Source organism: Castor canadensis, unplaced genomic scaffold (genome assembly GCF_047511655.1).
Source record: "Castor canadensis unplaced genomic scaffold, mCasCan1.hap1v2 HAP1_SCAFFOLD_119, whole genome shotgun sequence".
NCBI classification, from domain to species: Eukaryota; Metazoa; Chordata; class Mammalia; order Rodentia; family Castoridae; genus Castor; species Castor canadensis.
The window spans coordinates 138,786-198,872 of record NW_027395346.1 but is presented as its reverse complement, the minus strand read 5'-3'; the positions used below and the strand labels follow the sequence as shown (position 1 = coordinate 198,872).

Below are 60,087 nucleotides of genomic sequence, written 5' to 3'. Positions count from 1 at the left end.
CTATTGTTCTGAACAACAGCTTTTTATCCTGCAACTCATCTGTTCATGCTGGGAGAATTATTGGCAGGTGAACAGGAACAATTGTAATGGGGAATACTGGTGACAGTGAGAAGAGAAAGGGCAAACACAGTCAATCAAACCCTATTTTCTCTCTCATACCATCCCCTCCTCTGCTGTGTATGGCAACTGCTGCAGTAACCCTTTTCTTCACTCCATCACCACTGCCTTACTTCACTCCATCATCACTGCCTCTTGATTAGACATCAAAATGGCCCATCATCAATCAATCCATTTCCCACCACACCAACACAGTTTTCTTTCTAAAATGCAGATGTGATTGTGCCACCCTCCAGCTTCAATCCCCAGAGAGATTGTAAAGTTTCAGCTCATCAGAACCCTCCATGAACAGCTTTTCCCTCTTTCCAATTCTCCAGGTGTATTCTGTACTCCAGTGTGACTCTGCCCTGCAGCTCTTTGAATAGGCCATGATCAATTTCACTGCCACACCTTGTCAATTGCCTTCCTCTTGTTCTTCTGATGATTTTTCACACATTCTCCAAGACTCAGCCTTATACCAGTCTTTTCTTTCCCATCTGTTCCCATCCCACACCCAGAGGGAGCGTTCAGGATTGTCACCCATCCATTATGCATGCTCCTTTCATAGCATTTTCCACAGGAAGTATAATTATTTATCTTTCTGTCTTTCTCACTGGACTGTGAACTTCTTGAAGTTAGGAACTTCTTTACACCTGCATCTCTAGCACCCAGTACCTAATATCTCCTTAATAAACATTGAAAGAATGAACATATTAATACTGATTTAAAAGTTTCCCATATTAGAAAAGTTTCAAAAATGACTGAATAGCAATATATTTATAGAAGTATAGCTTACTTGTAATTTTCTGTCTTATGTACACAGCATGGAAAAATTTTAAATTGTGGTAACCGAAGTCATAGTCATTTAAAAGAGGTGTCACTAGCAAAATGGATCCTGTGCTTAGAAAAATTGAAGAGTGCAGTGATTAACAGAAAAATTCCACCCAGACATTTCTTTACCCTCATTTTCATGTCAAATGATTTTCTGTTGGAATTTGCAGTAAAGTTGTAACTCTATTAGCTATGATATTACTGTCTGATTCCATCTGGATTAAGACAAAGTAAAAAATCTGTAGCAGTGAAAACCTGAAGAAGTAAAAGGAGCAAAGAAAATGGAATGTTTCTGTATGAGAAACACTAAAGGAAGAAATCCAGTGCCTGGAGGCTGTTGCCTGGTAAAAGCATTTGTCAAACTGTGGGTATAAGCCAAAAACATCTCATTTATAGTAGGTAAGGGTAGAAGAGGTCAGTATGGAACATAACTATTTTAACTACTTTTTCTATGTAAAGACAAATAAATATCACAGGGCTCCATAAAAAGTGTATGAAATGCATTCATCAGATACTTAGCCTTTGGGAAGCCACTATTTACGCTAGGCTTAGTGATTACATTGGCAGAGGGAAGGGGGAAAATGACACCCTAATTGGTCTGCCTTTCTTGATCAGTGAGATATTTTTTTTAATGGGAGCTGGTAGCCTTTTTCCCTACTCCTATTTTTTTCCTTTTTAGAGGCTTCCTTAAGTAGCATATATCTTTTAAGAGTATGGGAAAAATCTTGCTTTCTTGTGAAGACTGGGCTTATTGCTCTGTTTAAAAGTACCTGTAGATAAAAGGTTGAGGCAGCATGATGTCTCTCCCTTTTTACCAACTCTTTTAGTACTTTACCTGTGTCCTCATCATCCCCAAACTGGATCATTGCAACTGCTTCAGACATCTCCCAGCCCCTTCGTTCACCTTTTGTTCCAGCCTTTGCTGAGCCACTCAGTTCTGCACAGGTTTACCTTGTGGCACATGGTGCACCCAGCATATGTCACTTAAGGCCCTGGAGCTTCTCAGACACCTCCATGTGAGTGCCAGAGGCACCTGCTGGTCTTTTTGTTTGCAGCCCATAAGTGTGGTTCATGGGGGCAGGGTAATAAAATGTTCCTCCCCTCAGATCTATCCACCTGAGGAGTGGAAGTGAGAAGTATTTTGACGCTCTGCACTTATTTAGTCCATTCATGACAATCCAGCTTTGTTTTTTAAGTTATAAAGAATCTCTCTAAATTATAATAGTATCAGTGTCTTTAGTTTGACTGTTATGAATTCTCCCCTTCCCTTTCTCCTGCACTTCTCCCTAAGGGCCATTGAAGTTCTCAGATACTTAAATACCATCCTGGCATCTTTCTCCTTCCTAGGTGGGGGCATTTTCTTTTGTGTTTCCTAAAGCAATAATTGAGAATGTAGTAATAGTAAGAGAGTGTAGGAAAAATTACAAAGAGAAAAATATGCCTCAATATACCACAAAAAATCTCTTTCAGGTCTGTCCCCTCTTCCCAGTCTTCATACTATCATTGACTAGCACCATTCTTACCATACTAGTCATCCACAAACGAACCAACATGGCTTCTAACTTATTGCCTCTGATAACCAGTCTGAACTTAACTTCTCTTTAATCCAACTGTACTTAAAGTGAGCACCAACATCTCTTGAAGTGAAGGAGGTTCGTAAGGTACAAAAATGGAGGTAATATTGGGAGGGAAAATGGATACTAAGGAATAGCTATTGAAGCTTGCCACCCTGATATCCTCTCCTAAATATTCCTCATGTGACACCTGGTAACAAAACCAATGCTTAGTTCAAAAATGTAAAGTTGCTATTGGGCACAAGATAAGCTACACTCCCCAATTTCCCCGCAGTTAGGTTGGGGCAACTGACTGTGTTCTAGATGGTGGAATGTGAGCAGAAGTGATTTACACCACTGGGAGGCTCAGTCTCTGGAACCTCCCATGTGCCACCCTCCATTCACTCCCTTCCTTCTGCAGTATCCTTGGAAGTCACCTGTAGAAGACCATACCAACAGAGGGAATGAGGTAGGCCTGGAATGATTGGGTAAAGACGAATCTCACATTCTCTCCCCACTCTCACACATCGAATTGGGATGTGAGTGAATGATAAGTTTTTATTGTGTTAAGCCTCTGTGAGTTGGAGACTGTTAATACCAGTCAGTGTTATTTACCCTAACACATCCCTCTATTGTACATGGTAGTCCTCTTGCCTAAAATGCATGCTCTCTTTTGTCTGTTTTTTTGTAATTGAAATCTTACCAGTGTCTAAAGATCCAACTAAAGTCCTGCCTGATCTATGAACTTTTTAATGAGCACTAGAGCTCATGACGTCCTTCTTTCTTCATCTCCCAAGGTACTTGGTGTTCTTTTTGTATCTTCAATATGCACTGCTTTACTTTGTAATTTGACTTTCAATACATATTTCTTTATTTGCTTAAATAGATTATAATTCCCAACTGGAAAAAAACTATTATTATTTTTATTGTTATTATTAAGTCCTCAAAGCAATTATCACCAACCCTTATAGGTGACACACCAGGAATGAAAAGTCAAAAGTCATTGAAGGCTCATAAATGTCCTAAAAATATCATAGTACTATTGTATCTATTGCTGAAAAGTCATAGTAATAATTCAATGGTAGGATGTCTGTATTTGAACCATGTTGGAACAGAAGAAAATATTTATTTCTAGAATAGAATTGGTCTCATGTGTACTAAATGAAAAATATTTTTACTGTGTCATTTACAGTGTAAAGAAGATTAGGCACCTTTACTACTACTCAAGATATCTTGATTATGTTAAGTATAAATGATGAGAAAATTAAGTCAGACTTAGGGAATTTATAACTTTAGATTACATAGTTATAATTCATGAAACGTAGAATCAATACTATAGATTTTTGTCTTGATAAGCTATCTCCTAGGCTCTGTCTTCAAAATATCTATCTTCCTCCAGACTTGCACTCTTTCACCAATAAAGCAAACTCATATTTCCTCTACGTCATCTTGTTGCAGAAGAAAAAGTTACTTACAATTGCATTTTTTAGTTTTGAGTATGGAACATAGCTCTACTTTGAAACATTCCTCTCTCTTGGCTTCCTTGTCATTGTTCTTTTGTGATTACCCTCCCACCTTCCTGGCCACTTTGTCCATTTTGGCAGACTCCTCTTAGTCTATCCCCCTGTTACATATTTTTAAAAGGTGGCACAGCTCTCACCTTTCAATATCAATACTCCATTTCATAACTGGGTAATCCAATCCACTCTTTTGTCTTTTTTATCAACTATATGCATAGGATTACCAAAATGAAATGACATCAAATAAACTGAAAAGCTATATTTTATTTAAAGATATGAAGAAATGTGAATTAAATTCAGAGAGGAACACACTCTTATGAGTAAGGAGAAACCTGAGGCTGCTTTCTATCCCTAGGATAATTTGTATGTGGCAGAGGAGCAGATATAATACTGTCAAAATTTTGCTGCACAAGATGAAATGAGTCTTTTTTTTGGCACTACTGGAGTTTGAAATCAGGGCTTCATGCTTGCTAGATAGGTGCTCTGTCACCTGAGCCATTCCACCAACCCCTTTTTTGTGTGCTGTGTATTTTTAAGATAGTGTCTTCTGAGCTATTTGCCTGGGCTGGCCTCAAACTGTGATCCTCCTGATCTATGCCTCCCTAGTAGCTAGGATTTTTCAGGCATGAGCCACCACACCTGGCTTGTCATAGATACTTTATTATAAGTTTGTTGTTATTTAGAAAATAGATTACAGTTATCTTCACTGAGATTGAACTGACAATCTGTACATAAAGTTGTGAAAGACTGACATCTTAACTTCATGGTGTTTTCCAATTCTTGAATAAGAAATATTTTAAATTTGTATAAATCTTCTTGGATTTCCTTCCTCAGTTCTTAGAGTTTTTTAATATTAGATACTGGGATATTTCACTCATTTTTTCACCTGTATTTAATTTTTTGCTAATCTTGGACATAGCATTTTTAAATTCTACTTATTTGGTAATATATGTATATAGGAATTGACTCATGTCATCAGTGAATAATTGTGGTTTTATTTTTTCCTTTAAAATATGTATAACTTCTATTTCCTTTCCTGTATTATTGCATTAGCTACAGTTTCTAGAAAAATGTTCAGTGAGAGTGGTCAAAGAGGACATCGTTTCTATTCTATCTTAAAGGAATATGTCCAATTTCTCACCCTTAATAACAGTTTGCTGAGCGTTTTTATCATTAATAGATCTTGTATATTGTCAAGTAAATTCTCTGCTGAATTGTATGATCAACTGACATGATCATACAGTTTTGTCTCTTTAGCTTATTGATGTGGAGAATTATTTTGCAGGATTTTAGAATATGAGCCAGTCTTACACACTTGAAATACATTTCAGTCATAATGTTTGATTCTTTTCATATATCATTAGATTTGATTCCTATTTTGTTGTGGAAACTTGCATATATGTTCATGAGTAATATTTGCATATAGTTTTCCTTTTTTGTAATGTCTATATCTAGTTTTGTATTGGGTAAGCTGACCTCAGACAATGCTTAATTATTGAGTTTTATTATTTGCCTAATGTCCATTGAATCAGTAGTAATGTGCTTTCTTCCATTTCTCGTACTATGTCCCTTTTCTTTTCTTCCTTGATAAGTTTGGCTAGGTGTCTATCAACCTACTGATCTTTCAAAACAACAGTTTTTGTTTTGTTGATTTTTTAGTGTATTTTGCTTTCAATTTACTGATTTCTGCTCTACTTTTTAACATTTCTTTACTTCTGCTTGCTTCCAGATTAAATTGATCAACTTTATCTACTGTCTTAGTGGGAATTAGATTATTGATTCCAGATATTTTTCTTTTATAACATTTTTACAGCCTCCTGAAGGAAATTTTATTTTATTATTTATTTTTAAAATTTAAAAATTAACTAACATGTTCTAATATGCTATAAATTTCCCAGTCACTACTTTCACTGCATCCCACAAGTTTGATAAGCTGTATTTTAATTTTCATTTACTTAAAATATCTTGAAATTTCTCTCAAGGCTCCTTCTTTGCCTATGTGTTACTTAGATGGGTGTCACTTAATTTTCAAATATTTGTGGAATTTTCTAGCTATCTTATTGCTTGCTTGTTTAATTGCTTAGTAATTTGGTCACAAATTACCACATATATGACTTCTATTCTTTTAAATTTGTTCAGATTTGCTCTGTCTTGATGAATGTTCCATGTGAGCTTGAGAAGAATGTGTATTTTGATGGCACATTATTTTATTCTATAAATTATTTTCACTTATGGTGTTGAACATGCTGTTTGGTCTATTCTTCCATGCACTTTTGTATTGCAAACCACATTGTTTCATCTCTTCCAGAACTCTTCACTACTTCCTGGTCCCCTTCCCATAGTGGCCTCTGCCAGTTTAGGATTACCATATACACTCCTCTACAGTGAGCACATCAACCACATTCTAGTATTAGGTTTCCTTTCCTTTCTCTATTCTTGCTGGGCATGTTCTTCTCTTAGTGCATGACCTATGTCCAATAATATTACTGTATTTGTTTTAGGTCTATAATCTGCATAGGAAGGAGAACATGCAATTTTTGGCCTTCTGAGCCTGGCTAACTTCTCTTAAGATGATGTTTTCCAGTTCCATCCATTTGTACTTCTGAATAACAAAATTGCATTCTTCTTCAAGGCTGAGTAAAATCCCATTGTGTACAAATACCACATTTTCTTAATCCATTCATCAGTAGTGGGGTACCTTGGCTATTTCCATAGCTTGGCTATTATAAATAGTGCTGCAGTAAACATGAGTGTGCAGGTGCCTTTGTAATAACCTGATTTGCATTCCTTTAGGTATATCCTGAAGAGTGGGATTGCTGGATCATATGGCAGATCTAGGTTTAGTTTTATAAGAAATCTCCATATTGTTTTCCAAAATGGTTGTACTAGCTTACATTCCCACTAGCAGTGTATGAGGGTTCCTGTTTCCTGCACCCTCACCAATATTTGTTGGTGGTGTTCTTGATGCTAGCTATTCTAACAAGAGTGAGGTGGAATTTTAGTGTGGTTTTGATTTGCATTTCCTTTATGGCCAGGGATGGTGAACATTTTTTCATGTGTTCTGGCCACTTGGACTTCTTCCTTTGAAAAAGTTCTTGCTTCCAGAGTATTCCCTGCTCTTTCCTGTACTAACTGCAAGGTTTTGGTCTGATATTATGGTCCTTAATCCACTTTGAGTTGATACTAGTACAGGCTGACAGGCATGGATCTAGTTTCAGTTTTCTGCAGGCAGATAACCACTTTTTCCAGCAACATTTGTTGAAGAGACTATCTTTCTATAATCATATGTTTTGGGCACTTTTGTAAAAAAATATAAGGTGGATGTAGCTGTATGGATTCATATCTGGGTCTTCCATTCTGTTCCACTGGTCTTCATATCTATTTTTGTGCCAGTACCATGCTGTTTTTATTGCTATGGCTCTGTAGTATAGTTTGAAGTCAGGTATTGTGATACATCCAGCTTTACTCTTTTTGCTCAGTATTGCCTTGACTATTTGCAGCCTTTTGTGTTTCCTAACGAACTTTAGGGTAGTTTTTTTCAATCTCTGTGATGAATGTCATTGGGATTTTGATAGGAATTGTGTTGAATATGGGATTGTTTTTGGTAGTATAGCCATTTTTTCTTTCTGCCAATCCATGAGCATGGGAGATCTTTCTACTTTCTGTAGTCTTCCTTGGTCTCTTTTTTCAGTGGTTTGTAGTTCTTCTTGTAGAGGTCATTCACATCCTTGTTAAGGTTTTTCCTAGGTATTGGATTTTTATTAAGGGTATTGTAAATGGAATTGTTTTCCTATATGCTTTCTCACTTTGTTCATTGTTGGTATATAGAAAGCTTCTAGTCAAGATAGTAACCACCATCACATTAGAAGCAGATAAAATTCAAAGACTGACCCTTAAGTCTACCTTTAATTGCACCTAACAGCCATGAAAATCCTGTGTGGCACAGCCAGCAAGGCAATTCTGACCCTGGGGAAAAAAAGGTCTCTGACTTTTTCTCTTTTTTTTTTCTTTCTTTCTCCCAACAAGCCAAAGACAGAGCATCAATCAGAATCAAACTCTGTGATATCCTGGACTCCTAGCCTGTGGAACTCCTCCCTATGCTACACCACACTGAAAAAAGCGGCACCATTTCTCCCCACCAACCGGCTCCAAAGCTGCTTGCATAAAACTGTAGAATGAACAGATGAGCATCACGTACCATGTGCAACTTCCCTACCCATCACCCACAAAAATCATCCAGTGCAGTCCCTTGCAGACTGAATGCCCCCCCAGCAAAAGAGAAAAATATAAACAGCAAACTGTAACCTAATACTGACAACAGAGGTGGGGATGGAGCAAGGAGCCAAACTCTCAGTGCCAAACTCTCAGTGAGGAAATGTGGGTAAAGCAATGAAGGCTGAGAACAGGCATTGGGCAACAGGCCAACCTCCCAAACAGGGCAAGTTGTGGATCCCAGAGCTGATCTTTGGAACAAAGGGCAGCATTCAAAACTAAATTGCCCCACCTTGCTGTGGAAAGAGCTGACGAACAGGGCTGCAGGTGAAGGACAACACAACTGCTGCCTGGTTAAAACAACAGCTCTGAACATCCTGCATAAACTGTCAGAGTTACCTCACCTCACGAATCCAACTGACATTGTGGACAGAAGGACCAAATACTACTCACAAGCCAGTAACCTGGTGAGAGCACATCAGAGCTTCCACTTGTATGCCAATACCAGGACTGGACACCTAAGAAATAACTCCCGAACTTATACCAAAAGACTGAACATTCTGTGGTTCCTGAAACTGGAGATTTTTATTGTGTTTCTTTCTTTTTTCTAATTATTATTATTATTATTCTTGTACTATTAACTTCACCATCATTATTCTCATATCCCTAATTTTACCCTCTTCGCTTTCCCTCCTTCTCCTGTGCTGCAATCCATTGTTCTCCCTACCAACTACTCTTTCTGCCCATCCTCATCCACTCTTTCCCCCATATTCACCCACCCTTCTATGCTACCCCAACCTGTCACCGCACTACCCCTCCTTCCTACACACTCACCACCCACTGACTAGCCTATTGTACCAACTATACACACCCCAATCCCCTGCAATCCCTGACACATGCACCCACCACTACAACAACAGAAGTACACCCAAACACATATAAGGCCTACAAAACCCTGCAGCCCCCAAACATCTTCCCCTACCCACCCCTTTTCTTGCCCAGCCCCACTTTTAGCACCACTTTATCAATTCTCCAAAATAAATAACTAGCCAAACAACCATTACCCCCCAATTCCCATTGTTTATAGATATTATCACCAAGGGGTTTTCTATATAATATGTAAAAAACTGGTCTGGCATTCAACCTGTGAATTTGTTATTGCTAAATTACACCCCCAGGCCAGGGAAAGAAAGAGCACATTAACCTAGCTAACAACCAAGTCAGTTGCAACACAAATATTAAATCAAGGGAAAGAACATGGGCAATTAAAACCACAATGAGCCTATCAAGGACATAGTTGCATAGGACCAAGTGGAGGGATGGGATGCAGAAGAAGGGATAGAAACCACTCTCCTCAAAAAAATAATTCAATACAAGATTCAGTGGAAAATGTAGAAAATGGATATCATCCCTGACCCCAACAAAACAATGATAAATGTCAATAAGGAACCCAGGACACCTACCAAAAAATCCTCAAAGAAGAAATCTTAGAAGATATCACTGAGAAATTCATGGAGAAAAATATTAAACATAGTTAACCAGAATGTACAAGATGCACTCAAGAATTTTCAAGACACCAAAAATAAAGTACATGAGAAGACATAGAAACAAATAAATGAACTCAGAGAGGACTTTAAATGAAACAAAGGATACTACAGAAAGAGAGATTTATGAATTAAAGATGACAACACAAAATATAAAGTAGGATTTGGAAAAAGATATGGAAAACCTCAGAAAAAAAGAATCAGACAGAAATCCTGGAAATAAAATGTCCCTTAAGTCAAACAAAAAATACAGTGGAAGGCCACACCAGCAGACTAGAACAAGTGGAAGACAAATCTCAGATCTCAAAGATAAATTGAAGTTAAAAAAAAAAAAACAAAAGAAATCTTAGTCAAACAACTCAAGAGCTGTGAAAGGAATATGCAAGAACTCACCGACTCCATCAAAAGACCAAACCTGAGAATCATGGGCATTGAAGAAGGAGAAGTACAAGTCAAAGGGCTACATAATATATTCATAAAATAACAGAAAATTTCCCAAATCTCAACAAAGTTTTGCCCTTTCAGGTACAGGAACAGACTTGACCAAAACAGAACCTCCCTACAGCATATTATCATTAAAACAACAAGCACAGAGAACAGAGAAAGAACATTGAGAGCTATAAGAGAGAAAAACCAAATAACTTATAAAGGTAAGCCCATTAAAATAACAGCAGATTTTTCAGTGGAAACATTAGAAGCAAGAAGGGCATGGAGTGAGGTATTTTGGGCACTGACTGAAAACAACTTCAGCCTTTGGTACTCTTCCCAGAAAAATTATCATTCATAATTGACAGAGCCATAAAAGTCTTCCATGATAAACAGAAACTAAAACAATATATGGCCACCAAGCCACCACTATAGAAGAGTCTACAAAATATTTTCTACAAAAAATTCAGCACATAGAAGATGAAAGCAAACGAAACCACAAGAGGATGGGAAGCATCAAACCATAGGAGAAGAAAAGACAAGTAATCAGAGAGTAGCATTGATTTGGCTGCACACGATCAAATCCTTAACCAAAAAAACAACAAGATGGTAGGGATCACCACATATAAATCAATATTAACACTAAATGTCAATGGACTCAAATCTCCCATTGAAAGACACCATTTGGTGAACTGGATTAAAAAGGAAGATCCAACAATCTGTTGTTTACAAGAGACGCATCTTATTGACAGAAATGAACACTGGCTTATAGTGAAAGGCTGGAAGAAGATTTACAAGCAAATGGTCCCCCAAAACAGGCAGGAGTAGCAATACTTATGTCACACAAAATAGATTTCAAACTTATTTGATCAAATGAGATAAAGAAAGGACACTTCATAGTAATAAAATGGGCAAAACAACAAAAGGAAACAACAATTATAAACCTATATGCACCCAATTTCATCACTAAAGGACTTAAAAGCACACAGATTCCAACACAGGAGTAGTGGGAGACTTTAATATCCTTCTATCACCTATAGGTAGGGCATCCAAACAAAAAAATCCATAAAAAAAATCCTAGAAATTAATGACACCGTACATCAAGTGGACTTAACTGATGTCCACAGAATATTTTATCCAGCAACAGCACAATATACATTCTTCCCAGCAGCCCATGGAATTTTCTCCAGAATTGATCATATCTTAGGGCACAAGGAAGTCTCAGAAAATATAAGAAAATAGAAATAAACCCTGACTCCTATCTGAACACAATGCACTAAAACTCATCAAAAACAACAGCAGAAAATATGCAAATAATTAGAGGCTTAATAACACATTCTCAAGCATTAGTGAGTCAAAGAAGAAATAAGAGAGGAAATCAAAAGGTCCCTGGAAGCTAATGAAAATGAAAATACCACCTACCAGAACCTATGGAACATAACAAAGGCAGACCTAAGAGGAAAGTTTATAGCCATGAGTGCATATATTAAAAGGACAGAAAGATCTCAAATAAATGACCTAATGCTACATCTCAAACTCCTAGAAAAACAATAACAAGCAAAATCCAAAGCAAGTAGAAAGAGAGAAAAAACTTTTAAAGGGCCCAAATTAATGAAATAGAGACAAAAAATACAAAGAATGAACAAAACAAAAAGGTAGTTCTTTGAAAAAATAAACAAGATTAACAACCCCCTGGCAAATTTAACTAAAACAAGGAGGGAAAAGACCCAAATTAGTAAAATTAGGAACAAAAAGGGGAGATAACAACAAACACCATGGAAATCCAGGGAATCATCAGAGACTACTTTGAGAACATACATTGCAATAAATTTGAAAATCTTGAAGAAATGGACAAATTTCTAGATACTTATGACCATCCAAAACTGAACCAAGAGGATATTAACCTCCTAAACAGATCTATAACTCAAAATGAAATTGAACCAGAAACTCCAGGACCTGATGGGATCTCAGCGAAATTCCACCAGACCTTCAAAGAAGAACTAACACCAATACTCCTTCAACTTTTCCACAAAATAGAAACCTAACTCATTTTATGAAGCCAGCATTACACTCATCCCAAAACTGGACAAGGACACATCTGAAAAAGGAGGACTACAGGCCAATCTCCTTAATGAACATTGACACAAAAGTCCTCAATAAAATAATGGTAACCAAGTCCAACAACATATCAGAAAGATCATTCACCATGACCAAGTCAGCTTCATCCCAGGGATGCAGTGATGGTTCAACATATGCAAATCAATCAATGTAATATAACACATTAACAGAAGCAAAGACAAATCCAGTTGATTATCTCAATAGATTCAGAAAAAATCCTTTGTGAATATTCAACACAACTTCATGATAAAAGCTCTAAGAAAACTAGGAATAAAAGGAATGTGCCTCAACGTTATAAAGGCTGTACATGACAAACCTATTGCCAACATCATACTTAATGAGGAAAAACTGAAACCATTCCCCCTAAGTCAGGAATGAGACAAGGATGCTCACTCCTATTCAGCGTAGACCTGGAATTCCTACCCAGTGCAAGAAGGAATGCAAGAAGAAGGAATATAAGGAATCCAAACAGGTAAAGAAATAGTAAAAGTATCCCTATTTGCAGACAGCATGATCCTTTACCTCAAAGACCCAAAAAACTCACCCCAAAACTCCTAGATACCATAAACAGCTTCAGCAATGTAGCAAGGTACAAAATCAACTTATAAAAATCAGTAGCCTTTTTATACACCAACAATTAACGAATTGAGAAAGAATATAGGAAAATAATTCCATTTATAATAGCCTCAAAAAAATCAAATACATAGGACAACACAAGATTAACTGTCTTTAGAGTATAAAGGGTTTAAAATAAATAATTCATTGTTATGATGCCATCCAATATGCATCTGTAATTACAGGATGGCTCTTGGTTATAGAGATAAGGGAAAAGTAGAATCTGAAACTTCAGGATTACTACAGTCTCTCCCATGGTTAGAAGATGGCCATAGTGAATTTCACCTCTTTCTCCCTACTCCTCTTACCCCTCTTAACTTTTCCTCTAAGGGCATTTTACTTTCATTTTAGTTTCTGCTTTGAACCTGAATCATATCTAGGTCATTTGTAGTTCATAGAACTTGAACTTGGACAATTTCTCTATTGGGAAACTTTGGTAGTTTGGCTGCAGCTACATCTTTCTGTGGGTTCTGGCACTATTGAATAAAAATCTAGGTTGACTAGGGTTTTTCTAGACTTTGAAAATAATATTGAAATCTTTTTTTATAAAGTGCAGAAAAAATTCTGAAGAGTTAAACATGGAGGGGTTAAAAAGAGTAGTAGATGGGGTGAATTTAATCAAGGTACTTTACATGTATGTATGGAAATATCACAATGAATCCCCTTTGTATAATTAATTTCTGCTGTTGAAAAAATAGAGTTAAATAAGGGCAGGCATTATCCAGGTAGCAGGTGGAAATAGTCAACATAGGTGTGCTTTTTTTTGGGGGGGGGTTTCGTTTGGTTCCTTTATAAATCAATTTTGCCTGGACCTCAATTTCCTTTTATATAATAAAACTTAGTGATGGTACTTTATGTGTTTTTGTTTTTTGTTTTTTGTTTTTTTACTAGATCTGGAATTTGATTTTATACCTGTTCCTTTAAAGAGTTGAACTCTGTTATGGAAATGTTAAGAGATTTAAGTACCTGAATTGCAGAAGGAAGTCAAAACTGGAGGTTTAGACCTTGAGAGGCAGTGTACGGTGTATAGTAATGTTTAAGAGAAAGAAGTTTTAAAAAGAATAAAAATTAAAAAAAATTTTTAAAAAGCGAGAAAGAAGTTTGGCACCACAGTGCTGTTGTGCAAATCCTAGCTCTCTAGCTAAGTAAAGTATTTAACCTCCTGAGCCTTAAGATTTTAATTATTGAAATTGTGAATGGAGAATAATGGGTTTGGGAGGATTAATGAGTCCCTGTTATAATTAGTGGATCACTGTTTGCATTACTAATTGTCTTATGTGCATTTCACATCTGTTCCAAGCAACGTGAAATCTTCCCCAGAGCTAATGCAGTTTCCCAATTTTCTCTTTCTGGTGAAGTTTGTTCACAAGAAGTGCACAAAGAAGTATCTTGGATAAACCTCTAATTCCAGAAAGCTGTCTGCCTTGGTGCACCTGCTGAATAATATTAAGAGCATTTCTTTTTAAAAATCGTGAGCGTCAAGCCACTTTCATTAATACAACAACAATAATAAATGATACTATTTGAGAGATTCAGTGTGTCAGAATTTTACACAATCAAGTTCCCTTTATTTTATTAAAAGCATTTCCTTCTATTCTGTGCACTCATTTTATGTCGCCCACCTGAGTCTCATTTTTGTTAGCGTCCTTTTCCTAAGTGGCCTTATCTGTCCCCTGCTATCCGGAAGGCCATTAACATCCACTTTTGGTAGGAAGCAAGGTGATTCTGAAATTAGCCAGTTACTATAACCCAGTGGTCCAGGCTCCGCCCCCACTGCAAGGAGAGGGAGGAGGGCGGGGCTCGGCAGGTTTCTGGGCGGGGCTCGAGTGACGCAACCCAAGCGCCAGCGCCCTCGCGTGACCTGCTCGGCGGTCGCGGCGCAGAGCCGCAGCGTGTGCGTGGACACCTCCTTTCCTCCGCTTCCTCGGCTACCGCGGGTTCTTGCCAGGAGCTGAACTGCGGCGGCAGGTGGAGGGAATGCGCGCATGCAGAGCTGCGGGGCCCGGGTTGGGCGGCGGCACTCGCGGTCTCCCGAGACCAGCAGAGAGGTCTGGGCCGCCTGGCACTGGGCCGAGTTCGGAGCTGGGTCCCGCCTCGCAGGCCGGGCCCAGGTGGGCGGTACCTTTTCCCGGTGGGTTTGGGGGTGCAGCCGCGTGGGCCCAGGCGGGCGTCGCACAGGCTTCTCTTCCTAGGCTGCCCTCTGCCTTGGCGAATCCAAATCCTCCCTGAGTCCTTTCCGACCCTTGCTGGCATCGCGCGGAGCCCCGGACCTGCATCGCGGGTGAGTCAGGGGGCCCGGAAGGGCTGCGGCGCCTGCGGTAGGGGACCCGGTGGTGGAGTGGGCCCGGTGGGGACGTGGAGGAAGCTAGGTGGACTGGCGCTGCGCGGCCGGGGCTGGCGGGAAGGACCAGGCGTTGGCTAGCTGGGCCAGGAGCCTCGTCAGCTGCCTGGGAGCACAGCCCCGGGGCCCCCGCGGGTGCTTCACGCAGGGTCGCTTCACCTCAGGAGGGAAGGAAGCCTTGAGCTTCCTGGTCTCCTAGCTTGCTTGATTTGCTTGGGTTCTCATGGCTCCCAGTGCGCGACACTCAGCGGAAACTGTGTTTTGGTCAAAAGAGGTAAAGAAAAGTGATTGCCTTCGGGAGAGCATTAATTGTCCTGACTCCCCCACTGGACTTACTGTTGACAGGAGTGTTAAAGGCAAGATTTCTTGCAAAGCGATGGTGGTTTTGTAAGGTCTAAGAGTAAAGTTTCAGCTGATGTAGTTTACCTAGACAAAACTAAGTACAGACAAATCAACCAGGATAGTTTTCTTGTGTTAAGTTGAGTGGTATGTGGATTGTATGCGTATGGTATCTCATTGAATCATCAAAAACCTTTTACGTAAAGTCTTTATAGTCCCACTTTACAGATGGGAGAATAAAAGACCACAGCTCTAAAAGTAAGGGTAACTTGTCCAAAGTCAGAGCTGTGACTCAGCCAGGCCATTAGACTCATTTACAGTCCCTTAATCTGTATACTGTACTGTTTCTCTAATATCTCAAGAGTTTGTAAGGCTAGTTTTATTTGGTAAAGTGTCCAGAGTGCCCGGACTAGAAAAGAAAGTAAGGCACCCTTCGTGCCAGCAAGGACCCAGCAGTTTGATAGAAAAAGTTTTTCTAGGCCACACTTTGAGTATGTTTTAAAGATAGACTTTTTCCTCCTGAGTCCTCTGACTCCCACCTCATCCTCTTTCCATAGGACAGTGATTTTTGAAACTTTTGTAAGATCTTACTTTGAAAATTGGGGTTCTATCTTGGATTTATTACTTCTTGTTTTTAAACTTTAAACAAGGAAATATAATATTGGAGTAAAAGTAGAATAGTTTCCTGTTGTGTGTTCATGTTCAGAGTATTTAATATGAAATGTTAACACTGTTATGAAGTCAGAATACCTGTATGATTGGTTAAAATGTCATTTTTTAATTTAACATGAAACATGAAGAAGGGTCTTCCGAAGTGAAAAGGAAGAAAAAATAGAACATTTCAGGACTTCCAAAAACACTTTGGTTGGTATTATTGGCTACGATTTTTTAAAAAACTAATTTCGAGTTTAAGCTCTTCTAGAAAAAAAGCCGACATCTGCTTCATTTGTCATACAGTCTATGTGGTGAGGGAATGGCAGTGGAGTAGTGGGTGGTGTAAAGTAACCTACACATCCTTGTACCTGAGTTTTGGGCTCTTGATATCTGATGGACAGGTCATGTTTAGGCTGTACACGGGCAGGAGAAAACCAGGGAATCCCTAGGCTTGATTAACAAGTGTCAGTATGCCTTTTTCTCTTCCTTGGCTTGCTCTTTAGTTTGCCAATGTTTATAAAGAGTTTTAAAAATAAATGAGAAAATCAGTTGACGTTTGTTCTTTGTACAATATTTTATATAGATGAATAATATACATATATATATGTTTTTGTGGAGGAGTTACTGGGGTTTGAAATCAGGTCCTCACACTTGGTAAGTAGGTACTCTATCACTTGAGTTGTACCCCCAGCCCTTTTTGTTATTTATTCAGTTATTTATTTTTACTTTTTTTTTTAATAGGTTCTCTCACATTTTGTCTAGGCAGCCGTGGACAGTGATCCTCCTATATACCCTTTCTGCTTCCTGTGTTTCTGTGATGACAGATGCCTGCCACCATGTCCAGCTTTTATTGGTTGAGATGAGGTCTAGCATTGTTTTGCCCCAGATGGTCTTGAACTGTGATCCTCCCAATGACTGCCTTTCAGGTAGGTAAGACTCCAAGTGGGACCCCCTGGACCAGCCTTTTTGTTTTTGAGATTATTTTCCCCTAAAGCTCAGGTTGGCCTGGAACTTGTGATCCTCTTACCTCAGTCTCCCAAGTGTTGGGATTATAGGTGTGCTCAATCACATCTGGCTTTAAGTGTATTTTTTATGATGAAGGTCTATGGAGATTAGTAAAAGACGTGGTTAAACATGATTAAGAAGTAGTTTAATTCCTTTAATAAATATTTACTGAGTGCCATATAGCAGGCATTATTTCAAGCTTCTGTTAATAGAGAAGTGTAGTACCCTGGAGAGTACTACAGTATTGAATCCTTTCTTAAGAAGACAGTACTGCCACGTGCTGGTGGTAATCCTAGCTACTCAGGAGGCAGAAATCAGGAGGATTGCCATTTGAAGACAGCCTGGGCAAATATCTTCAGGACCCTATCTCAGAAAAAAACCTGTCACGAAAAAGGATTGGTGGAGTGGCTCAAGTTGTAGGTCCTGAGTTCAAACCCCAATACCACACACACACAAAAACAACCGAACACTTTTGTGAACTCATGTATTTTCTTGATTTTATATGCAAGGATGTTTTTCGCTTTATGTCAAAGACTACTGTCAAGCACTACTCATTTGGTAATTTTATCTATAATAAATCTTTATTGTTTTCATTAATAAATCAGGGATTTCCAGTACTACTGCTTTAGGTACTATGGTAAACTAGTGTTATAGACTTCAGCAAACTTTTTCATCTAAAGATAGTGACAGAATTTTAAAATTTCATGGGCGGTTAGGAAAATTGATTCGTTAATTTGAGAAAATTATGGGATACAGAAAAAGAAAAGTGAAGTGGTCAGATAGGCAGCAGTTTGGATGATGATTTGGAGAGTGAACTTGGAAGCCTGGTGGTCAGTTACAGCTATTGTAGTAATTCAGTTGAGAAATGAGGACTGGTAGTAGAGTAGTGTAAATGGGACATAAGGGATGGAAATGGATTCAGGAGTTGTAAAGGAGGTATAATGGGTAAGATTTACTGGGCTTCAGAGAGATTGAAGTCTGCATAATTTCTAGACACTGTTGTGTTCATGCCTATCATTAGGATTTAATAAATATTTGTGCGATGAATAAAAATGAATTCTCTAATGCCCGCCTTGGGAAACTGAATGAATTCTGGTGACATTTACTGCAGCAGTGAGTATAGGAAGAGCATTAGGCTGCAGAGTATGATGAGTTCAGTTTGAGGTGTCATATTTGAGGCGTCTGTGACTTATAAGAAATATCCTTAGGTAGTTGTACATATGGATCTGAGTTGAGAAGAAGACCCAGCTTGAGATACAAGTTTTGGAGACCTATTTTTCTAAAATTCTTTAAAAAGTTTATTTTACTAAGCAGGTGAGCCAATATGAATTTCTGGCTGTAGATGTGAGGTTTGCTAAAGTGCATCAGTTTTCTTGTATGGTAAGACTTTTTAAGTGTTTAAAATTGTTTCATATGTAACATGAAAAATATATGTGTATTTACTGGGAATTGAGCCCAGGGCCTCACGCATGTGCTCTACCAATTAGCTATACCCTGAGTCCAAGAATCAGTTTTGTGGTATGGATTATGTTAAAATGTGCTTTACATTTATTCAGTTTTCTGATATATAGTGTTTGAATTGTCTATACGTGAATATTCCTTCTGCCTGGTATTTGATTTGCTTATAAGAATCATTCATTGATATTTGTGGAACTGTTTTATTCATATTAACTTAATACTTTCTCGATTATGGTTTATGCCAGCTGATTTTAGTTAGAAAATTTGTAACTCATTAAATGCATGTTTTTCTCATACACATTTTACAGAATGAGAGAAATGTTAGTCATTATTTACTGCCATGCGTATTGATGTTGTTTTTGCTTTCATTCTTGTGTTGAACTTAGCTACTACTTCTGTAGTGTGTGTGTGTTTGGTAAGGCCAAATGTTATGAGTTTTATTTTTGCTTTATATTTTTAATGCCTTTAGCATCTCTTCATGGAAAAGAAGGCCATTTTGCTACTTGGAGGCAGGCTCAAATAGATGCAGTAATTTACTCAAGCTGTTTCACAGCCTGCCTTGTTTCCAAAGTACCAGATGATTTCCATTATTTCTTTTCTTTTTCTTTTTGGTGGTACTGGTGCTTGAACTCAGGTACTCACATTTGCTAGGCAGGTGCTCTACCACTTGAGCCACTTCTCAAGTCCTCCATTATTTCTCACTTCAATTTTTTTTTGACAGGCCTGTGGTTTGAACTCAGGACCTTATGCTTGCCAGGAAGGCACTTGAGCCATGGTACCAGCCCTGCTGTTTCTGATTGAATGTTATTTTTGGTTTGACTTTAGAGGGATATCAATGAATGTGTGTTTGTTGTATATAGAATCCTAGGACTGAAGGGGATGTGTGGAATGACTTCCTGGGTAGCAGGAATTCTACCAAGTAATCTGTTTGACTTAAAAGGACAACTGTGTATTTGTTTGCTTAAATGCCTAGAATAGGGGATTATATAATTGTGATTTATACACACAAAGCTGCTGGCTCTGGCTAAAATGTTAAAGGAAGCTAAATATGCTTTTGTTGTTTGCCATCTCCTTTTTAAGATTTTCCCCATCTTCAGGAATCAGTGCATTTTTGTGCTATTTATAGTTTCTAAAGCTTGTTAATGAGAAAAGTAGTCTAGTGAATTAATTCACACTGATAACACATAGCAATGGTTAATGGTAGATAATATTGAAATAGTCATATGCTGCATAGTGACCTTTTGATCAACAATGGACCACATATATTACTGTGTTCCCATAAGATTAAAGGAGCTTAAAAGTTGGTATAGCTTAATGACATTGTAGTATCTATAATGTGCAACACATTACATGTTTGTGGTGATGCTATCTTATAAAAGTATAGCACATAGATTTGTGTATATCACATAACTGATAACAATAGCAGACAAATCTGTTTCTGCTTTTTGCATTTACTATAGTGTACTTTGTTTAGTTATAACGTGTCCTTTCTATTTGTATTAAGAATAGTTTACTGTAAAACAGTATGTCATGCTACACTAGTAGTGGCTCCATGCATTTTGTGTTTATCACGTCTCTTGGTTGCATCATATTTTCTTGTGTTGATTTAATCTGACATCATCAAAATCTACTGCTAATTTTGACCGTAATAGGTCACATGGACTAAATGGCTTGGAAATGAGATTAAAAGTGACTTAAGGACTACAAAGGTGGAAAATTAGTGATGATTATTGCACATTAGTCAGGGATGTCTCATTACATCATAGTCTATTCTCCTGAAGAATAAGAACAAGTTATGGGAGCCTGTTAAACATTCTGCTTCATTGAAGGCAATGAGACTGACAAAAACTTGAGAAAGGCCTACATCATGTATGGAGAAACTTCTAATGACCTGGGACAGAAGCATATCCTTCACCACAGCATGAGAATCACGGCCAAAGCATAGCATTTGTTTGTGAAATTGAAAGAAAAGCTTGGACCCAACTGTGATGTTGAATTTATTGTTACTTGTGAGTGGTTTGAATGATTCAAGAATCATTATTCATTACATGTGTGAAAATGAGTGGTTAGGCTGCTGAAGAATGTTTGGAAAGTAGGTAAGATAATTGTGGAGGAAAATTATTTGTCAGAGCAAATCTTCAATGTGGATGAAACATCCAGATTCTGGAAATGAATACTGGAAAGATCTTTGATCTGTAAGTGACCAAGTCAATGCCAGGTCTGAAAGCTTTTAAGGACAGGATACCAATCTTGCTTGGGGCAATGTTATAGACTATAAATTGAAACCCTTTGTGATCTGTCACAGTGAGACGCTCATGGCTTTCAAGCGCATGAGTAAATACACACTGCCAGTGACCTACAGGAGCAATAAGAGACCATGGATGATTCAGAATGATCTCCTGAATTGCTGTGGCAGTTAAATGGAGAAATACTCTTTGAAAACAGCATGCCTTTCAAGATGTTGTTTGTTGTTGATAATGTTCTCATGTACCCTTCTTTTATTGGTGATGTTCATCTCAATATCAAAATGATGCTTCTTCTTCCACACCTTCTCTCTGGGACAACCAGTAGATTGAGGAGTTATAGCAATTTTTAAGGACTACTAACCAAGGAGGACCTCTGTCCAGGCTATTGCAGCTGAGGAAACACTGATGCATTTCTCCAAGGATTGCATATATAACTCCATCAAGAACCTTGCTTGGGCTTGAGGCCATGTCCCCAAGAAGTGAATTAATGGCATCTGTTTCTTGAAGTAGACACTAAGGAGATTTGTCCATGACTTCAGCGGACTTATCAAAGGTGAGGAGGATGCAGAAATCCAGGTGGTGGTTGAGATGTCAAACAACTTTAAGGTGGATGTGGATGACATTGAGGAGCTGCTAGAGGTGGTTCCTGACTTGCTGGAACTGGAAGAGGAACATAGCTGAAGAAGCAAGAGCAAAGGAAATTGCACAGTAAGAAGAGAAGAGCTCCCAAGAATTTACAATGAAGGGTTTAGAAGTAGGGTTCTTCCTCCTGCTGCTGTTGCTGCTGCTGCTCCTCTTCTCCTCCTCCTCCCTTCTCGTTTTCCTCTGTCCTTCTTCCCACCTCCTGCTTGTCTTTCTCCTCCAGGGCTTTGCTTATCCTGGGCAACTGCTCTACTGCTGAGTTATACCCCCAGCTCAAGTGAATGGTTTGCAAACCTCAACAAAAACTTTAAAAAGTTTGAAAACATGCATGCTATCACTGAAAGATCGTTATTAATAAAGAATGTTCATGGCTGGGTGTTGTGCCTATAATCCCTGGTATTTGGGAGGAAAGCAGATATAGGAAGATTGTGGTTTGAGGCCAGCACAGTGTTACCGGGGCAAGTTAGCAGTATCTCAAAGAACAAATTGAGAATGGTGTAGTATGCCTGTAATCCCAGCTACATGGGAAGCAGAGGTAGAAGGAATGTAGTCCAAGGTCAGCCCTGGGCAAAAGCACAAGACCTTATCTCAAAAGTAACTAAAAGAAAAAAGGGTCAGGGTTGTGTCTCAAGTGGTAAAGCACTGGCCTAGCAAGTGTGAGACCCTGCAGTCAAACCCCAATAACCTCCCTTCCCCACAACAAAGGGAAGAGGTAAATCATGAATGCTCATGGTTCATCATCTCCTTACTAGCAAATTGATGAGAAAAAAGAAATAAATGAAGCAAATGACCATGGACATATTTCTGAGAAGACTGGCCCCTTCTCAGGATGAGCCTCAGGCAGGTCCTTAGAAGGAATTCCAGAAGAAGGCACTGTTGTCCTAGGAGACTGCTACATGCTTGTTACTGCCCCTAAAGTCCTGCCAGTGGGACAAGATGTGGAGGTGGAGGATAATGATATTGAGGTCCTGACACTGGGCTAGGCTAATGTGTCTGCTTTCATCTTAGTTTTTAACCAAAAGGGTCCAAAAAATTAAAAATAGAAAATGGCTTATGGAATAAAAATATAAAGAAAGAAAATATTTTTTGTGTAGCTGAATGATGTGTTCATTTTATGTAAAAAAAATTTAAAAACTGTAAAAACAGTTAAAGTAGTTAAAGATAATTCATTGAATAAAATAAGGTATTTTTTTGTCAGTTTAGTGTAGTCTAAGCATATAATGCTTGGAATTTCTTGAGTGTCTCCTGTACATTTTGGTTGACCATATCCAGTATCATCTCTATAAAATTCTCATTGACTACCTGTAGTATTTCTTCTTTTAGATTATTCTTGTAGGCTTCTCCCCAATGAATTTCTGATGTGCCTTTTGCAGTATGATTTTTGGTTATTTTTGGTGGGACTAGGGTTTGAACTCAGAGCCTCATGTTTATTAAACAGGTGTTCTACCACTTGAGCCACTATGCCAGCCCTGATTGTATTGGGTTTTTTTCAAGGTACGGTCTTGAGAACTGTTTGCCTGGGCTGGCTTCAAACTGTGATCCTCCTGATCTCTACCTCATGAGTAGCTAGGCATAAGCCACCGGTGCCCAGCTCACTTTTTATATCTTAGTACTTACTGCCTGGTTTAACCGGCTTTGTCTTGTGGTATTTTCTCTACTCAAAAATATCTTGCATTATCCCATGAGCTCGGAGGGCTACTTTGATCGTAACAGAGGCCTTTTAAGTGTTTTTCTCTAGGTGACTCTGAAGAATCATGCATTTTAGGTTCTCTGTGCATATGCCCACCACTAGCACTTAACTGCACGTTATCTGTTGCTAACGTCACTTAAATGACTAGAGGCCCTGAAATCTTTTTTGAAATGGGGAATCTTTGGCTATTTCATGCTGGTATGTGGCATAGGCCTAGGTCAGGAGTCTCTGTTGAGGGGGACAGCTGGGATCCTTTAGGGATGGTGAGCAGAAGTAGTTGTGTAGAAGGAAGAGCCATGCTCAGAGTTTGGTAGAGTTAGCCCTTGAGCCGTATCACTTGTGGTCTCTGCCCTCTGTGTTTTACCTATGTTCATGTGCTTATTTGTGGCCTGTGTCACATCCTGAAAGTTATCCCCATGTTGAATTTGGTGTTCATTCCCACATCTACTTGTATACTGTCATTATCTACATAAGTATCTCAGAATTTACATTCTGCATGTTTTTAAAATCACTGCTCCTCTGTACCTTACCTTGTGTGTTGAACATGTCTTAAAGATTCTCCATGTGATGTGGGTAACCTTGAGTTTGTTTACCACCTTCCATACAGTGTTTTTATAAAACAGCAAATGGTCTACAATTTCTGCATTCTTTCTTAATGTTATTTTTATGTTTTGGTGGTTCTGGGGTTTGAACTCAGGGCCTCACCCTTGCAAGCAGGCAGTCTAACACTTGAGGCACGCAGACAGATCTGTTTTGTGTTGGGTGTTTTTGAGATAGGGTCATGCTAACTGAACTAATCCTCCCTATCTCTGCTTCCTGAGTAGCTAGGATTACAAGGCAGATCTTTTGCTACACGTTATAGAGTTGTCCGTTTTTTTATGATAAAGTTGCTGTGACCATTTTATAATACGGATCTTTGTGCTTTTACTCTGGGTTTCCTTGGGCAGCAATATTTTTACCTGCAGCTGGGGATCGATCCCTGGGCCTTGGGCGTGCTGGGCAGTCCTCTCCCCCTGGGTCACGGCCCTAGCAGCCTCAACACATTACTTTTAAATGACATGTGTTATTTGTGTCTTCTATCCGAAACAAAATGTCAGATTTTAATAATGAAATTACATTGTTACTAAGTATCGCAGGATGTTTTAATGACTAAATTTTTCATTTTTTTAACAGGACGCTGACAAAAATTTCATCAGGATCTTGGAGGAACAGGGCCGACTTCTTCTTGCCAGTACCTTCACTCACAGCTGCCCTTCCTGCTGGAGGAGAGAGGAGATGAGACTTTTGTAGCTGGAGCTTCAAGTTTGTGGATATACTTGTGTGTGCCATGCCTTCATATTTGTGGTGTCCATCGCTTGGCTGTCCTGTACAGTTAGTGTCAGAAATTGCTCTCTTATCACATTTTGAGTTTTATGAATGCGTAAAGCTGTCTCTTTCCTCAGGAGTTGTGTGACAAAAAGACATACAGAAATCTGTTTTGTTCCGTGGCCAAGTTTTTTTAGGATGAGCATCATCTCTGAAATTTTACAGTGGAATTTATTGAGAAGTTAGTATATCGAGTGTAAATACCCAGATGGAAATATAACATTCAGCACCCTGAAGTTCAGTCCCCCCATTTCCTCCTCTGTGCTGATGTTCACATTATTCCTGAGGAAACTGTCATCCACCAAGCTGTGTTTTTCTTTGTAGCCTTGTTCTTTATTGGCTTTTACCACTTTCTCGATACCATGAAGAGATATGGACAATTTTGTAGACTTAGATGTTTGTAGGCTGAGTAGTAATGGTGGTAATGTTATTAAGAGGATAAAAGCCAGTCTTTTTTTTTATTATTCATATGTGCATACAAGGCTTGGGTCATTTCTCCCCCCTGCCCCCACCCCCTCCCTTACCACTCACTCTACCCCCTCCCTCTCCCCCCACCCCCACAATACTCAGCAGAAACTATTTTGCCCTTATTGCTAATTTTGTTGTAGAGAGAGTATAAGCAATAATAGGAAGGAACAAGGGTTTTTGCTGGTTGAGATAAGGATAGCTATACAGGGCATTGACTCACATTGATTTCCTGTGCGTGGGTGTTACCTTCTAGGTTAATTCTTTTTTGATCTACCCTTTTCTCTAGTACCTGTTCCCCTTTTCCTATTGGCCTCAGTTGCTTTAAGGTATCTGCTTTAGTTTCTCTGCGTTAAGGGCAGCAAATGTTAGCTAATTTTTTTAGGTGTCTTACCTATCCTCACCCCTCCCTTGTGTGCTCTCGCTTTTATCATGTGCTCATAGTGTAATCCCATTGTTGTGTTTGCCCTTGGTCTAATGTCCACATATGAGGGAGAACATACGATTTTTGGTCTTTTGGGCCAGGGTAACCTCACTCAGAATGATGTTCTCCAGTTCCATCCATTTACCAGCGAATGATAACATTTCGTTCTTCTTCATGGCTGCATAAAATTCCATTGTGTATAGATACCACATTTTCTTAATCCATTGGTCAGTGGTGGGGCATCTTGGCTGTTTCCATAACTTGGCTATTGTGAATAGTGCCGCAGTAAACATGGGTGTGCAGGTGCCTCTGGAGTCACCTGCGTCACAGTCTTTTGGGTATATCCCTAAGAGTGGTATTGCTGGATCAAATGGTAGATCGATGTCTAGCTTTTTAAGTAGCCTCCAAATTTTTTTCCAGAGTGGTTGTACTAGTCTACATCCCCACCAACGGTGTAAGAGGGTTCCTTTTTCCCCGCATCCTCGCCAACACCTGTTGTTGGTGGTGTTGCTGATGATGGATATTCTAACAGGGGTGAGGCGTGAAATCTTAGCGTGGTTTTAATTTGCATTTCCTTTATTGCTAGAGACGGTGAGCATTTTTTCATGTGTTTTCGGCCATTTGAATTTCTTCTTTTGAGAAAGTTCTGTTTAGTTCACTTGCCCATTTCTTTATTGGTTCATTAATTTTGGGAGAATTTAGTTTTTTAAGTTCTCTATATATTCTGGTTATCAGTCCTTTGTCTGATGTGTAGCTGGCAAATATTTTCTCCCACTCTGTGGGTGTTCTTTTCAGTTTAGAGACCATTTCTTTTGTTGAGCAGAAGCTTTTTTTTTTTTTTTTTTTTTATGAAGTCGCATTTATCTTTGCTGTCTCTTAATTGCTGTGCTGCTGGGGTTCCATTGAGAAAGTTCTCACCTATACCTACTAATTTCAGAGTATTTCCTACTCTTTCCTGTATCAGCTTTAGAGTTTGTGGTCTGATATTAAGATCCTTGATCCATTTTGAATTAATATTGGTATAGGGTGATATACATGGATCTAGTTTCAGTTTTTTGCAGACTGCTAACCAGTTTCCCAGCAGTTTTTGTTGAAGAGGCTGTCTTTTCTCCATCGTATATTTTTAGCGCCTTTGTCAAAGATAAGTTGGTTATAGTTGTGTGGATTCATATCTGGGTCCTCTATTCTGTTCCACTGGTCTTCATGTCTGTTTTTGTGCCAACACCATGCAGTTTTTATTGTTATTGCTTTGTAATATAGTTTGAAGTCAGGTATTGTGATACCTCCAGCATTGTTCTTTTGACTGAGTATTGCCTTGGCTATTCGTGGCCTCTTGTGTTTCCATATAGATTTAATGGTAGATTTTTTCAATCTCTTTTATGAATGTCATTGGAGTTTTGATGGGAATTGCATTAAACGTGTAGATTACTTTGGGGAGTATAGACATTTTTACTATGTTGATTCTACCAATCCATGAGCATGGGAGATCTCTCCACTTTCTGTATTTTTCTTCAATCTCTTTCTTCAGAAGTTTATAGTTTTCCTTGTAGAGGTTGTTCACATGTTTTGTTAGGTTTACACCTAGCTATTTGATTTTTTGAGGCTATTGTAAATGGAATTGTTTTCATATATTCTTGCTCAGTTTTTTCATTATTAGTGTATAGAAATGCTAATGATTTTTCTATGTTGATTTTATATCCTGCTACCTTGCTCTATGTATTGATGGTGTCTTGAAGCTTCTGAGTAGAGTTTTTTGGGTCTTTAAGGTATAGGATCATGTCATCTGCAAATAGGGATATTTTGACAGTTTCTTTACCTATTTGTATTCCTTTTATTCCTTCTTCTTGCCTAATTGCTCTGGCTAGGAATTCCAGTACTATGTTGAATAGGAGTGGAGATAGTGGGCATCCTTGTCTGGTTCCTGATTTTAGAGGGAATGGTTTCAGTTGTTCTCCGTTAAGTAATGCTGGCTGTAGATTTGTCATATATAGCTTTTATAATGTTGAAGTACTTTCCTACTAGTCCTAGTTTTCTTAGAGCTTTTATCATGAAATGGTGTTGGATCTTATCAAAGGCTTTTTCTGCATCTATTGAGATGATCAAGTGGTTTTTGTCTTTGCTTCTGTTGATGTGCTGTATTACATTTATTGATTTTCGTATGTTGAACTACCCTTGCATTCCTGGGATGACACCTACTTGGTCCTGGTGAATGATCTTTTTGATGTGTTGTTGAATTCGGTTTGCCATTATTTTGTTGAGGATTTTTGCATCATGTTCATTAAGGAGATTGGCCTGTAGTTCTCCTTTTTGGAGGTCTTTGCCTGGTTTTGGGATAAGTGTAATACTGGCTTCATAAAATGTGTTTGACGGTTTTCCTTCCCTTTCTATTTCGTTGAACAGTTTAAGGAGGGTTGGTGTCAGTTCTTCTTTAAAGGTCTGATAGAATTCAGCAGAGAATCCATCAGGTCCTGGACTTTTCTTTCTGGGGAGACGCTTCATTGCTGCTTCAATTTCATTTTGTGTTATATATCTATTCAGGTGATTAATATCCTCTTGGTTCAGTTTTGGATGATCGTAAGTATCTAGAAATCTGTCCATTTCTTTAAGATTTTCGAATTTACTTGAATATAGGTTCTCGAAGTAGTCTCTGATGATTTCCTGGACTTTGATGGTGTTTGTTGTCATCTCCCCTTTTGCATTCCTGATTCTACTAATTTGGGTTTTTTCTCCTCATTTTAGTCAGGTTTGCCAGGGGTCTGTCGATGTTGTTTATTTTTCAAAGAACCAACTTTTTGTTTCATTAATTCTTTGCATGGTTTTTTTGGTTTCTATTTCATTGATTTCAGCTCTTATTTTTATTATTTCTCTCCTTCTATTTGTTTTGGGATTTGCTTGTTCTTGTTTTTCTAGGAGTTTGAGATGTATCATTAGGTCTTTGATTTGGGCTATAAACTTTCCTCTCAGGACTGCCTTTTCTGTGTCCCATAGGTTCCAGTAGGTTGTGTTTTCATTTTCGTTGACTTCCAGGAACTTTTAAATTTCCTCTCTTTATTTCCTCAATGACCCATTGTTCATTAAGCAGGGAGTTATTCTGTTTCCAGCTGTTTGCATGTTTTTTGTCTTTACTTTTGTTGTTGAGTTCTAGTTTTATTGCATTGTGATGAGATAGAATGCATGGTATAATTTCTATTCTCTTATATTTGCTGAGGCTGCTTTGTGCCCTAGGATATGATCTATTTTGGAGAAGGTTCTTTGGGCTGCTGAGAAGAATCTATGTTGTGTAGAGGTTGGATGAAATGTTCTGTAGACATCAACTAGGTCCATGTGATCTATGGTATATTTTACATCTAGGATTTCTTTATTGATTTTTTTGTTTGGATGACCTATCTGTTGATGATAATGTGGTGTTAAAGTCTCCCACAACCACTGTGTTGGAGTTAACGTATGCTTTTAGGTCCTTCAGGGTATGTTTGATGACATTGGGTGCATTGACAGTGGGTGCATATAGGTTGATAATTGTTATTTCGTTTTGGTCTATTTCCCCTTTTATTAGTATGGAATGTCCTTCTTTTTCTCGTTTGATCAATGTAGGTTTGAAGGCTACTTTGTCAGAGATAAGTATTGCCACTCCTGCCTGTTTTGGGGGGCCAGCCTTTCATCCTGAGGCTATGCTTATTTCTGTCGGTGAGATGGGTCTCCTGTAAGCAGCAAATTGTTGGATCTTCCTTCCTTTTTAATCCAGTTCTTCAAATGGTGCCTTTTGATGGGTGAATTAAGTCTGTTAACATTAAGTGTTAGTACTGATAGGTATGTGGTGATTCCTGTCATTTAGTTATTTGAAGGTTTGATTGTGTGTACCTAAGTTGAGGTTACTCTCTACTTTCTTGCTTTTTCTTTTCCTGTAGTTTGGTGCTGCCTGTCTTTTCATGGTTATGTTGGGTTTCACCTTCTGTGTGCAGAAGCCCTTGAAGAATCTTTTGTAGTGGTGGCTTTGTGGTCACATATTGTTTTAGTTTCTGCTTATCATGGAAGACTTTTATAGCTCCATCTATTTTGAATGATAGTTTTGCTGGGTAGAGTATCCTGAGGTTGCAGTTATTTTCATTCAGTGCCCGGAATATCTCACCCCAAGCTCTTCTTGCTTTTAATGTTTCTGTTGAGAAGTGTGCTGTGATTTTGATGGGTTTACCTTTGCATGTTATTTGTTTTTTCTCTCTTACAGCCTTCAGTATTCTTTCTCGGTTCTTTGTATCTGTTGTTTTAATGATAATATGCCGTGGGGTAGATCTATTTTGGTCTGGTCTGTTTGGTGTTCTGGTGGCCTCTTGCATCTGCATGGGAATAGATTTCTCTAGATTTGGGAAGTTTTCTGTTACTATTTTGTTGAATATATTGCGCATTCCCTTTGCGTGCACCTCTTCTCCTTTTTCGATGCCCATGATTCTCAAGTTTGGTCTTTTGATGGAGTCAGTGAGTTCTTGCATTTTCTTTTCACAGGTCTTGGGTTGTTTAATTAATAGTTCGGTTTTTTTCCTTTAATTACCATTTCATCTCGAGTTCTGACATTCTGTCTTCTGTTTGTTGTATTCTGCTCGATTGGCCTTCCATTTTGTTTTGCAGTTCTGTTTGATTCTTTTTTCTGAGGTTTTCCATATCCTGGGTCGTTTCCTCTTTAATGTTCTCTATTTTTGTCCTGAGTTCGTTTATCTCTTTATTAATCGTGTTCTTTGTTTCACTTTGGTGTTTATACAGTGCTTTTATGGTTTCTTTTATTTCTTCTTGTGCTTTTTCAAATTCTCTATTTTTGTTGTCTTGGAATTTCTTGAGTGTCTCCTGTACATTTTGGTTGACCATATCCAGTATCATCTCTATAAAATTCTCATTGACTACCTGTAGTATTTCTTTGTCGGAGACAAGGCTCCCTTTGTGAGCCATTCTGTCTTGACCTTGCCCTGGAACATTTTGCGGTTGTTTGTCCCAACTTCTCCATCTCCAGCACAAGATGGCGCCGTCCCTGCTTCTCTTCCGGGAGTTTACCTTGCCGCCGGCGCGAACGGGCACCCTATAGCAGAACCAGCCAACCAGCCTGCACCTCCTCATACCCCTCACTCCCTCAGCACATAAATACCCCTGTATGAACAATAAAATTTTGCAGCTTGATCAGAACTCCTGTCTTGCTGTCTCCTTTGTGTCTCTTGTCCCTTCATTCTTCCCCTTCTAGGTTCGCTACCCACGCTGATGTGTCCTGCAGGACGGGACATCTGGCGCCCAATGTGGCTGTAGCTATTCCTTTGATTGCGGGGAGAACACCGTCCTCTGGGAAGGCTTGGGCCCAAGCAGAGTTCGCGATCGCCTCGGCAAACGCAACCGAGAGACAGATCCAGGAGGAGAGTGAGGACGGCGAACGGTGAGTGACCCACCCTGGGACAAGCAGTGTCGTCACATGATTTGTTTCTTTCAGGCCTCAAGGAGGCCCTCAAGACACGAGGGGCGCGTGTTAAGAAAAAAGACTTGAGGTCATTATTTTGTTACATAGGAGATTTATGTCCTTGGTTTCCTCTCGAAGGAACCATTGATGGTAAAAGATGGCTCCGGGTCGGAGACTTTTTAAAAGACTATTATGAATCTCTTGGCCCCGAAAAGGTCCCTGTGACTGCCTTTTCTTATTGGAACTTGATTAATGACATTCTCAAAAGTGCACCCTTTGATAATGGTACTTTAAAACTTGTTAAAATTGGGCAAAATGCTATGCAGACGGCTTCCCGCCCTCCTACAGGGGTCTCTGACGGTGGAGGACCCACGGATGCTGTCAAACATCTTCAAATAATCGAGCTTTTAAAACCCCAAATCCCTGAACTCACATATCACCCCTTAATGTTGCCTAAATCTCAGATTCCAGATTTAGATCCCAATACATTAGATATTTTGGGAAGTACCTTCTCCTTGCTTAACACTTCCAACCCCACCCTTGCTAAGGATTGCTGGCTTTGCATGACCACAGGAGCAATAATGCCCATGGCAATACCTGTTAACTCCACCGTAAATAATCAGGATACCTGCCAATCTGGACTTCCCTTTAAAGTACAGCCTATGGATGCACCTACAGTATGCCTTCAAGGCAGGATGCAAAATAATTCTTATGATATTGACGTTGGGGTTAGTTCTTTTAGAAATTGCTCATCAGTTCTAAATTATTCCTCACCCACCCCAGCTCTTTGTCCCCCCAACGGTACAGTTTTTTTGTGTGGAGGAAACTCAGCCTTCCCCAGGCTTCCAGCAAATTGGACTGGTGGCTGTGTTGTTGCCTTATTACTCCCAGATATTACTGTTGTCTCAGGAGATGAACCTCTGCCCATTCCTAGCTTAGACACCTTAATTAAAAGACATAAACGGGCAATACAAGCCTTACCGCTCCTTGCCAGCCTTGGAATAACAGCAGCTATAGGCACAGGTACAGCTGGCTTAGGCATGGCTATACACTCTTACCGTCGCCTATCTCAACAACTTATAAATGATGTACAAACTCTATCTGGAACCATTAAGGATTTACAGGACCAAATAGACTCCCTGGCAGAAGTGGTCCTTCAGAACAGGCAAGGCTTAGATCTGCTAACAGCCAACCAGGGAGGTATCTGCTTGGCCTTAGGGGAAAGATGCTGCTTTTATGCCAATAAATCAGGCATAGTACGCACCAAAATTAAACAGCTTCAAGAAGATTTAGAAAAGAGACGAAGGGAGCTATTTGAAAACCCCCTCTGGACTGGGCTTAATGGAATTCTACCCTACCTTCTTCCACTATTAGGCCCCTTGCTAGGTCTACTTTTAATTGTGATCATAGGGCCCTGCATTATAAACAGGCTGATACAATTCATTAAAGAACAAATTAACACTTTAGCCTCTAAGCCTATACAGGTCCATTATCATCGCCTGGATATGGAAGACCGTGCTCCTGAGACCTTCCTTTCAATAGAAACTCGCTAAATGCTCCATCTGGGTTTCCAAATTTTCTCTCTGCCACCCCCTCTTCTTATATAACATTCTTGACCACTCATCGCCCATTGGGCCCTCCTCCACTGGGCCCCTCTGCTTGGGGGAGGCAGCACCCAGGGAGAGTGATCATAAAGGCTTTTCTAAATGAGGGTGCAGGTAAGACTGCAGGAGGGTGGATCCTAGGATCCCCAGACCCAAGACCTCTGTATGACATGCCCTGGTGCATGGCGGTTGGCATGCTCCTAAAAAATCCGCCTCCTCAAAAAACATGCCGAGGAGATTCTCTTGAGAACTTAGCAAGGACGCTTGCTTACAAAGCAAAAATGATCTCCACCCTGAGGAACTGGGCCTCTGTCATCCCCTCTCAATAAGCCGACATATTCTGGTCATGTTTGTATAAGAATAAGGGGGAAATGTCGGAGACAAGGCTCCCTTTGTGAGCCATTCTGTCTTGACCTTGCCCTGGAACATTTTGCGGTTGTTTGTCCCAACTTCTCCATCTCCAGCACAAGATGGGGCCGTCCCTGCTTCTCTTCCGGGAGTTTACCTTGCCGCCGGCACGAACGGGCACCCTATAGCAGAACCAGCCAACCAGCCTGCACCTCCTCATACCCCTCACTCCCTCAGCACATAAATACCCCTGTATGAACAATAAAATTTTGCAGCTTGATCAGAACTCCTGTCTTGCTGTCTCCTTCGTGTCTCTTGTCCCTTCATTCTTCCCCTTCTAGGTTCGCTACCCACGCTGATGTGTCCTGCAGGACGGGACATTTCTTCTTTTAGATTATTCTTGTAGGCTTCTCCCCAATGAATTTCTGATGTGCCTTTTGCAGTATGATTTTTGGTTATTTTTGGTGGGACTAGGGTTTGAACTCAGAGCCTCATGTTTATTAAACAGGTGTTCTACCACTTGAGCCACTATGCCAGCCCTGATTGTATTGGGTTTTTTTCAAGGTACGGTCTTGAGAACTGTTTGCCTGGGCTGGCTTCAAACTGCGATCCTCCTGATCTCTACCTCATGAGTAGCTAGGCATAAGCCACCGGTGCCCAGCTCACTTTTTATATCTTAGTACTTACTGCCTGGTTTAACTGGCTTTGTCTTGTGGTATTTTCTCTACTCAAAAATATCTTGCATTATCCCATGAGCTCGGAGGGCTACTTTGATCGTAACAGAGGCCTTTTAAGTGTTTTTCTCTAGGTGACTTTGAAGAATCATGCATTTTAGGTTCTCTGTGCATATGCCCACCACTAGCACTTAACTGCACGTTATCTGCTGCTAACGTCCCTTAAAGGACTAGAGGCCCTGAAATCTTTTTGAAATGGGGAATCTTTGGCTATTTCATGCTGGTATGTGGCATAGGCCTAGGTCAGGAGTCTCTGTTGAGGGGGACAGCTGGGATCCTTTAGGGATGGTGAGCAGAAGTAGTTGTGTAGAAGGAAGAGCCATGCTCAGAGTTTGGTAGAGTTAGACCTTGAGCCGTATCACTTGTGGTCTCTGCCCTCTGTGTTTTACCTATGTTCATGTGCTTATTTGTGGCCTGTGTCACATCCTGAAAGTTATCCCCATGTTGAATTTGGTGTTCATTCCCACATCTACTTGTATACTGTCATTATCTACATAAGTATCTCAGAATTTACATTCTGCATGTTTTTAAAATCACTGCTCCTCTGTACCTTACCTTGTGTGTTGAACATGTCTTAAAGATTCTCCATGTGATGTGGGTAACCTTGAGTTTGTTTACCACCTTCCATACAGTGTTTTTATAAAACAGCAAATGGTCTACAATTTCTGCATTCTTTCTTAATGTTATTTTTATGTTTTGGTGGTTCTGGGGTTTGAACTCAGGGCCTCACCCTTGCAAGCAGGCAGTCTAACACTTGAGGCACTCAGACAGGTCTGTTTTGTGTTGGGTGTTTTTGAGATAGGGTCATGCTAACTGAACTAATCCTCCCTATCTCTGCTTCCTGAGTAGCTAGGATTACAAGGCAGATCTTTTGCTACACGTTATAGAGTTGTCCGTTTTTTTATGATAAAGTTGCTGTGACCATTTTATAATACGGATCTTTGTGCTTTTACTCTGGGTTTCCTTGGGCAGCAATATTTTTACCTGCAGCTGGGGATCGATCCCTGGGCCTTGGGCGTGCTGGGCAGTCCTCTCCCCCTGGGTCACGGCCCTAGCAGCCTCAACACATTACTTTTAAATGACATGTGTTATTTGTGTCTTCTATCCGAAACAAAATGTCAGATTTTAATAATGAAATTACATTGTTACTAAGTATCGCAGGATGTTTTAATGACTAAATTTTTCATTTTTTTAACAGGACGCTGACAAAAATTTCATCAGGATCTTGGAGGAACAGGGCCGACTTCTTCTTGCCAGTACCTTCACTCACAGCTGCCCTTCCTGCTGGAGGAGAGAGGAGATGAGACTTTTGTAGCTGGAGCTTCAAGTTTGTGGATATACTTGTGTGTGCCATGCCTTCATATTTGTGGTGTCCATCGCTTGGCTGTCCTGTACAGTTAGTGTCAGAAATTGCTCTCTTATCACATTTTGAGTTTTATGAATGCGTAAAGCTGTCTCTTTCCTCAGGAGTTGTGTGACAAAAAGACATACAGAAATCTGTTTTGTTCCGTGGCCAAGTTTTTTTAGGATGAGCATCATCTCTGAAATTTTACAGTGGAATTTATTGAGAAGTTAGTATATCGAGTGTAAATACCCAGATGGAAATATAACATTCAGCACCCTGAAGTTCAGTCCCCCCATTTCCTCCTCTGTGCTGATGTTCACATTATTCCTGAGGAAACTGTCATCCACCAAGCTGTGTTTTTCTTTGTAGCCTTGTTCTTTATTGGCTTTTACCACTTTCTCGATACCATGAAGAGATATGGACAATTTTGTAGACTTAGATGTTTGTAGGCTGAGTAGTAATGGTGGTAATGTTATTAAGAGGATAAAAGCCAGTCTTTTTTTTTTATTATTCATATGTGCATACAAGGCTTGGGTCATTTCTCCCCCCTGCCCCCACCCCCTCCCTTACCACTCACTCTACCCCCTCCCTCTCCCCCCACCCCCACAATACTCAGCAGAAACTATTTTGCCCTTATTGCTAATTTTGTTGTAGAGAGAGTATAAGCAATAATAGGAAGGAACAAGGGTTTTTGCTGGTTGAGATAAGGATAGCTATACAGGGCATTGACTCACATTGATTTCCTGTGCGTGGGTGTTACCTTCTAGGTTAATTCTTTTTGATCTACCCTTTTCTCTAGTACCTGTTCCCCTTTTCCTATTGGCCTCAGTTGCTTTAAGGTATCTGCTTTAGTTTCTCTGCGTTAAGGGCAGCAAATGTTAGCTAATTTTTTTAGGTGTCTTACCTATCCTCACCCCTCCCTTGTGTGCTCTCGCTTTTATCATGTGCTCATAGTCTAATCCCATTGTTGTGTTTACCCTTGATCTAATGTCCACATATGAGGGAGAACATATGATTTTTGGTCTTTTGGTCCAGGCTAACCTCACTCAGAATGATGTTCTCCAGTTCCATCCATTTACCAGCGAATGATAACATTTCGTTCTTCTTCATGGCTGCATAAAATTCCATTGTGTATAGACACCACATTTTCTTAATCCATTGGTCAGTGGTGGGGCATCTTGGCTGTTTCCATAACTTGGCTATTGTGAATAGCACTGCAGCAAACATGGGTGTTCATGTGCCCCTGGAGTAACCTGTGTCAGAGTCTTTTGGGTATATCCCCAGGGGTGGTATTGCTGGATCAAATGGTAGATCGATGTTTAGCTGATAAAAGCCAGTCTTGCATGGGCACCTGCTTGTGTCCTTCTGAGCGGCTGTATCTGCCTTTATGCCTCCCCATGTCAGATCACCCCTCATTTACAAAGCAGTACCCAGCTGGTTTGTGCATGTGGAGCATGTGGTGGACCAGGTTCTGAACAACAGCGACCTTTGTTTCTGGTGAGCATGAGCTGTGTTTCTTCACACTGTCCTTTGCAGGTAGTTAGTAAGTGGAATTTATACTCTCTCCAAAGTAATAGCCATCTCTTACGTTTATTGTAATAGCTGTCTCTTCTGTATGTTAAGGAATACACCCTAGCATTTAATCTTACCCAACAGAAGTAATTGCCTTTTTTTTTTGTGTGGTATTCGGATTTGAACTCAGGGCTTCACTCTTGGTAGGCAGGCACTCTTACCACTTGAGCCACTCCACCACCCCTGTTTTGTGGTGGTTTTTTTCAAGATAGGGTCTTATGAACTATTTGCCTGGGCTGGCTTCAAATTGCAATCCTCCTGATCTCTGTCTCCTGAGTAGCTGGGATTACAGGCGTGAGCCACTGCAACTTGGCTAGTAATAATCTTCTTATGACATAGCATGTAAGGAAGCATTTGTCTTATTTAAAACCTAATGGAAATAAGCAGCTGCCACTTAGATGATTTACAGGATAGAATGACTTTTAATATACAACTTAATTTTTTAATTGGAAAAATACAGATTAGATTCTACAGCATATTACTCATAAAAATTAATGCCTGAAGGTTAAAGAACTAAGTGAAAGGATTGATTGAGTTTGGGAAAAAATCTGGTTATGCTCCAAATCTAGTAACCTTAAATAATAATCTTCAAGATAAACATCATTTTGGGCTGTATCTGTCCATCCATTTATACTGAAGCACTTTGGGTGCTTCAGTTCCTGGAGTAGTTTATGCCTCCTGCCCTTGGCTTAATAGAGAAGCCAAAGCACAGACTTAGGATAGCCCAAGCAGGGTTCTTTCAATGTGTGTGCAAAATGAAGCAAGGCTCAAATATATGTGTTTCAGAAGAATGTTTTTCACTGAGAGTTTAGAGTTTGCTCTGTGCTTCTCTCAAGGACGCAGCATTCAATGTTGAGAGAATCAGGAAACCCTCAGGGCAGTAAAGGTTATGCTTATAAACTCTAACTTTCTAATATTTCCTTTTGCTTTTTTTTTTTCTTTTGTGCAGTACTGGGGTTTGAGCTCAGGGCCTACACCTTGAGCCACTCCACCAGCCCTAGTTTTGAGACAGGGGCTCTCAAACTATTTGCTTATGCTAGCTTCTAACTTTGATCTTCCTAATCTCTGCCTCCTGAGCAGCTGGGATCACAGGCATGAGCCACTGGCCTGGCAGTTTTTGCATTTTTAAAGCTATCAAGCTCCTTAGTTCCCCACAAGTTTAAGGTACCACATAGAATAGAATGTTAGGAAGATAGCCTGGAGAGGCTGTGCACATCAGAACTGGCTGCATAAGGAAGGGTGGTAGGTGTGGTGCCAAAAGAAGTGGATAACTGGGAGCCTGGGGGTAGAAGAGTACCCTGATTTAGCCTGGCACTTGGGAAGGATTTCTGTGGAGCTGAACCTTCAGGGATAAGGACCAGTGGGAGGGATGGCAGAGGGAAGAAGGCCTGCCTCGTAGCAGAGGCAATTTAGTGAGGAACTACATGCTGAGTAACTTGCTTCATATCAGAAGATAATGTCCTGGCAGTAAGCTCAGTGTTTCCATAGCATTCACTTCACAAAGCATTACACAAAAGTTATGTGGTTATAATATGTCTTTCTAATGTTCTTACATGATTGGTGATCTGTTTGTGGCAGGGTCCCAGAGTTTGTGCAAGAAAAGCAGTTTGGAAATTGGCTGAAGGATGCACCTGACTGGGCAATGTCCAGAAACAGATCCTGGGGCACCCCCATCCCACTGTGGTCAGTGAAGACTGAGGAATGTGGAGAACGGATTATGAAGGCCTGTGAGAATTGGACATAAGCAAGGCAAGAAGTAGCTTAATTGCTTTCAGCATCTGTAGGCCAAGATAGGCCCAGTCCCTGGCCACAAACAGAAAAAGCAGAACAGCTACGTCTCCTAAGCTTGTGTTCAGAGAAGCAGGAATGCAGGTTTCTCCTGTTACAATGTCACATCCCTCCCCGAGAGCCTCTGCTCCACCCTGTTTGCTGCTGTTCATGAAAGGCCCCTGAAGGAGGAAGAGGGGCTTTGGCTTTTTGGGTTTTACTTTGGGACTTTGGGTGTGGGGGGCTTTTTGGAGGGAAAAGAATTACTGAAGGAGAAAGAATTGCTAAAGAGAAATTTCTGAAGGGAAAAGAATGGCTAAAGGGGGGTTGATAGAAAGTCTGCACCGAGAACTTTAACATAGGCCTGAGAAAGCTAAGCGAAAGAAAAAACTTTAATGTAGGCTTTAGAAGCTAAAGAAAAGCCAAAGAGAACATGGGACCATGCAAGATAGAGAATGGAGACTTTGGAATCTGAGCACTGAGGCTTTAAGAAAGCTAAAGAGAGAATGCTAAAGAAAAGCTGCAAGCCTGGGGCAAAAGACTTTAAGAGCGATTAGGCTGAAGATAAGCTAAGAGAAAACATGGGACAGTACGAGTCTCAGGAAAGAGGTTTTAAGCAAGGTTTTAAAGAACTGCAGGGAGTAAGGCCTTAAAGAATGAAAGAGAAAAGAAGCATTAGGGTTGGGCATTTCTACCCGAGCATCCAACACACCTGACCCCACTTTCTGTCTGTCTTCTATCCTGTCTTTGATGAGTCTATGGTTGTCCCCTGTTAAGCCCTGTTCGGTTCAGTAATAACCAGGAGCAAGAAAACAGTGCCCCCTCCTGAGGAGGTGAGGTGTGATCATTTATCCCTGTGTTGACTTTGTTTATGCCGTGTGAATATGGCATGAATTTTTGTTTAAACGTAGCTTTAAAATTTTCCTCTGTTAAGTGAAGAATATAGTTTGTATTTTTCTCGGGAACATCTACACATTATTTCCTTCTTGTGTTGCTCTGCTCTCCTTCCAACACCCTCACATCTAGTTTTAGCATTAACTTAAGGTTAAACTGACCTTGTAGATAATAGGGAAAACTTAAAAAAAAAAGTTAACCCAACCAAGCATTGCAGACTTTCTAAAATTGTGTGTGAGGGCTGGAGATGTTGCTCAGTGGTAGAGCATTTACCTAAAATTGTGTGTGTAAAGATTTAGGTAGACAGACAGACATTTCCACTGTAGGACCTTCTGTCCAGTGCTGAGAACTTTGCAGCACTAATGAGCGGTGGGAATTACATTTCCTGTAGGGACGTATAAGGCAACGTGAAGTAGGTTGAGTCAGAGCCTTTCAGTTCTGAACACAAAGTGCAGAGAGAGGCCATGGGTGCCAGTAGGTAGCAGAAGCCTGTTCCCTGAATGATGACTCATAGTCACTGTTAGTGGTGTACCCCTGTGAGAAGATCATCCCAGTCTAGGTGTCCCAGCTGGCTCCTCTTCTCAACTCCTTACCCAGACAGAAGCCCAAGATCTTGTCATTTAGGCTGATTATTTTGGTATGGTTCAAGCACAGTAATTTAGTTCTAATTTCTTCTTGGGAAAATTCTAGTTAAAGAGCCAGATTTAGGTGCCAGGAAGGAACTAAGATGCCTTAAAACCACAGTCTATGGTATATCACTTATGCTGGTTGTTTTTGGCAAAGACTTGTGCATATCCTCCAGAAGATAGCTGTTGAGATGATGGCTATGAATGTTTAAAATCCTCTCCATGTAGGGACTCTCTGATAGTAAGGATAGTAGGATGTCTGAAAGTAGACAAGTAGCACTTTTTTTCAGAGACCAACTTGTGGCCTTTTATGAAGTAAGCCATCCATATTGGTGATAACTGTCCTTCAGCCCAGATTGGCACATTAATGAGCTTTTAAAAGATATCAGAGATTTCTAAAATGAAACATGCCTGCACTTACATTAACTCAGCATGACCTCTTTGGCTCTAAAGTGCTGCTTTTAACTTTGTTTAACTTTGTTAGTTTGCATTGGGTCAGTGGCAGAGCTTGAAGAACTACCAGGAGCAAAGGTCTCAGATCTCCAAAGAGAGAGCTCAGTTTGTGAATGTTTGATTCACTTCACTCCTAACATCTTGTTAGAACACAATCTGTAGCAAGGTTCAGATCTGCACTCAGATGGCATGCTGGCCGTGTAGCAGCAAGCTGTTTTGAAGTTGGAGTAGGAAAGAATGAGGAGTATAGTAAACATGTAAACCAGTGGTATGGCCATCATCAGTTCTATGCCACACCTTACACATCTCGTAGCACAGTGCGTTTGTTTGCATCACCATCGCCACAGGCACACAATTTTGTGCTTTACCCTCGTGGTCAGTATAAAGTCGCCAGTGATGAACTTTTCCAGCTACACTGTAAGTCTGTGGAGCCACTTTGCATAGAACTTCCTTGTTGACCAAATCAGTAGGACACCTGACTGCAATATCTCATTAGGGCTTTGTGTTTTGTCTTGGCAGTTAAACTGCGAGTTCTCCTGTGCTTAAATTAATAGAAGTGGCCATCTTTCTGTTTGATGGCATTGACCACCTGACCATTCCATCACACTGGGGATGAGAATCTCCGAGGTGTTTGACTGCTGGTTCGAGAGTGGCAGCATGCCCTGTGCTCAGGTTCTTTATCCATTTGGAAATGAGGGAGCTTGAGGATGCTTTTCCTGCAGACTTCATTGCCGAAGGCATTGACCAAACCAGAGGGTGGTATATATGGTATACCCCTTCTCATGTTTTTGTTGATTTTATTTTATTGAGCAAGTGTCTTACTGAGTACCTGCTTGGGAGTCTGTTGGGTGCTGGGGTTGTAGAAAACAAGACAGACTCTGTTCCTCCCTTCTGCTCTTCCCACCCAGCATGGACACAAACATGTCTTTCAGATGTTTCTTTCTCTCGCTACAAATAAGTTGCAGTGTTAAAATTTGAACTATTTCACATTTTGTACCATTTGTATGTTAAATAGGAAGTTAAGTGATACAGTATACTTAATATGTGTATTTGTTTACTTGAAATCATTTACTTAAACTTTGTGTGTGTGTGTGTGTGAAATACCATGGCTTGAACTCAGGGCCTACACCTTGAGCCACTCCACCAGCCCTTTATTGTGAAGGTTTTTTTCAAGATAGGGTCTTGCAGAACTACTTGCTCATGCTGGCTTGGAACCACGATCCTCCTGATCTCTGCCTCCTGAGTAGCTGGGATTATAGGCATGAGCACCAGTGCCTGGCTCCATTTACTTAAATGTTTAATGAATATTTTCACCAAGGCAGTAGAGTAGGTGCTGGAAATGTGGAAGGAAGTTGGAAATGTCTCAAATGTTGAGTCTATAGGTTTATAAATTAACACTCCAGAAAATCCAGAGTAGAGGAGTGTGGGTGTGGGTGGTGGGCAGAGAGAGGGAGACAGAGGCATTAGGGCATTGGTTTTTCACCATTGCCCCATTAAAGCAGTACCCTTATATTAATTAGAAAAAAGGTTAGTTTTTTTCTTTTTGTGGATAGGTTTTTCTGGTTTGCTGGTCCTTGTGTAGGACAGTGTTTAAAGAATTGTTTTGAAGTCATTTTCTGTTTTTATAGGATATTCGTGCAGGGAAACAGGACACCAAGGCTTTTCAGGAAGCAGTATTTATTAGTGTGCTGGTGGCTTAGAAGATTCACATCCAAAGGCTGAGCCCCAAGAACAAAGGGGCTCTCACCTTACACACCCTTGCAAGCAGGTTACAGAAGCAAGAAGCAAGGTTTAACCCATCTATGGTTGCATGTGAGTCCATTGGCTACTTCACCCCCAGTGCCGTGTGACCTTCTTCACGTTCAGATTCTTTAAGTTTTCTCTCCCTGCTATGCCATCCCCTCCCCCTGCTACATTATCAGAACACAGCCTTGCTTGCTTCTTTTCTGGCCCTCCTCCCTGCTACATCGTTCCCCACTTTGATGCTGAGTCCCACCTAGGGTCAAAGAGCATCATCCTGATTCAGGGGTTTGTATTTTCATAGCATCATTACAGGGGCGGCTGTTTTTTCTCTGTAGTGGCCTCTATAATGGTCCCCATGGACGACAGTACCAAGGGAACCAGGCAGGGTAACATCAGACATGCTCCCAAGACAAGACCCATCACCCCACTTTCCATGACAAACATGGCCTGCATTGTTTTCTTTACTCTGGAGCATCCAGTATCGCTTACCAGCAACCTGGCAAAGCTGGGGAGTGTATGAGCCGATGTAACACCTGACCCATTGGTGGGTGTGTGATACAAAGTATAGCTGTATGGAGGTCCAGACGTGGGGGAAACCTTGCAAGTGTGAACTAAAAGGTATGAGTCCAAATGTGTAGAGGAGAGCAGGGGTGCATCCCATGTTTGAGCTTCCACCATGTGTAGACTAGTCAGATTCCAAGTGACTAGAGCAGGGCTGTTGTCCCATTGTTCGTGGTCCCCTGTTGTTTCCTGGGAAGTGGTGTCCTGCCAAGGAAGGGCACAGGCGTTTTGGAGGGTGATCTTGCACAGTGAGGCTGGGGCAGGGATGCATTCCTACTCAGGAGAGGCTGGCTGTACTTGGCTGTGGTGGATCCAGCTAGCAATTTTTGCTACTTTAACTGTAGTGGGGGTAGACAAAATAACAACAAAAGGGCCCCTCCAATGAAGTTTTAATGGTTGAACATTTTATTCTTTTACCCAGACAGTATCTTTTGGGTTTTTGTGGGGTTTTTTTCTGAGTAGAATTACCATGGCAACAGTATATTATCAGCATACATATCCAAGAAAATGCACTGCTTAAAATAAAAAACACCATCTTTAAGTATCAAAGGACATGTCTAGAGCCAGTAAAAATAATCATTTTGTCTCTAAGTAAAAGACCCTGTCTTAAAAAAAAAATGAGTTTGTGCCTGGAAGGCTTTAATGCCAGACAGCCACATATGCCTAAGAACCATTTTTTAAAACCTCTCAGCCTTGGTTACTTTGGAGAGGTCTGGCACCAGTGACTCCATTTGAACTTTGATGGCATTTCCCCCCTTTGTCTCCAAACTGCTTGTCTCTGAGCATCTCTGAAGATCTTTCTCCTAGCCAAGTACTAACCAGACCCAACCCTGCTTTGCTTCTGAGACTGAATGAGATTGGGTGCATTCAGGGTGGTATGAAGATCTTTCTTGATTGGTTATTTTTTTCATCATGAGGATTTGTTCTTTCCTGGATTTTGTTTGTTTGCTTTTGGCCCACGTCAGGGGAGAAGTAACAAGCAGATAAGGTGGAAGTCAGTGCCAACGAGACCCTTTTGTCCAAATTTAAGCAACAAAGAGGCTTAGAAGGAGTGGCTCTTAGGCAGTGGGCTTCTAGACAAGGATAATACAGAACAAAATCTAACAAAAACACATCCATAAAGCTAACATGGTTGACACATAAGTACTTATTAGGGTCATTTTCCATGGACTTGATTATAAATGCCCCAGAAGGATCAGAACTATAATGATGAAAACTTAAAAGAGCCACGGTTAAAATTCTGATGGGCAATTTAGCAACTAACAGAATAGTATATCAGTACCACTAACTTTTTTGTTACAGAGTTTATCTAAATTTTGTATTTTAGAAGGCTTGATATACTTGAAAATAAAAATATTTAATATACAGGAACCAGCAACAGCATCACAGCTCTATAAAGGTTATAGATACATACTAGTTTAGTTGTTGCTCTTGAAGTAAAACCTTTGATTTTCTCATCAGTTGGGAGTGAGGAAAACAGTGTCAGTGACCCCAAATAGCCCAGTCACAGACACATATAAGGTAGTGACTGCATTAGAATCACCCAAGACAATAGTTGTTTAGCCATTATTGCGAGGTCATCTAGAAAATTTTACATAAACCAGCTTTTAAATGAACTTTTATTCAGTTATGACTCAGTTACCTCAGTAGTCAAAACCCTGACAAAAATCACCAGAGAACACAGGTAAATATTTACGGGGACTAAGTGTGGAGTTAGGAAACATAGTGGCCAAGAATGATGGCTCAGATGTTGATAAGAGATCACATCCCAGACTGTTGACATTAGCTTATGGCTCATGACATACAGCAGGATCCCACCAACCTGTACTCAATGGAGCCCCCCTAAAATAACAGGCCCAATCTGGCCACCCCAGGCCAAAAATCCCCCCACCTGACATGTGGAAGGAGTAGGACTAACACCTCCACTCTGTTGAGTCCAATAGAAACTGGAGGTCTTGACCTCCAGTGTAGTGCTCCTTTTTGAAGTTTTACGAAAGTAAATCTGTTTCAACCCTCATATCTGTGCAGTAGCACCCGGTGCTCAGCTGCCTCTTGCCCCTCTGTGTTTTAATAAACTCTTGTCTGATAAATTTTTGGATTAGCCTATAGCACTAAAACTTCCTGACAGTTACCTTGCTAAAACAAAAACCTTTTTTAAGACAGTTTTTTAACTGTGTTTTTCTTTCTTAAGACTGCTTGCCTTAGGCAAAAGAAATCTTTATATATTCTAGATGCAAGTCCTTTGTCAAAATACATGCTTTGCAAGTATTTTCTGTGGCTTGCCTATTTATTATCTTACCAGTGCCTCTTTTCTTTTGAGACAGGGTCTAACTATGTAGCCTTTGTAGTTCAGTCTCACCTTGAACTTGGGATCTTCCTACTTCAGTCTCCTGAGTGCTGAGCTTGCAGGTCTGTTCTACCATGCCTGGCTTTATCAATGCCTTTTGATGAACAAATGTTTGTAATTTTGATAGAATACCTCCCCAGTTTCCTTACCTATTGCTAGGGCTGCTGCTGTTCTTAGCATCACCATCCTGGGCAAGAAAGTCTTCCTTGTGTCTTCTTCCTTCCTTCAGAACTGTCCTGCATGGGTTCTGCACTGTGGCTTTTGCCTGGGGCTATGCTGTCATTAATTGCTTCTTGTCCTCGTGTTTCAAGAAATGTTCTGTTTATTGAGGTAGTATTCTTTTTGTTTTCAGGTGTAAATTTGTAATTTAAAAACTTGATAAAGACATTGCCCACAGATATCAGCAACATCCCTGTAGCCAAGGAGATGTATTTATTTACTGCAGTAAAGGAGTACATTCAAAAGGAACTGTGTGGGGTGTCTCAAGGCAATGTCTGTGTGTGGGTTGGGGGTGGGGTTGTTAGAATAAATCTTGGAGCTGGAGTTAGTCACAGGATGGTATTGACGGGTATAACAAATTGTGGTCTTGTTTTTAGACTACATGAGTTTGTTTTTGTTATAGTTTGATCAGTTTATCTCAGAACTGATAACTAAAACTTACAGGATGCCATGAACTGGACTGAGCTATTACACTAGGCTCCAACAGAAACCACTCCAAACCAAAGTGGAGTCACTCCTGCTAAAGTTCCAGTTCACCAATCCAAAACTAAGTTATTAATTTGAAATCAGAAGAAAGATGGTAGCAAAATCCCAAAACAAGGCTTTAAAAAAAAAATTCAGTCTTAACCAATCAGTAACTGACATTACCAATCACCTTTTGTATTATGCTATTTCCTTGTTTATACCCAGCTTATCGCTTCTCTATTTTTAGTTGAGATGCTCCCTGATTCATTACTTGCAAATAAAGGCTAATTATATCATTTAATAAGTGAATTGGTGTTTTGACTAAGAGAATCTACAATGACATTGTAGTAGTTTTTGGTTGGTTCTGTTTCATGAATCAGGGTGTGTTTTGTAAGTTGGTTTCCTTTTGTTTTTATCTTTTATGTCACTCCCATATATTTGTAGGAGGAGAAAATACAATCTATGGTTATGGATGAAGATATGAACAATGGGGTTACAGTTCCTTATTTTCTCTTCTGTTTCATTTCAGAGTTGTTTATAGTGTATTCAGTGATGGACAACAGACAGACAGGCTGTAGGGTGCATTGCCTAATTGGCTAAGCTGCTTTTGAGTGCTGATGGACATGTTAGTGCTGTGTGACAAAACGCTCTGGCTCAGTGTCCACGACTGACTCCATCCATCCATCCATCCATCCATGCTTCTTAAAAGATGGTGCTTAATGAGCAAGCCCATCTTTTGCAGTTCAAGCATGATGTACCCTTGCCATTTTATCTTTGCTCAAAATCTGAAGAATGGTGGCATATTTAATGGTTTTCTGTTTATGCTAATGCATGTTTTAACATGATAGACACAATGCATTGTATAATTGCAGCTTTCTGGGAAAGTCAGTATCTTAGGAATTGTTTTTCAGATATTCCATAATTTTTTTCTTAAATAGGAAAACATTTGAGCCAGATTCCAGTGGCTGACACCTAACTACTCAGGAGGCAGAGATCAGGAGGATCAAGATTTGAAGTCAGCCTAGGCAAATAGTTCACAAGACCCTATCTCGAAAAAACCCATCTCAAAAAAGGGCTGGTGGAGTGGCTCAAGGTGCAGACCCTGAGTTCAAATCCCAGTACTTCAAAAAAAATTAATATGACAAAGTATTAGCAGTTGTTATAAAGAAAAACTATAATCTAATAAGAAAAAGGCAAATAACTTGTGACAGAGATGTCCACCTCAGATCTCCTTTCAAGAGAGGACTACTAACTGCAAGGAGTGTGTTTAGCTAATGGCCTCCAACTACAAATTCCTTCAGGTTCACCTAAACTTTGGAGCTGGGATCGCATTGCTCTTGGGTGGCCCATATCAACAAAGGAGCATCATTGTTGCAGAGGTCCTCACCCATTTCTGCATAGTGTGAGACTTTTCTCTTTAGCAGTCATTGCTTTGGAATCCCCCATTTGGCCAGCAGAGATGCCATCAGATTTGTGTCCCATTCGCACAGCTGTCCTTACCCAATCCTGCTTTCTCCCATTTGCTTTGATGAGTGTTATTCCTTAATAACCCATTTCACTCCTAACTCTATCTCAGCATCTGCTTCCTTGAGGACTCAACTGACATGCAACTTCAAAAGGCAAAGTTATAGATAGAAGAAACATAAAAAGATACCCACTACCACTAATGGTGAAATAATTAGGAAAGTGAAAATTGAGGGACCAATAGGTAGAAATTTTTATCACAGGTGAAAGTTTAAAGAAGTTGAATAGTATGTTGGCTAGCATGAGTTAGAATGTAAATTATGAAGGGTGTGGTAATTTGAATTGGCACAGCCACTTTGAGAAACTGCTTTGCAAAATAGTTTATATGTAAACATCTTGTGACTCAGAACTTTCACTTCCTGATAGGCAAGTGCTGTATCACTTAATTACACCCCTATTTTCTAGAAGTTTCACTTCTTAAACATTACTGTTTTTCTGGGGGAGAGTACTGGGGTTTGAACTTGGGGCCTTCACCTTGAGTCACTCTGCCAGCCCTTTTTGTGTTAGGTATTTTCTCCCTTAGAACTTTTCTATGCCCATCCTTTTTTTCCTGGATAGAGCAGTGACTTTGTAAGTGTTCCTGTATGCATAGTGACATTTGAATGTCCTAAGCTTTAGGTATCTGGCTCCCAACATTGATAAAAAGGGACAAAAGAGAAAAGAAAGATGTCCCCCTCAAAATCAATATGCTATTTTTTAAATCCTCCTGGAGGGTGCTTCTAATGGTGGGTGTTGAAACAGTGGCTTCTGTCCTCTGTGTCTGCATTTCCTTCATCAGAATCATCAGTCAGCAGTTTGACCACAGAACCCTGGTACTGAGAAAATGAAGTTTTTATTGGCTTCTGCACATTTCATCAGGAATGCAGGTATAGCTGATTGCTGTGGGATTGAGGTTGGAAGATAAGTAGTTATTATCACACTAGTGACTGTGATTGACTGAAATATTCAATGGCCAAGCCTTTTTTGGAAGCTACAGATTCAAATGGATTCGAGTTCCAAAATAATTACCTCAGTAACTATTCAGTTAGCTGATCATTTTCCCAGTATAACTGTTACCTGTGTACAGAGATGGGCTCCTACTGTTTCCTAACTTTGCTCATCTTTGAAGTCACGCTATACAGATTTTTTTTCCTTTTTTTTTGCAGTGCTGGGGATTGAACCCATGCTTTGTGCAAGGACTTTATGCCTAAGTCACACCCCCCGCTCTTTGTTATAAAATTGTTTAAAAGAGAGCATTCGAGCACAAGATATTGAGTAGGGTCAGTGACTTCATATCACATCAGTTTTAGCCATGTAACGTTTACATGCTGTCAGTACTGGTCTTATGCCTCTGTCGTATGCTGGAGTAATTCACACTGAGGACCAAAACCTGGTAGAAATTACAACAAACTGGGAGAGATGACAAAAGACTTGCTAATAACCTGTATCCAAACATTGAGTACTGAGCTAGGAACTACTCAAAGGTTACAGGCAGAAATGTGGACCCCTGAAATTAGCCAGTTACTGTATTCTTTCACTTTCATTTGAAGTTTTTCTGCTTCACTTTCATTATATAGAAACACAATAAGTATGTGTAAGTTTTATTTCTGGTAACTTGGTAATTTAATGCAACTTTGTGACTAATAACAACTAAGGCAATGAGACAAAAAAAACTTAAATTTTATCAAGATGAGGGAAAGATAGAAATCCAGAGAGGTGAGCAAAGCTTTGGTAGTTTTTTCTTTGGAGATACCAAGAGAGTGAGCAGTGCTTCTCAGAACCGGTTGGGGATAGAGAGTAATAGTGTACACTTTGGGTTAGATGAAAAACTCTGGACCCTAAAAGTAAAGGTGAACCAGAAGTAAACCACTTTTCACATGGGTTATATGCCAGCTTTGTGTTGTATGGGTAGTTTAGGAAATCTTCATTTAAGAAACTGTGTTAGAGTGATTAGAGATAATTTGTGACCTAAGGATCTGACATAAGCAAGTGACAGTCCTCTTTGAAGAATGATAACACCTTCTTCCTAGGCTCCACCTTTTCTACCAACACTTTTTCAATGCAGTGATCTACAAAACACTAAAAGATGCAGGCCTGGAACAGCAAGAGGAAAACTCACAACAAAATGAACAAAAGAAACAAATTCACATGAGCAGGGGGCATGGCTTAAGTCGTGGAGCACTTGACTAGCAAGGAAGAGCCTGAAGTTCAATCCTAAGTATGAAAAAAGAAAAGAAAAGAAAAGGACTTTTTTTTGTCAGGGAGACACAAAAAGAAGGAAAATTTTGAGGGTTAATTATGAAGGACAAAAATGTTACAGCAGATTTGACAAAAATGATGTAGGCATTGTATAATAATTAGAAATAAGCAAATGGGTTTAATAACAGATTTGAAATAGCTAATAAAGATATTGAACTGAAATCTAGGTCATAATAAAATAGTTGGAATAAACAACATTGAGACAAAAGGTAAAAATGACAAGAGATGGAAAATGACAAAGGATACAATGCGAGGTTTGACTAAGAGTTTTAGAGTTTCAAAAACAGATGAGGAAGAGAAATAGAAGACCCACAATTGAGTTCACAAAGCTAGTCAGATGGCTAGAGCCATCTGACTTTCAACAGAGCTGCTAAAAACTATTGGAAAAAAGACAGCCTCTTCCACAAGTTGTTCTGGAAAAACTGGATATCTGCATGTAGAAACTGAAATTAGATCCCTGTCTCTCTGTACAAAAATCAATTCAGAATGGGTCAAAGATCTTTACAGAAGATCTGAGACTTTGAAACTATTACAGGAAAACAGATAAAGCCATGGACAATCACTTTCTGAATAGGAGTGCACTTGTTCAGGAAATGATAGAAAGATGTGACAAACGGGATTGCACTGAATTAAAAGCTTTCTGCACAGCAAAGGAATAATCACCAAAATTAAGAGACAACCTACAGAATGGGAGAAAATCTTTGCCAGCTTATTCATCAGACAGGGGATTAACATCCAGCATATATAAATTATAGAATTCAAAAGAATAAATCCAATCAGTAAGTGGACAAATGAACTGAACAGACTGTTCTTGAAGGAAGAAACACAATTAGCTAATGAACGCATGAAAAATGCTCAACGTTCTCATCCGTCAAGGAATTGCAAATCAAAAGTACACTGAGATTCTGTCCCATGCCAGTCAGTGGCCAGCATCAAGAAACCAAAAGCACAGGTGCTGGTGAGGAGGGGGAGGGGAAGGAACCCTTTTACACTGTTGGTAGAAATATCTGTGAGTGTAGCAACTTTGGATATCAGTATGGAGGCTCCTCATAAAACTAAAAATAGAGCTAGCACTTAATCTTGGCTGTGTCACTCCCGGGCATCTACCCAAAGGAGTCACAGCCAGCATACCATAGAGACACCTGCACACCCATGTTTACTGCACCTCTTGTCACAATAGCCACACTGTGGAATCAACCTAGGTGCCCATCAACAGATGAACAGGTAAAGAAAATGGTAAATGTACACAGTGGAGTATTTGTCAGCCATTAGGAAGAATGAGACTCTGGTTTGCTGGGAAATGGATAGAACTGGAAATATTATGTTAAGTGAAATAAGCAAGACTCAGACAGGGATCCATTTTCTTATATGTGGAACCCAGACCTAAAAATAAAAAATGACGAGTATAAAAGGAGGATGGGGGAGGGAACTAGAAGAAGGGAGGAGGGTGAAGAGAGAGAGAGGGTAATGGGGAGGCAAATTGATCAAAGCACATTATACATATGTATGATAAAATAGAATAATATAAACCATTAAAATAGTAAAAAAAAAATCCTGAAGGGAAGGGGGGGGTAAGAAAAAGTAATAGAAGGGACAAACATGATTAAAATACATTATATGCATTTGATGGAAATATCACAATGAAACCTCTTCACAATTACATATACTAATACAAAAATGTTAACTTAAAAAGATCATTGTAAGAAAAATGGTAAGATTTTTCCTAAAATGAATACATTAAATTTCATAGTGAAAAGTATGCAAATGATCCCTGTCAAGATACATAAAAAACAATCCACACCTAGATAAGCCAAAACAAAACAGAAGAAAATAAACCAGCTGTTGTCTCAACAGAATCAACTCGAGCAGTAAGACAGTTTAAACACCTTCAGATGGGTGCAGGGCTGTAATCCCAGGACTTGGAAATGAAAAACTGCTGAGCCAGGCTGGGTGCAGTGGCTCCCACCTGTAATCCCAGCCTGGGAAAAACTGCAAGACCCTATCTGAAAAGTAACCTAAAGCAAAAGGGTTGGGGGGTGTGGCTCAAGTGGAACAGTGCTCGCCTAAGAAGCATTAAAGCCCCAAGTTCAAGTCCCAGTATCAAAAAAAAAAAAAAAAAAAACTAATGAAGTAGTTTTATGCCTACCAGAGATATCTTTCAAAAAATGTGCCAAGGAGTTCTTTTGGGGACAAATCACAATTTTTGCACTTTTCCATCTCTCTAAAACCCTCTTAATAAAATTGATGACACAACAGAGTAGTAAAGGAATGAACCATGGACAATATCTTAATTGAAATGAAAACAAAGTGGTCCACAAATTGACAAAACAATGGGCCAAACTATTCCCCATTCCCCAATGTCACACTTGCAGGATGTGTGAAAATAACAAAAGGAAGAGAAATTCTGATAGACCCTAAGAGAAGTAGTAAGAACATAGTAAGGTTCTGAGTAGTGGGAAATTCTCTGAGTAGAATAGTAACCCACAGTATAGCCAGGGGGCATGGGAGAAGTTTCCTTCATCTGTAATTGTAGACAAGGTCAAAAGGTCTGAAGGAGCAAGGTGGAGAAGACAGGAATCCAAGTGACATGTCTGCGAATGTACCTTTTTGTAGGATTTAGAATAAATAGGATAGAAGGAACAGTGGCAGAAGAGTTAGACAAGAAGGTATGACTGAACCTTTGAGAATTTAGGCTGTAGTGTAAATATTTTTTTATGTGGATAGTCATTAACTAATATGAAGACTAGACTCTTCATACCGTTGTTAAAAAATTACACTGAATAGCTGCCATTTCTTCATGGTGCCATGTGTTCTCAGCTGGTGGCGATGTCGTGCATGCAGTAACAAACAACGGGTCACTCCCACCCAACTTCCCTGGCTGAAACCTGAAAAAAAAAGTTCACTTTTAAATATTTTCAAAGTTGAACCAACTTTTGGTGCTTTATTCTCTGTGTTTTTCTACTTCACTGATTTCTACTGATTTCCCTTCTGTTTATATTTTGTCTAACTTTCTTATTGCAGAAATTCAGATCATCAATTTCATATCTATTTACTTTTTAAGTACAAGCATTAACAGCTGTAATTTTCCCTCTTCTTGCTGCTTTAGCTTGTCTTCATTATCTTTCAGTCAAACTGCTTCTACTTTTCTTGTGCTTTCTCTTCAAACCATGTGTTACTCAGAAGTATGCTGCTTGGTGTCTAAATTAGGTGAACTTCTAGATCTTTTTTTGTTACTGAATTCTAATTTAGCATATTGTCTTTTTTTGGCCGTTCTGGGGTTTGAACTCAGGGCCGCAGGCACTCTACCACTTCAGCCACTATGCCAGCACTCTGAGTTCTAATTTAATTTCATGCAAAGTAAAAAGCCATTGGCAGCAGACCTGTGTTAAAACAGATGAATTCAGACTGAGCAAATGAAGTAAATGAAAAGATAGTGCGGTTTTTGTTTGTTTGTTTGTTTGTTATTTAAATTACCCCCACTCTTCTCTTATGATTAAAAAACTCAGGACATAATACAAAAAAAATTAGGAGGACTTTGAAAAGTATGGGAAGAAAGAAGACAGCTTAGAGATCTCATGATGTGGGAAGCCACAGGCTAGAGTGAGTTTCCTGGGTTTTCCTTTTGCTTCCATATCTCTCTCACAGGGTGCTACAGAAGTGTGCAGGAGACAAGCAAAGTGCAAAAAGCCAGCAGACAAGACTGTGTCCCTAGCAAAAGTACTGGAAAAATGGTGGCTTGGGGGGTAGAAAACAGTTTTTGACAATATATACCCTGCTCCTGGAAAATATCAGTCCATCTGGAAGCTCCCCCTGGGAGATCTCTGCAGGATAGTGGCAAAGGGAAATACCATCAGTGAGCAGAACTGTGGGCAAAGCATGTGCCTATGTTCTTGGAAGGAGAAATGGCCAGGGATGCAATTATATACCAAGCCATGGGCTGCAGCCAGTGGTCTACATGGATGGTCAGTGACTTGGAGGTAATGTGATTAAGAAATCGGTGACAAAGATATTCGGAGAGAGGCATGTGGATAGACCTCTCAGAACAGGCAAAAAGGTGTGAATGCCTGTGTGCCAGGAATGCTCACTAATGGGCAACTTCAGAAGAGGAGAATTTTAATAATCAAGTGATAGAATGACCTTTTCTGTGAATACCAGTCATTGCCACACCTGTCATTGCCCCATGGGTTTGTGAACAGAATGCCCATGGCGAGAGGGATGGAGGTGACGAATGGGCGTAGCATCATAGACATCCACTTAGCAAGACTGACTTGGTCAGGCCTGCTGCTGTCCAGTCTGCAAATAACAAAGGCCAACATGGAGTGCCCAGTATGGCACCATTCCCCAGGGTGAGCACCAGGTTGATTATGTTAAGCTGCTTCTGTCATAGAAGGGGCAGCATTTTATCCATAACTAAATAGACAATTATTTTGAGTATGTATTTGCCTGCCTTCCTTGAATGCAGTGATTCTTCCTAAAATCCATGGACATCCATGGACTTGCAGAATGCTTTTTCTCTTTTTCATAGTATTCCTTTGATCGAGTAACTAATGCACTTGACAGTAAACGAAGCCTGGCAGTGGGTCCCATGTATGTGGAATGTGCTGTTTTTACCCCATTCCACAACACCCTGAGGCACCTGGCTTGACAGAATGGCAGAATAACCTTTGAATACTCAGTTACAATAGTGCCAGCAGTACCAGGTAGGTTGAGTATCTTGTAGGGCTGGACTGATAAAAGGAAAATTCTGGCTGGGCATGGCAGGTCACATCTGTAATCCCAGCTACTCAGGAAGTAGAGATCAGGATCATAGTTCAAGGCCAGCCTGGGCAGGTTAGCAATAAAAATGAATGTGGTACTTCACAACTGTAACCCCAACTACGCAGGAGACCATAGGTAGAAGGATTTCAATCTGAGGCTGGCCCTGGACAGAAAAATGTGAGAACCTACCTGAAATAATAACTAAAGACAAAAAGGCTGGGGTATAGCTCACGTAGAGCACCTGCCTAGTAAGTGTGAGGTCCAGAGTTCAAACCCCAGTACCACCAAAAAATGGTTTCAAGACCAGCCTGGGCTAGAGTGAGATCCTGCCTCAAAAAACTGCTTTTGTTTTTTGGGGGGTTTTTTTGGTACCAAGGCTTGAACTCAGGGCCTATACCTTGAGCCACTCCACCAGACCTTTCTTTGTGGGTGTGTGTTACGTATTTTCAAGATAGGGTCTCAAAAACTATTTGCCCAGTCTGGCTTCGAACTGCGATCCTGCTGAGTAGCTAGGATTACAGGTGTGAGCCACCGGCACCCGACTGCTCTTGGTTCTTAAGTCTGCAGGTATTTTTTCAACTGCTGTGTGGCTTAGCTGCTGGTAATTGCAGGACCTGTCCCTGGACCTGGTCCTTTTCTGAGTAACATCCATAATGGCTCAGGAAACCCTTACATTTAAGAGACACCTCAGTCTCGAGAGTTTTGGTTTAGTAGGGGTAAGTCTCTGCAGAAGGCTGTACATGCTCAGTCCAGTATTTGGTACTGTGTCTCCAGTAGCCAGAATTCAAAGGTCTAGGAATCAAAACATGGAAATAGGGGTGGAACCACTCACCATGATGCTTAGTGACCCACTAGTAAGATTTTGCTTCTAGTTGCCATGATTTTATGCTCTGCTGGCCTGGAGGTCCTAATTACAGAGGGAGGAATGTTGTGATTCCACCAAACTTGAAAGCTGCCACTTGTCAACTTGATAACCTCTGAATCAACAGACCTAGAAAAAACGTTACAGGGTTAGCAGGGGCCAGCCTGTAACAGATTAATCCAGATTGTAAAGGGGAAAATTGGATTTTAACTCCACAGTGGGAATAAGAAGGTTATTTGAAATGCAGGATATCCTTTAGGGCATCTACTAGTATTGTCAGAGTCAGTGGAACTCTGTAACAACCCAAGCCAGGCAGGGCTATGATGGCACAGACCCTTGAGGAACGAAGGTGATGGCCACCCTGCTGGGTAGAGAACCACGACGGCTGACAAGCTTGCTGGAGGGAAAGTGAATGCACAGTGGGCAGGAGGAGGAGGCAGTTATACATAACGACTAGGTCTGCTTGACCCGTTGCAGAGATGAGGACCGTAATTGTTCTGAGTGCTTCCAGGAAACACTAATACTAAAAGATGCCCTAAAGGGCCTCCTGTATCACAGTGTTTACTTTGTTATGAATATATGTGTGCATGCACACATCTGTTTCAAAAATCCTTGTTTTTCTTCCTATCATGTAGCATTAGACTAATTGTACATGTAAGTGGGTGAGTAACATGTGTGATGGTTAATTTTATGTGTTTAATTTTATGTGTCAACTTGACACACAAATCCCTGCCACACGGTGCCCAGATATTTCCTAAAACATTTTTTGGGGTATTTCTGTGATGACGTTTTTGGATGAGATTCACATTTTAACCAGTATGGTAAAAGCAATCTGCTTTTACCATAAAGTGGGTTAGGCCTCATCTACTCAATCAAAGGCCTAAAGAGACCCAAAAGACTGAGTGTCCCCCGAGTAAAAGAGCATCTGCAGGTGACTGTCCAGCTCTCCTGGTCTCTGTCTGCCGGCCTTCATACCAGACCCGCACCATTATCTCACTTAGTCTCCAGCCGGCCAGGACCATTGCGTTTCAGATTCTCGGGCTCCAGAACTGGGAGAGCACGTTCCTGTAGTATTCCACTTGCCTTTTCTCTGGAGAACCCTAATACAGTGTAGTAAATGAATTCTGTGCCTATAAAGTTGTTGCGGGATAACTTACAGGACAAAGGACAGGTGGAGCAGTCCACGATTACAGTTGGACACTTCAGCCCTCATCTCTCATTTACTAGAAATTATGTAAGACACAGAACTGGACAACACCGTCAGCTACCGAGGTCAAATTCTCACTCATACAACCTTACACCCAGCAACAGCAGTACTTCTTTTAAAAGTACACAGAACATACAACAAGATATGTCATATTCCTAGGCCATAAGACATCTCAAAACAACTGGAACAGAATGTTCTCATGCATTGCTAGACCGGGTGTCAGACTGCAGACAGCAGAAGGAAAATAACAAGACGGGGAGTTGGGGACCAGTGAGTGACCTAGCACCATGAAGGTGGTTCGTCATGTTGGAGAGGACTAGGGGGCGGGGAGGGATCGATTACATGCAAAAGGATTCATAGTAAGGCTGATGTGGGAACCTGGCTTCTCCGTGTTCAGAAGAAAGTTATAAGAATGGAAAGGGAGAAACTGTAATTAGACACAGAGAGGGATATGCAAACTGGAGTGTGTGTGTGTGTATATCAACACACACCTCTGGCTCAACTCACTAAGATAACCTGGGGGCAGCAATAAGCTTTGTCTCAACAAACAACTGCTGGATTCAGTAATCATATCTGCATTAGACAAATACTGTTCAATTTCTAATTATGATGTCTTTCTAAGCATCTTAATGTTACTGGTTTCTGTCTCAGTTTGTCTGGAGGGAAGAACACAATACTCTTTTTAAAGCTTAGTCCTTAGAGACTGGAGCCTTGTTTTATGTGCCTCAGCATTCAGTCCACTCCAGTGATTATTCTCGGTGCGGTTATAAAGAATATGTATTGTGTTCCTGTTGAGTTTAATGTTCTGTAAATGTTCTATTTCCTTATCAATTCATCGTCAGTTTGTTTTTTCAATAACTGAAGGAGAAGTTGTAAATTCTCTCCACTGTGGTTATTCGTTTTTCTGCTTCTTTCTTCCATTCTGTTATTTTTTCTTCATGTCTTTTCTTCCAGGCTGGCCTTATCTTTTCATTATCTTACCAGTATTTTTGGCAGAGTCGAAATTTGTAATTTTAAAGGAATGAAACTTTTCAAGGTCTTTTTTCATGGATTTTACTTTTGGTACCCTGTCTAAAAAGACATTGTAAAACCCAAGGTCGCCTATGGTTTTATCTTATCTTCCAGGGGTTTTACAGTTTTGTGTCTTACAAGTAGGTCTGTGATTCATTTTGAGTTTTTTTTTTTTTTAAAAGGTGTAAGATCTGTATTCTGATCCTTTTTGTTGTTGTTGTTGCATGTGGATATTCAGTTGTCCCAGTACCATTTGCTGGAAGGACTTCTTTCTCCATTGAATTGCCTTTGCCAGAATTGACTCAATTTGTGAGGATGTATTTCTAGGCTCTCTCTATTGAGGTATTCCTTGTGTCCCCCCTCTTCTTTTTATGATACCAGAACCCCAGAACCACACTGTCTTTTTTGTGATTTTATTAGCATATAATAATAGTTGTAAAGGGGGTTACACTGTGATATTTTACATATGTGCTTACAATATAGCTTAGATTTACTCCCAGCCACCATTCTCCCTCTCCCTCTCCCCTCCTTCTTAGGACAATTTCAACAGGTTTCATTCTTCTATTTTCTTTTATGGATACAAAACACATACCCCATGTTCCCCTTCGTTCCCCCTTTCCTTGTGTCCTACCCCTCTCCCACTGGTACTCACCCCTGGAAAAGATTTAATTTCCCCTCCTGCCCTTCGTTTTCCACTCTGTCTTAATTACCCTTGCTCCAAATAAGTTGTGAGTTCTGGTAGTGTCTAACTTGGTTCTTCGTATTGTGTTGGCTCTTCTGTGTCTTTGCCTTTCCATGTGAATTTTAGAATGGTTTTTGGATATATGCAAAGTAATTTACTGATATTCTGATGGGATGTCTTTGAATCTGTAGCTGAGCTTGGAGAGCACTGATATCTTCACTGTGCTGAGTTTCCCCATTGTACGGAATACATCTTCATTGTTTTACATCTTTGATTTCTTTCAGTGGAATTGTGTACTTTGCTTCTTAGAGGTTAGAGTTATACCCAGTATTACTTTGTTTAGGTGTTATATAAATGCTGTACTGTTTTCTAGTTCAACTTCCAATGGCTCATTGCTGGTATATAGGAGAGCAATCAATTTTTGAATATTAACCTTTCATACTGCAAGCTTATTGTAACACCTTTCTTCAGGGTTTTTGTTGGTTATGGTGTGTTGGGATTTTCTACATAGACAGCCATACCAGCTGCAGGCAAAGTCAGTTTTATTTTTCTCTCCTTTCTAGTCTGTGTACCTCTATCTCCATTTCTTCTTACCTAAGTACAGTGTTGAATAGAAGTGGCAAAGGCTTCACATTAAACAAAAAATGACATGCATGTAAATTCACCCCTTAGAACACCATTTCTTTTTCTTTTTTTTTTTTTTTGAGGCACGGTCCCACTGTAACTCAGGCTGATCTTGCACTTGCCATCCTCCTGCTTCAGTCTCCTGAGAGCTGGGATTACGGGTGTCCCCCTTCCCTCTCCCTCTCCCCTTCCCTCTTCCCCCTCCCCCTCCCTCTTCCCCCACCCCTCTTCCTCCCCCTCCTTCCCCGCTTCTTCCTCCTCCCCCTCTTTGCTTCATTTCTTAATAGTGATTGTTGATTTCCTCTGTGTCCAGAATGTCATGACCACACCTAATATTAACAATAATTTTCCAGCATCGTCTTACACCTGGTTCATATTGAATGGTCCTTTGTACTTTCCTCTTCTTACTCATCTGTGTAAGCCAGGGCCCAGTCTAAGCTGTGCATGTTGTGTGAGGAATGATTTATGATACTTTTGTAATTAAGGAAAAAAATCTCCCCTCTACTTCTCCCTTCTTAAAAAGAAATCTCTTCATAAAATTGACTTGTTGTAGAGGTTGGTGAAAAGAAGGTCTACCTCTCTGAATTCTTTCTGCTAAGTGCATGGCCTCTGTCACAGTGCTGAAATCAGGTGTTTGCTCTAATGAAACCCAGTGTGCTTTATTCGTTCTACTAAATGGAGAATTTGCTCTGCCTTCAGCTGGGGTAAAGAATGGGGTGAGCATGGCTACCTAAAGATGACCAGAGATCGGGATAACCACTGTGAGATTGGCACCTGGGCAGCTGCCCCACTCTGTGAGCTCCTGATGGTGACAGGAAGGCATTGATTGAGGACATCATGTTTAGAGGAAGGACATTATCTTCAAATTGACAAGCATATACGGTGTCGTAGCTAACACTTGAGTCATTGATGATCCAACCTGTGATGTGAATTCTATGACATTTTGTACTTGTGACATGGTACCACTGCTGTAAAAGTTGCCATAAACAGATTATATTACTGAATCACCTAAATAAATTGTTGACTATATTTGGTTAATAAAATTGAAAGTTTGTAGAGGTGAAAATTTGTTCTGGTTTTAAAGCACTGATGTAATACACTGTCATCCCTCTCTGAGACAGAACTGAATGTGCCAGTGGGGCACCAGGAGGAAGAGGGGGTGCCTTCTTTCTCCATCATTCATACATATGCAGACCTTATCTCAGGTGTCCAGGGGCTGTTTGAACCCTATCCTAGATTAGAAGAAAACTTGATCAATCTATTATTGAATCCCTTAATAATTTATTGACTTACCTGAATAATAAAATTTAAATTTTGTAAAGGTGAGCTATCTTTCTGTTTTTTTTTAATTATTATTGTACTGGGAATACATTGTGACATTTATCAAAGTTCTTACAATATATCATAGTTGAATTCACTCCCTCCCTCATTCTCCTTTATCCTCCCCTCCCCTCATTCCTGGAATAGTTTCACCAAGTCTCATTTTTCCCTTTTCACTCGTGAGTGTGTAATATTCCACCACATTCACCCT

General features: G+C 40.1%; 1 protein-coding gene across 1 annotated transcript; it reads left to right on the top strand.

Moving 5' to 3' along the window:
• Window positions 1–14,650: 14,650 nt before the first annotated feature.
• LOC141420316 (uncharacterized) lies at window positions 14,651–33,210 on the top strand (the record flags this gene model as incomplete). The annotated part of the gene is made up of 4 exons (XM_074064593.1): window positions 14,651–15,196; window positions 17,016–17,175; window positions 24,464–24,608; window positions 30,766–33,210. Coding segments are annotated over 3 exons (714 nt in total), but the record flags the coding sequence as incomplete, so codon positions are not given.
• Window positions 33,211–60,087: the final 26,877 nt, after the last annotated feature.